The 60,948-nt window shown below is 40.6% G+C and overlaps 2 protein-coding genes and 1 pseudogene across 3 annotated transcripts; 2 read left to right on the top strand and 1 right to left on the bottom strand.

Annotated features, from left to right (window-relative positions):
- The first annotated feature begins 1,211 nt into the window (after positions 1-1,211).
- On the top strand, positions 1,212-26,081 carry LOC138079310 (17-beta-hydroxysteroid dehydrogenase type 6). Its single transcript, XM_068972205.1, has 5 exons — positions 1,212-1,293; positions 11,505-11,831; positions 14,143-14,401; positions 18,114-18,277; positions 25,337-26,081. Exons 2-5 carry the CDS (start codon positions 11,519-11,521, stop codon positions 25,552-25,554), a joined length of 954 nt encoding a protein of 317 aa, XP_068828306.1. The 5' UTR covers positions 1,212-1,293; positions 11,505-11,518; the 3' UTR covers positions 25,555-26,081.
- Positions 23,399-24,538, top strand: LOC138079311 (methylglutaconyl-CoA hydratase, mitochondrial). Of its 2 annotated transcripts, XM_068972208.1 has the most exons (3): positions 23,399-23,636; positions 23,723-24,111; positions 24,160-24,538. In XM_068972208.1, the coding sequence occupies exons 1-3, from the start codon at positions 23,459-23,461 to the stop codon at positions 24,235-24,237; spliced, it is 645 nt and encodes a 214-aa protein (XP_068828309.1). In that variant the 5' UTR covers positions 23,399-23,458; the 3' UTR covers positions 24,238-24,538. The 2 variants fall into 2 exon arrangements, with proteins under 2 accessions (XP_068828309.1, XP_068828308.1); XM_068972207.1 differs by having other exon boundaries at positions 23,723-24,538.
- Positions 26,082-50,941: 24,860 nt separating the features above from the next.
- LOC138079188 (nucleoporin Nup37 pseudogene) lies at positions 50,942-51,922 on the bottom strand (annotated as a pseudogene).
- Positions 51,923-60,948: the final 9,026 nt, after the last annotated feature.

The following is a 60,948-nucleotide window of genomic DNA, read 5'->3' as shown; positions in this document are numbered from 1 at the left end:
GCTTTAAATTGAAGGTTCCCATGACTCCCTCCTTGGGTTTGACTGATTTGCTAGAATGTATTAGATCATAAAGCAGTGGCAGGTCTTTTGTAAACGTGTCTGACAGCCTTAAGGCCCAGAGCCCCAGTTCACAGAAACTGATCTCAGGTGGGCAGTCTAAGAGCAGGCTCTGCTTCCCCATTCCCTGACTCCAGCAGAGGCTCCAACTTAGAGAATGGAAGCTTTCTGTTTTTAATTTTGACTGTAACAGGTCTGATTTTGCAGCTGAACAAGGCTGGCACTGTTGAGAACTGTAGGCACAAGCTAGCGAAGCCCCCTGAACTCTGACCACAAGAGAGTGGTGTTGTGAAACAGGTGCAGAAGGTTGGGATGGGCAGCATGCAGGAAATGAAAGGGACCTTGCTCAGTGGGGTTCATGAAGTCCTCTGAAAACTCTTCCTGAACAAATGGTGTGAGTGTGTGTGTGTGTGTTTGGGGTTGGAAATAAAACCTGTTTGGAGAAAGATCTTGATTGTGGTCTATAATTTTCTTAAAAGACCCTTCAACTTTGATTTCTGAAAGAAAATTCATCACCATGGCTTTCTCTGATGCTGAAGCTGAAACTCCAACACTTTGGCTACCTGATGCGAAGAACGGACTCATTGGAAAAGACTCTAGTGTTGGGAAAGGTTGAAGGTGGGAAGAAAAGGGGACAACAGAGGATGAGATGGTTGGATGGCATCACTGACTCAATGGGCATGAGTTTGAGCAAGCTCTGGGAGTTGGTGATGGATAGGGAAGCCTGGCATGCTGCAGTCCATGGGGTCACAAAGAGTAGGACACAACTGAGTGACTGAACTGAACTGAACTGATGATTTTCTCTGCTTTTTTGATCTTTATTCTTTTGCAGTTTAAATATTGTTTAGAAGTTGACAGTGATTTTATACTTACACATAAGACCCCTTGGATATGCTCTGTAAACTGGGAATCTTGACAGTGTGGAAAACCAGCTCTTTTTTAGTTAATGCTGGGAGCTGTGGAGTAAGTTCGTGAACTTTGGGATAAGCAAAAGCAGCTTTATGTAATTAAGCCCTGAGAGTTGTGTTGCTGAAGCTCTATGATCTAGTTCTGTCCTGCCCTAACCCTACCCCCATTTCCTACTATGAGCAAGCTCTTTGCAGTGGGAGTGGTGAAATTTTTTTCTCTTTTTTAACCCATGTGACCAGTAAACAAGGTTTTAATAGTCCCATGATTCCTTCTCTCTTGTTACATCTCTAATCCTGCAGAGAACAGAGAAGAAGTAAAATTCCAAAGGTAGGTGAAATGTGATATATATTCACAAATAAAAATTCCTCAGGTAACATTTGTCCTTTCTCTTTGTGGAGTCTCATATACTGATATGAAGTGAATGAAGTATGATTTATGTATATGTGTATAGATACATTTTATCATATTATTCATAGATATATGTGTATATATATGCCAGTACATAGCATCAACTACTGGAGTATTTGCTAATTTTTTTCCCACTTGGCAGAGGGATTGAGTCAGCTTTTGGGATGAGACTAAGGTTGGCAAATCTGTTAGATTTTATTTTTGGACAAATGTAGCATCTTCAAAAAGGGTTTGAGGTAATCTATAGTAAAAGACACATACACAAAAGAAGTTATTAAAATGCAAATGAAACATTAAAAGAGAGAGAAAATCCGCGTGTTGAAAGAGAAGAGAGAAGAAAAAAATGCTATTTATGAGGACTAATAGAATTACTATGACTGAACATTAAATTTGGCCTTAAACCACTAAGATAATATGGAAAAATTAGATAATATAAAAAGAATCAATAGTATACTATTTACTTAGAAAAGACAAAGTCTTTCCTGGTACTAAATGCATGACAGGATTTATCATATGGGATCTTACACAGTGTATAAATGCACAGGGTTCTTGATAAGAATTTTATGACAAATGCAGAAGTGATTTTCTTCAGGCTGTTTCTTTCCTTCTCTTTTTAATCAAGGTGGTATTTTTTTTTAAATTATTCAGCCTTTATTTTATTTATTTATTTTTTTACTTTACAATATTGTATTGGTTTTGCCATACATCAACATGAATCTGCCACGGGTATACACATGTTCCCCATCCTGAACCCCCCTCCCACCTCCCTCCCCGTACCATCCCTCTGGTTCATCCCAGTGCACCAGCCCCAAGGTGGTATTTTAATTTTTCTAATTTGAGTGGAAAACACACAGGTGACAGTTCAATGAATTTTCACAAAATTTGCATTTCTGTTACAGCCACACAGGTCAAGTAATAGAACATTATGAGCACCGTAGATAATCCATTAATACCGTTCTCATTCGATGAACCCTACCTCCTCCCCCAAAGTAACCAGTAATATGATTTGTATTAATATCAACATAGATTAATTTTAAAATTTTTTTATAGCTTTAAAAATATTTATTTTTATTTATTTGGTTGCTTCAGGTCTTAGTTGTGGCATCGGGATCTAGTTTCTCGACCAAGGATTGACCCTTGGCCCCCTGCACTGGGAGTGTGGAATTTTAGCCACTGCACAGTCAAGGAAGTGCCAACATAGATTAGTTTTGTATTTTAAAACTTTGTGTAGATGGAATCATGTAGTATGTGTTCTTTTGTGTCACAGTATTATGTTTGTGGGACTCATTCATGTAACTGTGTAGCTATAGTTTGTTTTTGTCACTGTATAGCATTCCATTGTATGAACATATTTCAACTTATTTATCCATTCTACTGTTTGTGCATGTGTGGGTGGTTTCCAGCTTTTGGCTATCACAAGTAATGTTTATGGTGTACACAGTTTGTTGTTGTATACCTAAACTGGAATCTTTGGGTTAGGGAAGGTGGATCATTATCTTTGGTAGATAATGATAAATTGCTTTTTCCAAATTGAATATATTTACTTGTTCAATAGCAATGTTTGATTGTTCTTGTGAACTCTTTTTAAGAAACTTTTATTTTTAGCTGTGCTGGGTCTTTGTTACTTTGCTCAAGCTTTTTTTTTTTTCTCTAAGTTACGGTGAGCCGGAGTTACTCTCACTGTGGTGCTCAGGCTTCTGATGGTGGTGGCCTCTCTCACCGTGGAGCACAGGCCCTAGAGTGCGGGCCCAGTAGTTATGGTGCACAGGCTTAGCTGCTCTGCTGTACCTGGAAACTTCCCGGATCAGAGATCATACCCATGTCCCCTGCATTGGTAGGCAGATTCTTATCTACTGCACCACCAGGGTCAGACATCTGAGTTAAAGATTTAAAAATTTGTTTATATACTTGTTTGGACTGCACTGGGTCTTCATTGCTGCATGTGGGTTTTCTCTAGTTGTGGCAAGCAGCGGCTGCTCTCTAGTTATGGTGCATGGGCTTCTCACTGCAGTGGCTTCTCTTTTGCAGAGCAGGGATTCTAAGGTGAACGGGCTCTCAAGCCCTAGAATGAGTGGGCTTCAGTAGTTGTGGCGCATGGGTTTAGCTGCCCCTGTGGCATGTGGGATCTTCCCAGACCAGAAATCGAACCTGTATCCCCAGCATTGGTAGGCAGATTCTTAACCACTGGACTGCCAAGGAAGTCCTCAGTTAATAATCTTAGTGCTTTTTTTTCTGTATGAGAAGATGCAAAAATCTGGGTTCGTTAAATTTTTTTCCACCTGAGATATCTCGAACTAAGGCATCTATTTTTCCAAAGTATAAAATGCCTTATCACATTCTTCATCCTGAATTCTTTTCAGAGTGTACTGCCAGTCAGTGACTGCAGAGGCTAATGACTTGATCCTTGTAGAACTGGATAGTGGGCAACATTCTTTGTTTTACAAGTAATACCTAGTTTGTATGCCCAGTGTGAGGACAAAGAACGTCACAATGGATCAGTCCATGAATCCGTGTGTTGTTGACAGACTCACTCTTTGGATCAGTGACTAGACTGATTTAACCTTATAGATAAACCCACATCTGAAGATTTAAAAAAAGAGAATAAAAGCTATTCCTTATTTTGCCTTGTGCTGTATAGCAGAGAGACAGGTCCTCTGCTTGAGACTGAAGGTCAGGGTGAACTAGTATGGCCCAGTGTAGTGATAAAAAGCATATAGAAAAGACTAAGGATGTTGCAATGCTTGGAGTTGCACACACTGAAAAAGTGATTCTGATAAGACCTGGAGGAAGATGCAGGGTTCAGGGATAAAAGTCTAAAATGGCAATAATAAAACAACCACCACCAAAGTAATCCTAATAATATCTAGAAATTACATAGTGCTTTAGATGTGTTAACTCACTTAAACTCTCCCAACAAATCACTGAAGGGTCCTTTTCCCATTTTGAAGATGAGCATGCAGGTAGAGGGCTTCCCTAATGGTGCAGCGGGGAAAGAATCTACCTGCAGTGCAGGAGCTGCAGCAGACTGGGGTTCGATTCCTGGGCCAGGAAGATCCCCCGGAGGAGGAAATAACAACCCACTCCAGTATTCTTGCCTGGAAAAGTCTCATGGGGTGGAGGAGGCAGGCGGGCTACAGTCCGTGGGGTGGCAAAGAGTCAGACACGCCTGAGCATGCACAATAACAGCACAGGTAGAGAGGCTAATTAACTTGCCCAAGGCTACGCAAGTAAATGGTAAAGCCTGATTTGAGCCCAAGTAATCTGACTTCAGAAAACATGCTCATATTTCTGTGCTATCCACAAAATCAGGGTTGAGGTCAGGGGAACTCATGCAGATTGGAAAGGAATAAAAGGAAAGGTAGGCAGAGTATTAGCCAAGAGTCTCATTGGTATAACAGACTCCAAAAAAAGTGTTCTGAGAAATGTAATGTGTTCTGCACTATATATATTTTTAATTCAGCTGCACTGGCTCTTCACTGTAGTATACGAGGTCTTTAATTGTAGGGTCAGGGCTCTTAGTTGTGGTCCGTGGGATCTAGTTCCCTGACCAGGGACTGAGCCTGAGCCCTCTGCATTGGGAATGCCAGAATCTTAACCACTGGACCACCAGGGAAGTCCTAGCTCTGCATAGTTGCTGAAGAGGAAAGTTACAGAAGCCTGAAACACCTCCAGGTTTGGATGTGAGAGTCTTCGGCACACACCAAGTACAGTGACTGGGTGGGGAAGCCCAGTTTAGGAGCGAGCCTAACCTTGAGGATTGCCAACCTCCCTAGGACTTCTCCTGGGTTTTTCCTTTCATTTTCACACCTGTGTCAGGTTTTTATGGCTGCTCTACTGAGAGATAGATGACACAGTATTATGGCTAGTTTTTGTTGGGATTTTCAAGTTTTAGAGAAACCAATCAGGAGTAGTAGTCAGTATTAATATTTCTAATATGCATACCAGTGGCTAGTGACCCTGTGTTCACCCCAGATTCCAAGGCATCCAGAGAGGTCAGTTCATGGGGCCCCAAACCTTCCTGCTTCTTCCCTGGGGCCCTATCACTGAATAAGACCTGGGCTGATGAGGATGGGCTGCGAAGACTCATGATGGCGGGAGGAGAGACAAAGAAGGGACATCCTGGTGGGTGCTTAGGCAGAGATTAAGCCATCTCTACTTTCTCCTGGAGCCCCTGGAACCCTCTACTTCCCCACACCTTTTTCTACCTTTCTTTCCTCTTCTGCTATATTCTCCCTTTCCTTTCATGCTTGCATGGCCCCATCCACAAAAACAAACACCGTTCCCTTAGAGAAAAGCTCACTCTGCTAAGTGGGGAGAGCAGTAAGGGAATCTCAGGCTGGGGATGGCCAGATGAGCTCTACAGTTCATTGTAGATAGTCTTAGGATGAAGTCTCCAAGACAGAATGGGCTAATGACTTGGCTGTTGGTAAAGAAAAGGCTCAGAGAAAACACCTACAGAGTCATGTTTCCATTTGAGAGTCTTCAGTCCAAGGAGGTGGCTCAGTGAAGACACCTGCTAAGCAGAGCCTAGCCCTCAGTACTGCCCTGAGACTTCTCCTAGGCTTTCCCTTTCTTTCTCCCAACCTCTTAAGGTTGTTGTAGTTGTTCAACCTTGGGACTGTTGCCATAGGTGGGTTATTTTCCCCTATCCTTGGAAACACTTGTTAACTCTTGTCTTTTTGATAGCAGCCATTCTAACAGACGTGAAGTGATAGTTCATTCTGATTTTGATTTGCGTTTCCCTGATGATTAGTGATATTGAGCTTCTTTTCATGTATCTGTTGGCTGTTTATATGACTTCTTTGGAAAAATGTCTACTCAGATCCTCTCAGTTCAGTTCAGTTGCTCAGTCGCGTCTGACTCTTTGCGACCCCATGAACCGCAGCACGCCAGGCCTCCCTGTCCATCACGGACTCCTGGAGCCCTTTTGTAATTGGATTTATTTTGCTATTGAGTTTTATGAGTCCCTTCTATATTTTGGATGTTAACTCCTTATCAGATATGCAGTTTGCAGATATTTCTCTCATTCTATAGGTTGCCTTTTCATTTTGTTGATTGTTTCTCTGGTTGTGTAGAAACTTTTAGTTTGATGTAGTCCCACTTATTTTTGCTTTTGTTGCTTTTGGTTTCACAGCCAAAAAAATTATTGCCAAGGTCAACATCAAGGAATTTTCCCTATGTTTTCCCACCTGGGAAGCCTGTGGGCTTGTCATATATGGTCTTTATTATGTTGAAATATGTTTCTTCTGTGGGGCTTCCTTAGTAGCTCAGCTGATAAAGAATCTGCTTGCAATGAAGGAGATCCCAGTTCAATTCCTGGGTTGGGAAGATCCCCTGGAGAAGGGTATGGCAACCCATTCTAGTATTCTTGCCTGGAGAATCCCCATGGACAGAGGAGCCTGGAGGGCTACAGCCCATGGGGTTGCAAAGAGTGGGACACGACTGAATGACCAAGCACAGTGCATACTTTTCAAATAGTGACATCAACAGAGCTGTGCTTGAGGAAAATTATCAGACAGCACTGTGGGGAGGCGAGAAGGGACTAACACTGTGGGGATGGAGAGAATGCTCCTATGATAGGGCAAGCAAGAGGTACTGAATGTTGAAGGCTTGAACAATGGGTGTGACCATGGGAATGAAGGGTAGGGGACAGGTGCTCCAGATAGAGAGCTGGACTCTACAGCCTCATCTCTGGAGGGAATGCATGGGGCAATGAAGAGAAAGTGTCAGAGCCTTAAGACTAAAAATAATACAAATAGGAATTGGGAATCCTGGAGGAGAAACAGTTTTAGGAGAAAATATGATGTGTTCTATCTTGGATATATTGACTATCCGGCTCAACATCTGGCTGGAGAGTACTTAAGGAAATTAGAAACACAGGATAGAGTCTCAGAAAATGGTCAGGTCAAGGGATATAGATATTTGAAATAGTCAAGACATCTCAAGGCTTTTGATTCATGTTCAATTTTGGCTTATGTTTTGGGATTCTGCCTGGCCTGGCATATGTCTTTTTCAAGTTTAGTCTTACTATGTGGTGGTTGAATAGTAATACGTAGAAAGGCTGTGGGTTCCAAGCTTCCTCTTCACCGGGGACATGGATTCTCATCTTTGAATGGCATCAGGAAATTACCCTTTTAGTCAACAGACAGGCAGGATGAAGCTCTGTTAGTACAGTGCACCAGAGAATGACAACTGGGCAGAACAGAAGCCGTTGCCTAGAGAACACAGGACTCATACTGGAGACAGCAGAAAACTTGGGGGAGGGGAGAGAATACGGAGGCAGGGGGAGGAGGGAAAAGGAGAGAAAGAGCAGAGGAGGGAGGGAGCATTCAATGTCTCTGTCCACTGTTTTCTCCCCTTCACTGGCTCCTCGAGTTCTATTCACCTCTACCTTCAACAGTTCTGGACCTAATTATAAAAAAATGATTCTCTGCAACACCAGTTAAGTGTTTCACAATTCAACTCAGTTCTGACACTAACGACAAGGAGACAACATTAGATTTCACAAGTTAAGGGTTCAGTCCTACAAGCCTACTATTCTCTTCACCCCTCACTTTGGACACCAGTTATAAGCCCAGATTATCACCCGTGCTTCTGACAGACAGTAGTTTCAAGGATCCAGCAACCCCATCCTTGGGTTTGATTTATTTGCTATAGTGGCTAACAGAATTTACAGAGGGACATTTTACTTATTTGATGACTGGTTTATTATAAAAGGATATAACTCAGGAGCAGCTAGACGGAAGAGATGCTTAGGGCAAGGTCTGGGTTTCCTTGTAGCTCACTTGGTAAATAATCTGCCTGCAATGCAAGAGACCCGGGTTCAATCCCTGGGTCAGGAAGATCCCCTGGAGAAGGAAATGGCACCCCACTCCAGTATTCTTGTCTGAAGAACCCCATGGACAGAGGAGCCTGGTGGGCTACAGTCCATGGGGGTCACAAGAGCTGGACACGACTTAGTGACACACGACAGAACTTCTCTGCCCTCTCCAAGCCACCTTCCCCGAATCTCCCAATGTTCATCTGGAAGCTCTCTGAACCCTATTCTTTTTGGTTTTGGTGGAGGCTTCATTACCTAGGCATAATTGATTTAAATCATTGTATGCTTCGTCGCTCAGTAGTGTCTGACTCTTTGTGACCCCATGGACTGCAACCCGCCAGGTTCCTCGGTCCTTGGGATTCTCCAGGCAAACATACTGGAGTGGGTTGCCATGCCCTTCTCCAAGGGAACTTCCCAACCCAGGAATCGAACCAGGGTCTCCTGCATTGCAGGCCAATTTTTTACTAGCTGAGCTCTCAGGGAAGCCCCTAAGTCATTGGCCATTAGTGATTAAACTCAATCTCCAACCCCTCTCCTCTCCCTGGAGGTCAGGAGGTGGAACTGAAAGTTCCAACCAGTTCAGCACAACGTAGAACTCTACTGGGCAGTCTTTGTTCAAGGACCCTCGTTGTCCTAGCTGAGAGTTTCTCAGGGCTGAACTACAGTTTAAGTTTCTTCCTTTTAAATCCAACTTTCCTTCTCTTTCTTGTTTCAGACCTGTATTGGCACCTACTCCTGCACTTTCCACCTTTAGTCTCTTTAGGTATTTTCCCCCAGTGAATGCCTTGGATGTCTGTTTCTGTCTTGGAATCTGAACTGACACACAGGGATATTGATAGGACCTACCTTAATGGGCTGTTATGAAAATTCAATGACTTAATATATATGAAATGCTTATAACAGGACCTGTAATACAGCACGTGCTTTGCAAGTGTTAGCTGCTCTTACTATAATTTTATTATGCTTTTGATCTCAAGTTATACTTTATTCTCACTAGGAAATCTCTCAGTTCTTGGACTGGCTTGGAAGCCTCTCCTGAATGCTCCAACATCATCTGGCCCTTACTTCTACTATGGTTGGCCCTCCATATTTACGGGTTTTGCACCTGCAGATTCAACCAACCACAGATTAAAAATATTAGGAGAAAAATTTCCGGAAAGTTCCAAAAAAGCTGAACTTGAATTTGCTTCATGCCAGCAACTATTTACATAGCACTTACACCACATTTACAACTAATTACAGGCATTTACATTGTATTTTCACCTATTTCCATATCATTTACATTATATTAGGTATGGTAAGTAATCTAGAGATGATTTAAGGAGGATATTCATAGGTTATATGCAAATACTATGTAATTTTACATAAGGGACAGAACATCCTCAGATTTTGGTATTTGTGAAGGGTCCTGGGACCAACCCCTCATGGATACCAAGGGATGACTGTATATTGCATTGTTTTCTTGTCAGTCTTTACACTTGGACCATGAATTCAATGCATAATGGAATCTTGTTTTGTTCGCTTTTGTGTATCAGTGCTTAACATTGTGTCTGACTCATAGTGGATGTTGAATTGATGTTGTTGAATGAAAATGATTCAGTGGAGTCTTAACAGATGAGTATTATTTGTCAAATGGATGAGAGCTGGCAAAGAATTATAGACAGAATTGTATACTGGGGCATGAAAAGCCTGTACTGTGTGGGTTATTGAAAGGTGCTTATTACAGCTAAAGAGTAGGGTGCAAAAGAGGGTGGTAAAAGAGGAGGCTAAGAAAGAAATCTGGGATCAGAGCTCTGGGGAGACCTTAAAGCCAAGCTAAGGTAAGCATTGTGTAGGCCTTGTGATGTCCTAGTGGGCCCAAACCCATCTATTAAAAAAATCTTTATTTATGGCTGATCTGGGTCTTCGTTGCTGCACTTGGGCTTTCTCTAGCTGCGGTGAGCAGGGGCTTACTCTCTGGTTATGGCACATGGGTTTCTACCTGTGGTGGCTTCTCTTGTTGTGGAGCATGGGCTCCAGGCATGCAAGCTTCCTTGTTTGCTGCGTGTGGGCTCGGTAGTTGTGGTTCTCAGGTTCTAGAGCACAGGCTCATAAGTTGCAGTGCTCAGGCTTAGTTGCCCCATGGCACGTGGGATCTTCTCAGGCCAGGGATCCAACTGGTGTCTCCTACATTAAAAAGTGATTCTCAACTACTAGACCACTAGGGAAGCCCCTACACCCATCTTTGACCTCTATCTATGACTTCCCAGGTGGCTCTGTGTTAAAGAATCCACCTGCCAAGGCAGGAGACACAGGAGATTCAGGAGATTTGAGTTTGATCCTTGGGCTGGGAAGATTCCCTGGAGAAGGAAATAGCAACCCACTCCAATATTCTTGCCTGGGAAATCCCATGGACAGAAGAGCTTTGTGGCTTCAGTCCATGGCGTTGCACAGAGTCGGAAACGACTGAGCGACTGAGCATGCACATGACTTTATGAGTCATGTGTTAGTTCAGCCAGAAACTACAGATTGCCCCCAAAAGGTGGATTTTTCTCTAGAACTACGTACAGAAGTGTAGGCATCTCTGAACATTCATTTCAACAATGCATATGATTGGTCTATATTTACAAACTGCTTTGGCTACAATGTCTCACCAAACTGTTAGATCTCTTAACTAATCCCTTTGCTTTCATCATACCCCTGTTTAATCCATCCTTCATTCCCACTGTGAGACAGATCTTTCTAAAGCTAAATCTGGCCATCTTAGCCTTCAGTTTAATACCTTCTAATGGCACACCTCTTTTGCCTGTAACATACATCCAGATTCCTTCGTGCGGTTTACAGGACCCCTCCTGGTCTGACCCTTTACCACTTCACCTTCCATTTTTTGTTCCATATGCTCTCTACATCACCTAAACTGCTTGTAGGTATCAGGAAGTTTTATGCTGCTCACCCCTCCGTTCATGTACACATTATTGCTGCCTGGAATGTAATTTCATCCTTATCCACTTTTTGAACTCTTTAACTATTTTATTGGAAGGATTTCAAAAATTATTGCCTCTGTGAAGCTAGGTCTAACTTAGCAGGTAGTGGGTCACTCTCCTTTGTAGCTCCATCAGACTGTGTATACTTCTGTTTGGCATCTACCACAATTGCAATGCAGTTGTTTGGTTACTTCCCTGATTCCCCTCTCTAGACTGTGGCTAGAGGGTAGGACCATGTGTTAGTTAATACAGAGTCCTAGCAAATAGTGCAATGGTTGGCACATAGTAAATACTGGTTAAAGAAAAAAGGAAGGAATAAAATGAAAGCTGTTCTTTTTCTTTTGAAGGAGGTCCTCTCACCATGTGGCTGTACCTGGCGGTCCTCGTGGTCCTGTACTACCTCCTGCGCTGGTACCGGGAGAGGCAGGTGGTGAGCCACCTCCGGGACAAGTTCGTCTTCATCACGGGCTGTGACTCAGGCTTCGGGAACCAGCTGGCCAGGCAGCTGGACCTGCGAGGCTTGAGGGTCCTGGCTGGGTGTCTGACAGAGCAGGGGGCCGAGCAGCTGAGGAACCAGACATCAGACAGGCTGCAGACAGTGATTCTAGACGTCACCAAGACAGAGAGCATTGCTGCGGCCACTGAGTGGGTGAAAGAGCGTGTTGGGGACAGAGGTATGGGGAAGTTTTTTCTCCTTTCATTTACTCAGGCATGAAGATGTTAACATTTTATGTGCATATATATTACACATATATAATCTCAAAAGCAGGGCTTGAAAGACTGGCTTTGTCATTTGAAAGACAGTTGTGATCTTTGGTGGTGTTTTTTTTCCTTAACAATGTTTGCATTGAAAAATGAACCCAGTAGATTTCAGGCTGTTATCTCACCTTGCAAGTGAAGTATTTACAACCACAATTCTTTTCTTCACAATTCTTTATGTTTGAAGAATTTTCAAGGTGTTCTTAAGGATCTGCTTCTTCTTCCCTTGGCTACCATCTAAAATACAGACATTCTTTGAAGCCAGACTTTGATCGTCTTCTTTTTTTTAAAATAAGTTTTCATTTTATTTTTTCTAATTAATAGGCTGTATTCCTTAGAGCAGTGATAGATTTACAGAAAAGTTGGAAAGCACAGAGTTCCCATATGCAACCCCCCTCTTATAGTTTCTCCTATTAGTAACATCTTGCATTGGTGTGGTACATTTATTACATTGATAAACTGATATTGATACATTAGCATTAATGAAAGTCTATAGTTTACATTAGGATCCACTTTGTGCTGTATGGTTCTATAGGTTTTGCTGAATGTAAAATATCCTGTATTTACCATTATAGTATGATGCAGAATACTTTCAGTGTCCTAAAAATCCTTTGGCTCCACCTATTCACCTCCTCTGCTCTCCCCCACTCCTCCCAAATCCTGGCAACTGTGCAGCCTTTTACTCTTTCCATGTTGCTGTTGTGCAGTTACTCATTTGTGTCCAGCTCTTTGCCACCCCATGGATTTCAGCATGCCAGGCTTCCCTGTCCTTCACCATCTCCTTGCTCAAACTCAGTGATGCCATCCAACCATCTCGTCCTCTGTTGTCCCCACTCTTTCCATAGTTTTGTGTTTTCTCAGATGTCATGCGATTGGAATCATATTGGATGTAGCTTTTTAGACTGGCTTCTTTCATTTAACAATATGCACTTAAGGTCTCTCCGTGTTTTTCTGTGGCTTGAGTAATCATTTAATTTTATTCCTGAATAATATTCCACTGTATATACTACAGTTTGTTTATCCATTCACTTACTGAAGGACATCTTAGTTTTTAAATTTTTTGGCAATTATGGATAAATCCACTTTTCTAAAGTTCATTTTCTCTGGATATTATCCAAATCCTCTTTGATCCCTTTCTTCTTTCTCTCCTTGTTTTATGATTCTTTAGGTCCTGATAATTGGACCTCCTAGATATCTATTCATCCAATGAGTTCTAAAATAGTAATAAAATTATTTTTTTGGATTGAAGAATGTTTATTTTTTTTAATTTGCTTTAAACTAGGAAACTGATTTTAAAATATTACTCCTACCTGAGGATGTTCTTGACTCCAGAGGCAGAAGTTATGGTTAGTTATAGCCTCTGTGCTGTACATAGTGGTTTATTTCTACTGTACTGTTATTATTATTGTTAATGTTTTCCCACCTGTTAGAGAGTGTGCTCAAGGACATGGCTCTCTGTTTACCATCACTGTATTCCCAGTTTGTAACATATTGTCTGATACATGTTGAGGGCTCAACAGGTGTTGAATGGATCTCATTTACGCATAGTTTAATCTATTACCTTTATGCCCTTGATTTCTAAATTGTTTCTTGTTCATCCCACCTGAATTTCCAACTACTTGCTGGTTTTATCAACTGGAAATTCTCCTGGAAGCTCAAACTCACCAAATCTAAAGGAGAACTCTTATTGTCTCATCTTCACCAAATCTGCTTTTCATTTTGGTCCTTGAGACTGATTCTTTTCTTCTCCCTCCAACTCCAGAGCTCAAGACAAGAAGATATACTTTCAGTCCTTTGGAAGTACTTTCTGTTTCACCCTTAAAGTGATAATATAGCCATTTAATCCAGAAAGAGTCTTTTTACTAGACTCCCTACATTAGTGGGCCTTGGACTTCATATCTTCTAATTGTGTATATGTTTTGATGCTATAAATACTGAAGTTCAGTTCACACTGTTTGGCAAATTCCCTCAAATCAAAAGCTATCATTAGGGTTCTGTTTATCCTCCCTGGATTCCTGCCTTCTCTTTGTTTTTGGCTTGACCTTCTTTTATTTCCTTACTGATAGATGTGTTTAAGATTGAAAATACATATTCTGATTTGTTTAAGATTGAAAAAGTATATTTTGTCTAGCATTTTTAGCTGTTTTCAACAGAAAGATTGATCAAGCTAGAAGTCTGTCATTTTTGTCTGAAACTAAACTCCTGCTTTGATTTTTATTGTTTTAGGGCTCTGGGGTCTGGTCAACAATGCAGGCATTTTCCACTCACATGGCTATGCTGAGTGGGTGAAGATTGAGACCTACAGGGATACCCTTAGGGTGAACCTCATTGGTGTGATAGAGGTGACCCTGAGCATGCTTCCCCTGGTAAGGAGAGCACAGGGGAGAATTGTCAATGTCTCCAGCATTCTGGGGAGAATTGCTTTCTTTGGAGCAGTCTACTGTTGTTCCAAGTATGGAGTGGAAGCCTTCTCAGATATTCTGAGGTAAGACTCTAAAGTTAAAACCATCTAGAAGAGTGGGATGGGGAAGGAGATGGGAGGGAGATGTGGAAAGGAGGGGACATGGCTGATTCTTTTTGATGTATGACAGAAAGCCACAAAATTCTATAAAGCAATTATCCCTCAATTAAAAAAAATAAAGTGGCAAAGAAACCCCCAAACAAACAAAAGCAACCACTGAGCACTTAAATATGTCTTAGTCACCATGACCTACTAGTCACTTTCACCTATGTTATCTTATTTCATCACTCCCAAAATCTGATATGTTTACTACTGCTGCTGCTGCTGCTAAGTCACTTCAGTCGTGTCTGACTCTGTGCGACCCCATAGATGGCAGCCCACCAGGCTCCCCTGTCCCTGGGATTCTCCAGGCAAGAACCCTGGAGTGGGTTGCCATTTCCTTCTCCAATGCATGAAAGTGAAAAGTGAAAGCAAAGTCGCTCAGTCGTGTCTGACTCTTAGCGACCCCATGGACTGCAGCCCACCAGGCTCCTCCATCCATGGGATTCTCCAGGCAAGAGTACTGGAGTGGGATGCCATTGCCTTCTCCGATATGTTTACTAGATATTATTTATTAGATAATAATCAAATATTGTTATTTACTAGATATTATTGCTAGTCTGTTTTATGCAGAACGCTGAGGCTCAGATTTGGTATCTATTCAGAGTTCACCTGCAGCAACGGTGATCTGGCAGACGCGAGTTCTGACCAAGTCTCTGTCTCTTGTCACCACACCACATTCTAACTCTCACGATATATCCTTGGTAAAATTTTATTTCTGGAGAGAGGATCACCTCTTTCCTCCTGTCCTCATCTCTTCACAGCAACTCTTTGGTGCTCATCTGCTTCCAGTTAACTTATTTCATCCCTTTATTCTGTGTATCTTCTCTTTAGCTAATGGTTTCTTTTCTTTCTTATAACTTTAGTTTGCCACAACCCTCTAATGGCCATGCCTCTACCTCCTGGCTTTTAAAAATACCTCATTTCAGCTTCCTGCTCCTCTATCAGCGGTTCCTACTTTTTATAGTTCCCTTCATATTTTAACTTCTGAGCCAGAGAATCCTGTTGGGCCTGAGATCATTTTTTGTGTGTATTCTGTATGACACTACATGATGTGATTTTTTATTTTTGCACTTACTATCTGTTAGGCACTGCTGTGAGTATTTTACATCTAATAAATCACTTAATTTTCATAGCAACCTAGTGAGGAAGAAGTTATTTTTATCCTCATTATATGTCTAGGGAAACTGAGGCACAGAGGTTCAGTAATTTGCCATGGCCATCTTGGTAATAACAGGCTGAGTCACTGTCCAGTCCTAAGAAGGGCTCTTCTCCCATTAAGGACCCTTCCTGGTCATGCCAGCTGTAGACATGAAGATGCAGTCACACGGTACAGAATAGTGCTGCACAGACTCTCCTTTAGCAGAGGCTGATTCTAAGGGCAGTTTCTCTTAGAAACAAGCTATGAATATTACAAACACCATGAATTAACTTCCTATGGCAGTTGTAGTAAGTTTCCACAGGTAATTTATGGTGCATGGTGTCTTACAACAGCACACATTTATCCTCTCACAGTTCTGGAGTCTAGATGTCTGAAATCAGCACCACTGGGCCAAAGTCAGTTGTTGACAGGGCCATGTTCTTCTGAAGGCTCTAGGAGAGAATCTGTTACTTGGCTCCTGCTTCTGGTGGCTGCTGGAATTCCTTGGCTTGTGGCCACATCAATCTCTGCCTTTATGGTCACTTTGCCTTCTCTTCCTCTGTTGGTCTTTGGCTCTACCTATGCTTCTCTTATAAGGACAGTTGTGATTGCATTTAGGATGCACCCAGAGCACCTGGCACAGTCTCCCTAGCTTAAGATCCTAAACTCAATCAAACTTGCAAAGTCTTTGCCACATAAGGTAATATTTACAGGTTTCAGGGATTAGGACCTGATATGTTTGGGAGTCATTATTTAACTTACCGCATGCCATGTCTGGTATATATCTAATACAATGTGCATATCATATTATCTGCTTAGGAAAGGAGTAGGGAAATAACCAAGGACATTACATGAGTTGTTACTATATGGCAGGCATCTTTCCTGGCTCCCTGCCTATCCAACATTTTGACCACCTCCATGGGGCCGCTGCTTGCTGATTCACCACTGCTCATGCCTCTTGGACTCCAGGCCAAGAGTGAAGACATGCCCTTCCAACCTTTAAATCATTATTTAGTTCCTGTAGGAAATTCCAGTTTGCCTTAATTATGCTAAGGATAAACAGAAAAAGCAAGTTTTGTTCCCCATTTGAATTAGAGTTTTAAAGGGGATGGAGATGTGGTGTGTTGGGAATGTATGAGAAAGCTGCAAGGGGAAGTTAAATGCAAAGGGCCAAAGCACCCCTGGCTTGCCTAGCCCCTCCTTCTGCTCCAATACACACAGGTACCTGGAGAATCATTTTCTGAAGCCTTTAACTTGAAAGGTTTTAGGCTTTGGTTTGATAAGGGAGGGTTTTCCTTTAGAGCAGTGGTTCTTAACTTTTAGCATGCCTCAGAGTCACCTGGAAGGCTACTTTGGACAGATTGTTGGTTCTTATCCCCAGAGTTTCTGGTTTAGTAAATTTAGACTTGGGCTCAGTAATCTGCATTCTAACAAGCTCCCAGATGCTGATGCTATTGATCTGGGGTCCACACTTTGAGAACCATTCATTGCTTTAGAGGATCACAATGCTTTGTGTTTTATATTCTTATGAAACACTGCTCCAAACATTTCTCCTTGACATTAGCTTGGGCTTCATCTTCTCTAGCAAGGTGCTGCAACCTCTAGAGAAGGGAGCAGCCCTCATCACTGTCCCAGAGTACTGAAAGAATATCTCACAGGGTGCACAATGCCATCTTGCTTCACTTGGTGAAGGCAGCATAGTGCCTGATACATACACAGCCCCCTGATGAATACTTTCGAAAATGTTTTTTGAACTGACCCGAATATTCTGGAGTGACCAGTGACTTGTCAATTTAATGCCCACATCATATTCCACTAATGGTCTCTTGCAGTCTTTGAACACACTGTAATTTTTCACAGCCCGCTGCTTCTGTGTGTGCAATTCCATCAGTATGGTATTCCACTCCACTCTTTCTTCACTTGGAAATTTCCTCTTTATCCTTGGAGGCTCAACTGAAACATTTTCTCCTTATTGAAGCCTTCTTTGACTCCATCAGAAAATATACACCTTCTTTTCTACTTATGTAGCCCCCTGAATACCTTGGCTTTATAGTTCTTTTGACTTGTATTGCAATTATTTGCTTATTTATCAGACTCACTCACTGTGGGCTTTTCAGGGGTGGTGAGCAGAGTCTTAATTTACTGAGATTGTGCATGCAAAACACTTGGCCCAGTAGACACATAAAAACATTCATTTTCCTTATTATTCCTTGTATTCTTCATTTTTCCAGTGTATAGCACATGGCTGAAAGTGAACAACTCTGTTAAATAAATGGATGTGGAATTGAATGGTTATGGTAGTTTGTATAATCATATCCCAATTATTGCACCTAGGGATGTGTAAAATTTGTTTTGTTCTCCTCCATTTCTTTATGCTTTAAAATATTCAGTAAAGGTGTTTTTATAACTATTTTGTTTTGTTTTCTTTCTGAAAGAATTGAAATTGTGGTATCTTTCAATCAGAGGAATTAACTTGAGGATTTTTTTCCCTCCTAGGCGTGAGCTTCAACATTTTGGGGTGAAAGTCAGTATGGTTGAACCTGGCTACTTCAGAACAGCAATGACAGATGTGCAGAAGTCCTCAGAGATAATGAAACAAATCTGGAAAGAAACCCCTGCGCATATTAAGGAGACCTATGGAGAGAAGTTTTTTGATGCCTGTGAGCTTTTCTTTTAATGACATGATGGATAATCTTGCATGAAAAAGGCAAAGGCTGTTGGTAGAGAGAGATTGGGAGATCTTCTAAGAATTAATCACCTTCAATAAAGCCTTCCTAAGACAAGAGGGAAGGTTCAGGAAGGTTCCAGTGCCTTCATAGTCGGTGTGGTGATGGCTGTTGTGGCTGAGGAAGAGGCCATACAAGCAGCCTCAGGCCAGAGCTTGCCCTGCCTTGTCCCCTATGGGCCTGGACACCTGAGCACCAGGGAGATATTATATGGTTGGAAGCGTGGAGGAGGGGGTGCCTCTCCCCAGTTTGAAGGGGCTGGTGTGGGAGGCCCGCTTAGTTGAGCATTCAGTATTATCTACTCTTTGGGTAACAGCCTAGCTACAAACTCCACATTTTATTGTGAGAGGAGGGAGGGTGCATATAGTGGGGAGAGGTGAGTGGATTAGGAGAGGATTTGCAGGGCACTGTCGGCCATTCCCAGAGGCTGGACCTCATGTGCAGGCCATGGGAGTCCTGCAGGAGTGAGAAGGTTCAATTTCATGGCGTGGAGGGGGGTCGGTTTTGGGGTAAGAGGGAGGGCAGTCCTTTAAGTAGAAGAAAGTCATGCATACTAGTGTGGGGTGCACCTTCCTGGGGAAGGGGTACTTTTTTTTCACATAAAGAATTTAGCAGCTTGCCAAGGCCAAAGGGAGCAGCTCTCTTTTCCCGTTCACAAAAAGGCCCCGTGGCAGGTAGCAGTAGCCCTGGCCTTGACTTTGGGTGATATCTCAGTACAGAGAAAGGAGAAGGGGAATGTGCACATGGAAGACTCCTGACCTCCAGCCCTGTCTTCTGGGTACATCAGGCTTAGAGGGGTGGCTATCCACAGAGGGGAGAGAAATTGGATCAAGGACAGGCTGATAGAAAACTTCAGGGCCTCTCAGAATACAAAGCTAGGGAACTACAATTCCTAACAAGTCAGGTGGGCAGCTGCTTTTCTGAGCTCTTCTCTACCTAAAATATTAAACTATTAGAGACTCTGTCTCCCCTTGTGGGTACATATATTTGACAATAGAAATCAAAGGACAAGAGAATTTACTAAGAAGTGGCTTTATGTAAAAGGAGGGATATATGTATTTAATGATTTAAAGGAGTTGAAGTTGTTCATTTATTTGTCCCTCAGTTCAGTTCAGTCACTCAGTCATGTCTGACTCTCTGCGACCCCAGGAATTGCAGCACGCCAGGCCTCCCTGTTCATCACCATCTCCCGGAGTTCACTCAGACTCACGTCCATCGAGTCAGTGATGCCATCCAGCCATCTCATCCTCTGTCGTCCCCTTCTCCTCCTGCCCCCAATCTCTCCCAGCATCATAGTCTTTTCCAATGAGTCAACTCTTCACATGAGGTGGCCAAAGTACTGGAGTTTCAGCTTTAGCATCATTCCTTTCAAAGAAGTCCCAGGGTTGATCTCCTTCAGAATGGATTGGTTGGATCTCCTTGCAGTCCAAGGGACCCTCAAGAGTCTTCTCCAACACCACAGTTCAAAAGCATCAATTCTTCAGCACTCAGCCTTCTTCACAGTCCAATTCTCATATCCATACATGACCACAGGAAAAACCATAGCCTTGACTCGACGGACCTTAGTCAGCAAAGTAATGTCTCTGCTTTTGAATATACTATCTAGGTTGGTCATAACTTTTCTTCCAAGGAGTAAGTGTCTTTTAATTTCATGGCTGCAATCACCATCTGCAGTGATTTTGGAGCCCCCCAGAATAAAGTCTGACACTGTTTCCACTGTTTCCCCGTCTATTTCCCATGGAGTGATGGGACTGGATGCCATGATCTTCGTTTTCTGAATGTTGAGCTTTAAGCCAACTTTTTCACTCTCCTCTTTCACTTTCATCAAGAGGCTTTTTAGCTCCTCTTCACTTTCTGCCATAAGGGTGGTGTCATCTGCATATCTGAGGTGACTGATATTTCTCCCGGCAATCTTGATTTCAGCTTGTGTTTCTTCCAGCCCAGCGTTTCTCATGATGTACTCTGCATATAAGTTAAATAAGCAGGGTGACAATATACAGCCTTGACGTACTCCTTTTCCTATTTGGAACCAGTCTGTTGTTCCATGTCCAGTTCTAACTGTTGCTTCCTGACCTGCATACAGATTTCTCAAGAGGCAGGTCAGGTGGTCTGGGATTCCCATCTCTTTCAGAATTTTCCACAGTTCATTGTGATCCACACAGTCAAAAGCTTTGGCATAGTCAATAAAGCAGAAATAGATGTTTTTCTGGAACTCTCTTGCTTTTTCCATGATCTAGCGGATGTTGGCAATTTGATCTCTGGTTCCTCTGCCTTTTCTAAAACCAGCTTGAACATCAGGAAGTTCACGGTTCACGTATTGCTGAAGCCTGGCTTGGAGAATTTTGAGCATTACTTTACCAGCATGTGAGATGAGTGCAATTGTGCGGTAGTTTGAGCAATCTTTGGCATTGCCTTTCTTTGGAATTGGAATGAAAACTGGCTTTTTCCAGTTCTGTGGCCACTGCTGAGTTTTCCAAATTCGCTGGCATATTGACTGCAGCACTTTCACAGCATCATCTTTCAGGATTGAACCAGCTCAACTGGAATTCCATCACCTCCACTAGCTTTGTTCGTAGTGAGGCTTTCTAGATCAGAATAATTTAGATCAGTGCTATCTAATAGATATATGAGAACCATATATATAATCTTATATTTTCCAGTAGATACTTTTTAAAAAGGAAAAAAAAACAGGTTAAATTAATTTTAATACATTTTACTTTAATCCCATATCAGTTCAGTCACTCAGTCGTGTCCGATTCTTTGTGATCCCATGAATCGCAGCATGCCAGGCCTCCCTGTCCATCACCAACATCCAGAGTTCATTCAGATTCGCGTCCATTGAGTCCATGATGCCATCCAGCCATCTCATCCTCTGTCGTCCCCTTCTCCTCCTGCCCCCAATCCCTCCCAGCATCAAAGTCTTTTCCAATGAGTCAACTCTTCGCATGAGGTGGTCAAAGTACTGGAGTTTCAGCTTTAGCATCATTCCTTCCAAAGAAATCCCAGGGCTGATCTCCTTCAGAATGGACTGGGTGGATCTCCTTGCAGTCCAAGGGACTCTCAAGAGTCTTCTCCAACACCACAGTTCAAAAGCATCAATTCTTTGGCACTCAGCCTTCTTCACAGTCCAACTCTCACATCCATACATGACCACAGGAAAACCATAGCCTTGACTAGACAGACCTTAGTTGGCAAGGTAATGTCTCTGCTTTTGAATATGCTATCTAGGTTGGTCATAACTTTTCTTCCAAGGAGTAAGTGTCTTTTAATTTCATGGCTGCAATCACCATCTGCAGTGATTTTGGAGCCCAAGAAAATAAAGTCTGACACTGTTTCCACTGTTTCCCCATCTATTTCCCATGGAGTAATGGGACTGGATGCCATGATCTTCGTTTTCTGAATGTTGAGCTTTAAGCCAACTTTTTCACTCTCCTCTTTCACTTTCATCAAGAGGCTTTTTAGCTCCTCTTCACTTTCTGCCATAAGGGTGGTGTCATCTGCATATCTGAGGTGACTGATATTTCTCCCGGCAATCTTGATTTCAGCTTGTGTTTCTTCCAGCCCAGCGTTTCTCATGATGTACTCTGCATATAAGTTAAATAAGCAGGGTAACCCCATATATATATCCAAAATACTATCATTTAACATTTATTATCAATATAAAAGTTATTAATAAGATATTTTATATTTTTTCCCTATTTGTCTTTGAAAACTGATGTGTAGTTTACATTTACAGCATATCTCAACTGCTGCTGCTGCTGCTAAGTCACTTCAGTCATGTCCAAATCTTAGCGACCCCATGGACTGCAGCCCACCAGGCTCCTCTGTCCATGGGATTTTTCAGGCAAGAGTACTGGAGTGGGGTGCCATTGCCTTCTCCGCATCTCAACTGGGATATTAAATTTTCCTAGGAAGTACTTCTGTATTTGGATTAGTACAATTGATAGTTGCCAGAAGCATTATTCATAATAGCCCCAGAGTGGAAACAACTCAAATGTCCATCAACTGTTGAATGGATAAACAAAATGTGGTAGAGCCATACAATGGAATATTACTTGGCAATAAAAAGAAATGAAGTACTGATACATGCCAGAACACGGATGGACTGTGAGAACACTTTGCTCCCTGAAAGAAGCCAGTCACAAAAGACCACGATCTATAATTCTATTTATATGAAATATTCATAAAAGGCAATCTGTAGAGACAGAAAGTAGATTACCATTTGCCTAGGGCAAGGGTGGGTTGGCTGTAAATGGGAGAGTGATTGCTAATGGGTATAAGGCTTCTTTTTGGGATGATGAAAATGTTTTAAACTTAGACTGTGGTGATGGTTGCATAATTCTGGATAAATTAAAAGTCATTGATTTGTATATTTTATTTTATTTTTATTTATTATTATTATTTGATTATGTCACTTGGCTTGTGGGATGTCAATTCCCTAACCAGGGACTGAACCCAAGTTACAGCAGTGAAAGCACTGAATCCTAACCACTGGATCACCAAGGAACTCCCTGATTTGTATACCTGATTTTTAAAGATTTTTATCTACTTATTTATTTTGGCTGCACTGGGTCTTCCTTGCTGTGCATGGGCTTTCTCTTTAGTGGTGAGCAAGGGATACTTTCTGGTTGGGGTGCTGTGGGCTTCTCATTGCCATGGTTCTTCTGTTGCAGAGCACGGACTCAAGGCGCACAGGCTTCAGTAGTTGTGCCTTGCCAGCTCCAGAGCACAGGCTCAGTAGCTGTGGTGGCCAGGCTTAGTTACCTGTGGCATGTGGGATCTGCCTGGACCAGGGATCCAAGCAAACTAAATTCTTAACCACTGGACCACCAAGGAAGCCCTGATTTGTATACTTGAAATGGATGATTTTTGTCTTTGTGACCCCGTAGACTGTAGCCCACCAAGCTCCTCCGGATTCTCCAGGCAAGAATACTGGAGTGGAGTGTCTACGGAGAAGCTCGAGGAGGGGTGTCCTCCCTTCCCCCACTCACGCTTTGCAGCTATTTAGTGCTTTCCTTGCCTGAAGAGGGTTTCCCTGGTGGTTCAGACGGAATTGTGGTGCTTGGAATAAACAGAGCCTATGCCAAAAATTCATTGAGTAAAAACCTTATAAAAATGCTTTCAAAAGCTGTGGATGCTTTAAAATCTGATAAGAAAGTACGGACCATAATAGTCAGAAGTGAAGTCCCTGGGATATTCTGTGCTGGTGCTGATCTTAAGGAAAGAGCCAAAATGAGTTCCAGTGAAGTTGGTCCTTTTGTCTCCAAAATAAGAGCAATGATTAATGAAATTGGTGTGCTGTAAAGCACGTTGTATGGAGCACCTTTGAATTTGCCCTGTATTTTCAAGCTCCCACCTCCCCCCAAAACGCTCAGACAGCTAATCTTCCAGTGCCAACCATTGCAGCAATTGATGGACTTGCTTTAGGTGGTGGACTTGAACTGGCTTTAGCGTGTGATATAAGAGTAGCAGCTTCCTCTGCAAAAATGGGCCTGGTTGAGACAAAGTTGGCAATTATTCCTGGTGGAGGGGGAACGCAGCGACTGCCGCGTGCCATTGGGATGTCCCTGGCGAAAGAGCTCATCTTCTCTGCGCGTGTGCTTGATGGCCAAGAAGCCAAGTCAGTGGGCTTGATCAGCCATGTTCTAGAACAGAACCAGGAGGGGGACGCCGCCTACAGAAAGGCCTTGGACCTAGCAAGAGAGTTTTTACCTCAGGGACCTGTTGCAATGAGAGTGGCAAAATTAGCAATTAATCAAGGAATGGAGGTTGATTTAGTAACAGGATTAGCCATAGAAGAAGCATGTTATGCCCAGACTATTCCAACAAAAGACAGACTTGAAGGTCTTCTTGCTTTTAAAGAGAAAAGGACCCCTTGCTATAAAGGAGAATAGAAGGAACAAAAATCTTTAAAATGCCAACGTAATAAATAATACTCCTGGAAGTACCTTTCAGATCCACATATGCCTCAGCACCTGGAGTTGCAGTGACCAAAGTGAAGAACGAGTTATCTGTACTGAATTAAGTATCTGGAGTGGGCCCATCTGCGTACTTTGTTCAAATATGTATCATCATACTCATTCAGATTTGTAAGCTAGTTGTGTGTACTGTCAAAAACACCAATTCAAAATTAGGTATACATTTTTAAATACCTCCTGCATATGAGGCTTTCTGTTCTTAATTTTTTAATGTGAATAATTTATATATTACACACTCTAGGAAAAAATATTGATTGTATGTCTCCTGTGCTATAGTATGAAAATAAATTTTATTTCTATACACCAAAAAAAAAAAAAAAGAATACTGGAGTGGGTTGCCATGTCCTTCTCCAGGGGATCTTCCCAACCCAGGGATCGAACCCAGGTCTCCCGCATTGAAAGGCAGACGCTTTAACCTCTGAGCCACCAGGGAAGCCCGGATGATTTTTATGAATGTGAATTATCTCAATAAAGATGCTATAAAATTTCCAATTGAAAAGTAGATTCACATACCTATATTGTTCCAAACATATTTAAAATTTTCCAATAACAGAATTGAGCTTTAAAATTAAGTAAATTTTAAAATTCAGCTTTCAGTCATACTAGCTATGTTTTATGTGCTTATTAGCTACATGTGGCTAGTGGCTGTTATACTGGGAAGCATAGGTCCGATAGGCCTAATTCTTGTGGAACTGAAATGTAGTTAGACTTCTGTGACTGCATGCAACAGGATCTTAGAAATATAAATAATAAGTTGAAAGTGAAAGTGAAGTTGCTCTGTCGTGTCCAACTCTTTGTGACCCCACAGACCGTAGCCTGCCAGGTTCCTCTGTCCATGGGATTTTCCAGGCAAGAATACTGGAGTGAGTTGCCATTTCCTTTCTCCAGGGGATCTTCCCAACCCAGGGATCGAACCCAGGTCTCCCAATTTGCAGGCAGACTCTTTACCATCTGAGCCGCCAGGGAATCCCTAAACCATAAGATTGCTAACTACCATTTTTCTTTTTGTTTACAGATCACGATATCATGAAACAAGGGCTGCTGGGTTGTAGCACAAACCTAAACCTGGTCACCGACTGCATGGAACACGCTCTGACATCTGCGCATCCCCGCACTCGATATTCAGCTGGCTGGGATGCTCAGTTTTTCTTTGTCCCTCTATCTTATTTACCTACATCCCTGGCAGACTACATATTGACTAGATCTTGGCCCAAACCAGCCCAGGCAGTCTAAAGAAAAATGGTTTGATGGCCCTTGAAATGAAGACAAAAATCTGAAATTGATGGTGTCTCGCTAATCCTAATGCATAATCTATAATTTTTCTAGCAATTAACTTTCTTGCTTAAACTCACTTATCTGACACCATCAGAGAACCAACATGTTGATGTTATAGATATCCAAAGCTTACTCCCTTTAGGTGCTAAATCTCTACTATTTTAGCCATTTTTGGATGCTAATGTTTCCAAAATGCATCAACCTTCCTTGCCCTGTTAGAGTAGACTAAAAACAGTTTAGCTTGTTTTGATGTTATTTCCTTATGTAAGTGAATAGCTGTTCTGTGCTGTGATCAACTGTTGCTTAGGGACTATTGAGAAATGTGGATCTGTTAATTCTTACTTGAAATGGGTTTGTACTTTGGTACTTTTAATAAATGTTTAATTTCATCTTCTTCCTATTAGCCAGCTGTTTTTGGATATGTTTCTCCTTTATGGCAAAACCAATACAATATTGTAAAGTAATAAGCCTCCAATTAAAATAAATAAATTTATATTAAATAAAAAGAACTGATTATTAATTTTTAAAAATTTACAGGTAATGTAGTTATTAATTTAATATAGTTAAATTTAAAAGTAATATATACTTAGTTAAAACTTCAGTTATTACTCAAAAGCTTAAAAATGAAAATACAATTGTTTCCCACCTGCATTGCTGCTCCTCAGAGATGAGTGCTTTCGACTTTTGGTTATTTCTTCTGGTATATATCACTGTATATTTTAATAATATACTTCATGCTGTTATTTCTTGATTTATTAATTTTAAACATTTTTTATTAACTTCCTGTTAGGATAAATGAGAATTTAGCTTTTTACACCACTTTCTTGACCAGTTTCTTTATCTCCATACTGCTTTCTTTTTTTCTTAAATTTATTTTTTATTGAAGTATAGTTGTATTACAATGTATTAATTACTGCTGTACAGCAAAGTGACTCAGTTATACATATATATATACTTTCTTTTTCATATTCTTTTCCATTATGGTTTATCACAGGATATTGAATGTAGTTCCCGGTGCTATACAGTAGGATTTTGCATGTATTACTTAGCCATAAATGGTACATATATATAAATAAAATGGAATATTACTCAGCCATAAAAAGACTGAAATAATGCCACTTGCAGCAACACTGATGAACCTAGAGATTATCATATTGAGTGAAGTAAGTCAGACAGAGAAAGACAAATATGATATTGTTTATATGTGGAATCTAAGAAAAAGGGTACAAATGAATTTACCTACAAAACAGAAATAGAGTTACAGTTGTAGAGAATAATCTTAAGGTTACAAGGGGGTAAGGGAGGGAGGGATAAATGAGAAGAATGAGATTGACACATACACACTACTACACATAAAATAGGGAACTAATAAGGACTGTATAGCTCAGGGAGCTCTACTCAATACTCCGTAATGTCCTATATGGGAATAGAATCTAAAAAACAGTGGATATGTGTATATGTATGACAGATTCACTTTGCTGTACACCTGAAACTAAAATAATGTTGTGGATCAACTATACTCCAGTAACAATTTTTAAGAATCTTCTACGATTCTGACAGTTTTGAAGAGTATGCTGTGCTGTGCTTAGTTGCTCAGTCATGTCTGACACTGTGACCCCATGGACTGGATTGAACCCAGGTCTCCCACATTGCAGGCAGATTCTTTACTATCTGGGCCACCAGGGAAGACCAAGAATACTGGGGTGGGTGGCCTATCCCTTCTCCAGGGGATCTTCCTGACTTAGGAATTGAACCAGGGTCTCTGCATTGCAGGCGGATTCTTGACCAGCTGAGCTACCAGGGAAGCCCTTTGAAGAGTATGTGCTGTGTGTGTACTTAGTTACTCAGTCATGTTCGACTCTTTGTTACCCCATGGATTGTAGCCTGCCAGGCTCCTCTGCCCATGCGGATTCTCCAGGCAACAATACTGGGGTTGGTTACCATGCCTTTCTCCAGAGGATCTTCCCAACTCAGGGACTGAACCCAGGTCTCCTGCATTGCAGGTGGATTCTTTACTGTCTGAGCCACCAGGGGAGAGTACAGGCCAGTTATGCAGTGTCCCCCAGTTTGGATTATGTGATCCATTCTCATGATCAGATCCAGGTTATGCATTTTAGCAGAAATGACATAGAAGTGCATCACTGTGTCCCTCTCAGTGCATCCCATCAGTAGGCACAGATGTAAGTTAATCTCAGTACTGGTGATGTTAAGTTTGAACCCTTGGTTAAAGTAGTCTGCCATGTTTCTCCACTATAAAGCTAATTTTTTTCCTATGTAATTAATCAGTAAATTTTATACACTAATATAAATTTTTAAGAATATCATAGCTTGGAGATTTCACAGCAAATATAAACACCTAATACTTGTACAAAATAGTAAAAGTAAAACCAATGATCAAAAAGATCATGATCTTCATATTTCAGAAACACAGAAAGTTATCACCAAACACTTTCTGAGTTTTGGCACAGTTTTTACATTGTATTTTCCATTAAAAGAAATGTTTATATTGAAAAAAAAGTAATTTGTCAGGATATTTCAACATTATATATATGCCCCATTCCTCATCAAACTTTTACCACTCATTTTAGAATTATTCATAATTCTTTTAAAATCAGTTCTTACTATGATGGTTGCAAATGGTGATTTTTAGCTCCATCCCTTCATCTATGTTTACAAGTTGAAATTTTCATTCCCTTTATTTTTTATTTATCATAAGAATGGGTTAATGGATTCTTATTTTATTCAATTAGTTATAGACCCTTTATGTCATAATATGTTTCATATTTTTATAACTCCTATACCCATAGCACTTAAAAAAAGCAATCTACTTGTTGGAGTTCAATATTTACTTGTGGTTCTTTTTGTCTTTATTTTTTTATTTTTTTTTAATTAATTAATTTATTTATTTATTTTTTAAATTTTAGAGCTTCTAAATATTGGGTTATTTTTCCTTCCCATTCAATGTCTTTTATTATTCATTTGGGGCTTTCCTGGTGGCTCAGCTAGTAAAGAATCCACCTGCAATGCAGGAGACCTGGGTTCGATCCCTGTGTTGAAAAGATCCTCTGGAGAAGGGAACTGGCTACCCACTCCAGTATTCTGGCCAGGAGAATTCCATGGTCCATGGGGCTGCAAACAGTTGGACCCGACTGAGTGATTTTCACTTTCACGTTTTCATTATTCATTTGAAGTATAATTTGGCTCATTCTTTTCCTGTTAGTATTTAATTTGGTATCTTCCCCCACTCCTGCATCCTTATCGATATAATTTTATTTTTTGAATCCATAAAACATTAACATGATTCTAAAGTCCAACCTGAATTATTTTGAAGAAATCTCAGACATCATATAGAGACTTAAAATGTTACCATTTGTAATAGCAACAACAAAAATATAAACTACCTCAGTTCAGTTCAGTTTAGTTGCTCAGTCGTGTCCGACTCTTTGCGACCCCATGAATTGCAGCACGCCAGGCCTCCCTGTCCATCACCAACTCCTGGAGTTCACTCAAACTCACGTCCATCGAGTCGGTGATGCTATCCAGCCATTTCATCCTCTGTTGTCCCCTTCTCCTCCTGCCCCCAATCCCTCCCAGCATCAGGGTCTTTTCCAATGAGTCAACTCTTCTCATGAGGTGGTCAAAGTACTGGAGTTTCAGCTTTAGCATCCTTTCTTCCAAAGAACACCCAGGACTGATCTAGGAATAAATTTAACAAAAGATATATAATATCTTCACATAGAAAATTATAAAATTTTATTGTAAGACATTAAGGAAAGTTTTTGTAAGTGTGAAAAGATACAATATTCAGGAACAGGAATTTTTGAACATCAGGAAAAGGTGTAGATGTATCAACTTCCCCCCAGATAATTTATGAGTTCAATGTGCTTCCAGTCTAGTCAAAATTCCAACAGCATTTTATTCAAATTGGGAAGCTTGTTTTTAAATTTAATTGGAAAAGCAGAAAGGCATGCAGAACCATGAGAATTTTAGTGAACAAGGTGAGGAAAACTTGCCTCTCCAAGCATTAAGATTTACTGTAAAACTATAATAATGTACACAGAGTAAAGACAGACAGATGTGAAGAAGAGTGAGGAGCTGATGCGCGTGTGAAACTCGGTATGACAGCGGTGTCATAATGAGGTAGCAGGGAAACGATTCAGTAATGGTGATAAAACAACAGTTTTTTCTTAAAGAATATGCTAAAATTAGATCCCTACCCCACCCCACATACAAAAATGAATTCCAGAGGAACCAATACCTAAATGTGAAAAGCTGAAATTTAAAACTGTCAAAACCTTGAGAATATATTATGTCTTTAGGATAGGAAAGGCTTTTTATATAAGATATACACACAAACACTCAATCATAAAAGGAAGAGTATCAAGTCTGACTATAGTTAAAGTTCTTTCCAGGTGGCACTAGTGGTAAAGAACTTGCCTGCCAATCAGGAGACATAAGACATGCGAGTTCCATCCCTGGGTCGGGAAGATCCCCTGGAGGAGGGCATCCAGATCCACTGACTTGGCAACCCACTCCAGCATTCTTGCCTGGAGAATCCTGAGGACAGAGGAGCCTGGAGGGCTACAGTCCGTAGGGTTGCAGAATCAGACACGACTGAGTGACTAAGTGACTGAGCACAGCACAGCTACGTCAAATACGTACCTTGGGACTTCCCTGGTGGTCCAGTGGTTGGGAATCTGCCTTGCAATACAGGGGATGTGGGTTCAATTCCTGGTCTGGGGACTAAGATCTCACATGCCATGGGGCAACTAACCCAACGTGCCACAACAGAGCCAGCGTGTGGCAGCTGAGACCATAGATGGCAACTGCATTTATTATGAAGCCAAATAAATAAATAATATAAAAAAATACATACCTTACATAGGTCAAAAGACAAGATGCCAGTTGGGAGGTATATTTGCATCAGAGGTAACCACAAATTCTTATTGTTAAGAAATAGAACTCCTTGAAATTAATAAACAAAAGAAATCTTGGCAGAAAAATGGACAAAGGAAAAGAAAATCTGCATGGCCAATAAACATTCAAAATATGCTCATTTTAATTGGCAATTGGAGAAAAGCAAGGTAAAACCATAGCGAGACACAATTTCACATGCATCATACTGCAAAAAATTAAAAAGCCAGCCAATACAAAGAGTGAAATTGTAGATCAAGGGGAGATCCTACACTTCTGGTGCAAGGGTTAATTTGTAAAATTGTTTGGTGAGCAATTTGGAAAATATTTGATGAAGTTGAAATGCATTTGCACTCTCAGCTGCGTATCATTAATATCATGTACACAAGATTAGTATGAGAATCTTAACTGCTTTGTTGTTTGAATCAGGATAAATTGGAGACAATTTATCTGTCCATTCACAGGAGAATGGATAAATTGTAGTATGTTCATACAATGGTCAGTCTATCTGTCTCTGTCTCAGTATCTCCCTGTCTATCCATCTGATGCTTAACATGAATAAAGTTAAACTATGTGTATTAATGTGGGTAAAACTTAATAACATAATAAATGAAAAAAATAAGTTGCAGAAGATATGAATAGTGGTTTGATATCTTTTGTTTAAAGTATTAAAACTAGCAGAAAGTATCATATACTATTTATGGATATGTATCTATATAGGAAAAGTACTAAAGATTTTATTAGGATAATAAACACCAAATTCATGATGGTAATTACCTTTGAGGTTTGAGGAAGACTATATTGGAAATGTCAGTTGAAATAATAGTACTCATTTCATGCCAGTCAGAATGGCTGCTATCGAAAAGTCTACAAGCAATAAATGCTGGAGAGGGTATGGATCAAAGGGAACCCTCTTACACTGTTGGTGGGAATGCAAACTAGTACAGAAAATGTGGAGATTCCTTAAAAAATTGGAAATAGAACTGCCATACGACCCAGCAATCCCACTGCTGGGCATACACACCGAGGAAACCAGAATTGAAAGAGACACGTGTACCCCAATGTTCATCGCAGCAATGTTTATAATAGGCAGGACATGGAAGCCACCTAGAAGTCCATCAGCAGATGAATGGATAAGAAAGCTGTGGTACATATACACAATGGAGAATTACTCAGCCATTAAAAAGAATACATTTGAATCAGTTTTAATGAGGTGGATGAAACTGGAGCCTATTATACAGAGTGAAGTAAGCCAGAAAGAAAAACACCGATACAGTATATACTAATGCATATATATGAAATTTAGAAAATGGTAACGATAACCCTGTATGCGAGACAGCAAAAGAGACACAGATGTATAGAACAGTCTTTTGGACTCTGTGGGAGAGGGAGAGGGTGGAATGATTTGGGAGAATGGCATTGAAACATGTATAATGTCATATATGAAATGAATCGCCAGTTCAGGTTCGAAGCGTGATACAGGATGCTTGGGGCTGGTGCACTGGGATGACCCAGAGGGATGGTACAGGGAGGGAGGTTCAGGTTGGGGAACACGTGTACACCCGTGGCGGTTCATGTTGATGTATGGCAAAACCAATACAATATTGTAAAGTAAAAAAAAAAAAAGAATAATACTATATTTCCCAAGTTTGGTGTTCGATACACAGGTGTATCTATATGCAGGTCAGGAAGCAACAGTTAGAACTGGACATGGAACAACAGACTGGTTCCAAATCAGTAAAGGAGTACATCAAGGCAGTATATTGTCACCCTGCTTATTTAACTTATATACAGTGTACATCATGAGAAATGCTGGGCTGGATGAAGCACAAGCTGGAATCAAGATAGCTGGGAGAAATATCAATAACCTCAGATATGCAGATGACACCACCCTTATGGCAGAAAGCAAAGAAGAACTAAACAGTCTCTTGATGAAAGTGAAAGAGGAAGTGAAAGAGGAAAAGTCGGCTTAAAACTCAACATTCAGAAAACTAGGTTCATGGCATCTGGTCTCATCAATTCATGGCCAATAGATGGGGAAGCAATGGAAACAGTGACAGACTTTATTTTCTTGGGCTCCAAAATCACTGCAGATGGTGATTGCCGCCAGGAAATTAAAAGACGCTTGCTCCTTGGAAGAAAATCTATGACCAAGCTAGATGGAATATTAAAAAGCAGAGACATTACCTTGCCAACAAATGTCCTTCTAGTCAAAGCTATGGTTTTTCCAGTAGTCACATATGGATGTGAGAGTTGGACTATAAGGAAAGCTGAGTGCCAAAGAATTGATGCTTTTGAACTGTGGTGTTGGAGAAGACTCTTGAGAGTCCCTTGGACAGCAAGGAGATCCAACCAGTCCATCCTAAAGGAAATCAATCCTGAATGTTCACTGGAAGGACTGATGCCGAAGCTGAAGCTCCAATATTTTGGCCACCTGATGCAAAGAACTGATTCATTTGAAAAGACCCTTATGCTGGAAAAGATTGAAGGCGGGAGAAGGGGACAACAGAGGATGAGATGGTTGGATGGCATCACTGACTCAATGGACATGAGTTTGAGTAGGCTCCAGGACTGGTGATGGACAAGGAAGCCTGGCATGCTGCAGTCCATGGGGTTGCAAAGAGTCGGACATGACTGAATGACTGAACTGAACTGACTGAACTGAACACAGGTGCAGATGTTAATTAACATATGTACTATTTTGTAGTACTCAAATATTTAGTAATAAAAATTAAAATTAAAAAGAAGTAATAGTCTGTGTAATCTCAAACTATAGGAACATACCCTCTTTAAACACCTTTTCCTATGCCTTGCGTGTGGCTGGCTGGCCAACTAAGTCTCTTTAGTCACTTCCGACTTTGCAACCCCTATGTACTGTAGGCCGCTAGGCTCCTTTGTCCATGGGCTTCTCCAGGCAAGAATACTGGAGTGGGTTGCCATTCCCTTCTGCAGGGAATCTTCCCAATCCCGGGACTGAACCTGGGTCTCCTACATCTCCTGCATCGGGCAGGTGGGTTCTTTACCTGCACCACCTGGGAGGCCCGCATGCCTTGTGTGTAGTACAGTTAAAAAAAATGTTGAATGTAAATAATAAACTTTTTTTTCAATAGAGAGTAGTTATTTTAATCTACTTTTATATATTCTCATTTTAGTGGATATTGTTGGAAATTTTAGTGAGGCCAAAGACTGTTTTTAAAAATTTGTTCAAGTAGATCATTAAGAGACAGACTTTTCTATCTTGTCAACTGATTGAGAAGTAGAACATTTAGAGGGCACCAGCATTATAAAATAGCTTGGTCCCTGGGAAGGAAAACATCAGTAAATATGTCAATAAAATGTTAATCTCTAGGACCTTGCCTAAGTTATTTAATAACCCAGTAGTTATTAAATAAATACTTGCTGAATGAAACAAATATAGGAAATATAAAATTATGTGAAAAGTAAAGACTTTTTTTCTCACGCTTTTGGAGGGAGATTTTCTTGAGGAGTTAGCAATTCTTGTAGCAAGAGTCAGAATTTAAATTGTTGACCTGACATAAAAGAGTAAGATCTCTCTATGCATGGTTAGGAGTCTTCCCCTACAGACTACACTATTGAGTAATGCTGGAAGCCTCTGAACATTAATTTAGATCTGGTGGACAGGGTAAACAAAACAGTAATCTTCCTGTAAATGACTTCAGCAAAATCTCTAAATCATTAACTTCTTATCTACATGGAAGTCTGTGTCTGAGACACATACAGTATTAAGTCAAAAATACAGGGTCACACATATAGTGTTAGGAAGAGGAAAAGTTGCCTTACCCTTCCCTTCTTTGGATCTTTTTTACTGGTCAAATAATTAAAATGACATGAGATATATTAACTGAAGAAAATGGAATTGAATTTTATATGTATGAGAATCCCACAGACATGAGAGGTTCAGAGACAGAAAGGTAAAATGAGATATGTTTGCCATCCTGAGCTAAGGAATGGGACAGGGCCTTGGGGCTTCCAAAGACAAGAGAGTTATTAATAGTACACAAGAGCAGCCAATGTTAGTAATTAGAGGTTTGCTCTGCCATATATATGAGGTTACTTAGATAAAAGCTATATCTGGTAGGGACTTCCCTGGTGGTCCAGTGGTTAAGACTCTGAGCTTCGATTGCAGGGGGACTTGGGTTCCATCCCTGGTTGGGGAACGAAGGTCCTGTACGCCATGTGGTATGGGCAAAAGATTAAAAACAAGTTGTATCTGGTAATAATTTTTCTGGAAAAAGTTCCCCAATTTAAATTCTTCTAGGAAGTGAGTTCAGTTCAGTTCAGTTGCTCAGTCGTGTCTGACTCCTTGCGACCCCATGGACTGCAGCACTCCAGGCTTCCCTGTCCATCACCAACTCCTGGAGCTTGCTCAAACTCATGTCCATTGAGTCGGTGATGCCATCCAACCATCTCATCCTCTGTCGTCCCCTTCTCCTGCCTTCAATTTTTCCCAGCATCAGGGTCTTTTCAAATGAGTCAGTTCTCACATCAAGTGGCCAAAGTATTGGAGTTTCAGATTCAGCATCAGTCCTTCCAATGCATATTCAGGAGTGATTTCCTTTAGGATGGACTAGTCTGATCTCCTTGCTGTCCAAGGGACTCTCAAGAGTCTTCTCCAACACCTTCTCCAACACTTCTTCACAGTTCAAAAGCATTAATTCTTTGGTGCTCAGCTTTCTTTATAGTCCAAATCTCACATCCATACATGACTACTGGAAAAATTATAGCTTTGATTAGATGGACCTTTGTTGGCAAAGCATTGTTTCTGTTTTTTAATATACCGTCTAGGTTGGTCATAGCTCTTCTTCCAAAGAGCAAGCATCTTTTAATTTCATGACTGCAGTCACCATCTGCCGTGATTTTGGAGCCCCAAAAAATAAAGTCTGACACTGTTTCCACTGTTTCCCCATCTATTTCCCATGGAGTGATGGGATCGGATGCCATGATCTTCATTTTCTGAATGTTGAGCTTTAAGCCAACTTTTTCTCTCTCCTCTTTCACTTTCATCAAGAGGTTCTTTAGTTCCTCTTCACTTTCTGCCATAAGGGTGGTGTCATCTGCATGTCTGAGGTTATTGATATTTCTCCCAGAAATCTTGATTCCAGCTTGTGCTTCTTCCAGTCCAGCATTTCTCATGTTGTACTCTGCATATAAGTTAAATAAGCAGGGTGACAATATACCGCCTTGACGTACTCCTTTTCCTATTTGGAACCAGTCTGTTGTTCCATGTCCAGTTCTAATTGTTGCTTCCTGACCTGCATACAGATTTCTCAAGAGGCAGGTCAGGTGGTCTGGGATTCCCATCTCTTTCAGAATTTTCCACAGTTTATTGTGATCCACACAGTCAAAGGCTTTGGCATAGTCAATAAAGCAGAAATGGATGTTTTTCTGGAACTTTCTTGCTTTTTCCATGATCCAGCGGATGTTGGCAATTTGATCTCTGGCTCCTCTGCCTTTTCTAAAATCAGCTTGAACATCAGGGAATTCACGGTTCACATATTGCTGAAGCCTGGCTTGGAGAATTTTGAGCATTACTTTACTAGCATGTGAGATGAGTGCAATTGTGCGGTAGTTTGAGCATTCTTTGGCATTGCCTTTCTTTGGAACTGGAATGAAAACTGACCTTTTCCAGTCCTGTGGCCACTGCTGAATTTTCCAAATTTGCTGGCATATTGAGTGCAGCACTTTCACAGCATCATCTTTCAGGATTTGAAACAGCTCAACTGGAATTCCATCACCTCCACTAGCTTTGTTTGTAGTGATGCTTTCTAAGGCCCACTTGACTTCACATTCCAGGATGTCCTGCTCTAGATGAGTGATCACACCATCATGATTATCCGGGTCGTGAAGATCTTTTTTGTACAGTTCTTCTGTGTATTCTTGCCACCTCTTTTTAATATCTTCTGCTTCTGTTAGGTCCATACAATTTCTGTCCTTTATTGAGCCCATCTTTGCATGAAATGTTCCCTTGGTATCTCTAATTTTCTTGAAGAGATCTCTAGTCTTTCCCATGCTGTTCTTTTCCGCTATTTCTTTGCATTGATCGCTGAAGAAGACTTTCTTATCTCTTCTTGCTATTCTCTGGAACTCTGCATTCAGATGCTTATATCTTTCCTTTTCTCCTTTGCTTTTCACTTCTCTTCTTTTCACAGCTATTTGTAAGGCCTCCCCAGACAGCCATTTGGCTTTTTTGCATTTCTTTTCCATGGGGATGGTCTTGATCCCTGTCTCCTGTACAATGTCATGAACCTCATTCTATAGTTCATCAGGCACTCTATCTATCAGATCTAGGCCCTTAAATCTATTTCTCACTTCCACTATATGATCATAAGGGATTTGATTTAGGTCATACCTGAATGGTCTAGTGGTTTTCCCTACTTTCCTCAATTTGAGTCTGAATTTGGTAATAAGGAGTTCATGATCTGAGCCACAGTCAGCTCCCAGTCTTGTTTTTGTTGACTGTATAGAGCTTCTCCATCTTTGGCTGCAAAGAATATAATCAATCTGATTTCGGTGTTGACCATCTGGTGATGTCCATGTGTAGAGTCTTCTCTTGTGTTGTTGGAAGAGGGTGTTTGCTATGACCAGTGTATTTTCTTGGCAAAACTCTATTAGCCTTTGCCCTGCTTCATTCTGCATTCCAAGGCCAAATTTGCCTGTTACTCCAGGTGTTTCTTGACTTCCTACTTTTGCATTCCAGTCCCCTATAATGAAAAGCACATCTTTTTTGCGTGTTAGTTCCAGACTTTAGACAATAATAAAAAACCATAGTAATCAAACCAGCAGAGTCCTGGCACAAAAACAGACATATGAATCAATGGAACAAAATAGAGAGCCCAGAAATAAATCCACACACCCATGGTGAATTAATTTTCAACAAAGGAGGCAAGAATATACAATGGAGAAAAGACAGTCTCTTCAGCAATTGTTGGGAAAGTTGGACAGTCACATATAGATCAATGAAGATAGAACACTCCCGTACACCATACACACACATACAAAAACTCAAAATGGCTTACAGACTTAAATATAAGACCATGAATGATACCGTAAAACCCCTAGATGAGAATGTAAGCAAAATTTTTTTCTGACATAAATTGTAGCAACGTTTTCTTCGGTAACTCTCCCAGGGCAATAGGAATAAAAGCAAAAATAAACAAATGGGACCTAATGAAACTTATAAGCTTTTTCACAGCAAAGGAAATCATAAACGAAATGAAAATACAACCTATGAACTGGGAGAACATATTTACACATGATGTGATTGACAAGGACTTAATTTCCAAAATAAACAAACAGCTCATTCAACTCAATATCAAAATAAACCAAACAACCCAAATGAAAATGGTCAGAAAACCTAGAGAAACATTACTCTGAATAAGACAAACAGATGGCCAGTAGGCACATGAAAAGACGCTCAACATTGATAATTATTGGAGAAATACAAATCAAAACTACAATGAAGTATCACCTCACACTGGTCAGTATGGCCATCATCAGAAAGTCTACAGGCAACAAATTGTGAAGAGGCTGTGGAGGAAAGGGAGCCCGTCTACACTGTTGGTGGGAATGTAAATTGATACAGCCACTATGGAGAATAGCATGGAGGTTCCTTAAAAAAACAAAAACAGAGTTGCCATATGATCTAGCAATCGTATTCCTGGGCATATATCAGGAGAAAGCTCTAATTCAGAAAGATACATGCGTCTCAGACTTCCCAGTGGTTAAGAATTTGCTTGCCAATGAAGGCAACATGTGTTTCATCCTGGTCTAGGAAGATTCCACATGCCATGGGGTATCTAAACCCATGAGCCTCAACTACTGAGCTTATGTTCTAGAGCCCCCACAGCAACTGCTGGAAGCCTTCATGCCTAGTAGAGCCTGTGCTCAGCAGCCAGAGAAACCACTACAACCAGAAGCCCAAGCACCTCAAACAGAGAGTAGCCCCTGCTCACTGTAACTAGAGAAAAGCCAGAGCAGCAATAAAGACCCAGTGCAGCCATACATAAATAAATATTTTTTAAAATCTCATTTGGCTTAAAGACAGAAACAAAATTAAAAAAAAAACAAACCTAAGAAAGTATTAAAAAAAGATACACGCACCTCAATGTTTATAGTAGCACTATTTACAATACCCAAGACATAGAAGCAACCTAAATGTCCATTGACAGGGGAATAGATAAAGAAAAAGTGGCACATATATATATATATACACACACCATAGAATATTACTCAGCCATAAAAAGACTGAAATAAAGCCATTTAGAGCAACATGGATAGACCTGGAGATTATCATACAAGTGAAATGAATCAGAGAAAGACAAATACCATTATGATGCCACTTATATATGGAATCTAAAAATGATGCAAATGAACTTAATTACAAAACAGAAACAGATTTTTGACATAGAAAACAAACCTATGCTTGCTAAAGGGGAAAGGAGGGTCAGTTTAGTTCAGTTCTGTTGCTCAGTCGTGTCCAACTCTTTGCGACCCCGTGAATTGCAGCACGCCAGGCTTCCCTGTCCATTATCAACTCCTGGAGTTTACTCAAACTCATGCCCATCGAGTTGGTGATGCCATCCAACCATCTCATCCTCTATCGTCCCCTTCTCCTCCTGCCCTCAATCCCTCCCAGCATCAGAGTCTTTTCCAATGAGTCAACTCTTCGCATCAGGTGGCCAAAGTATTGGAGTTTCAGCTTTAGCATCAGTCCTTCCAAAGAACACCCAGGACTGATCTCCTTTAGAATGGACTGGTTGGATCTCCTTGCAGTCCAAGAGACTCACAAGAGTCTTCTCCAACACCGCAGTTCAAAAGCATCAATTCTTCAGCACTCAGCTTTCTTCACAGTCCAACTCTCACATCCATACATGACCACTGGCGAAACCATAGCCTTGACTAGAAGGAACTTTGTGGACAAAGTAATGTCTCTGCTTTTGAATATACTATCTAGGTTGGTCATAACTTTCCTTCCAAGGTGTAAGCATCTTTTAATTTCATGGCTGCAATCACCATCTGCCGTGATTTTGGGGCCCAAAAAAATAAAGACTGACACTGTTTCCACTGTTTCCCCATCTACTTCCCATGAAGTGATGGAACCAGATGCTATGATCTTCGTTTTCTGAATGTTCAGCTTTAAGTCAACCTCTTCACTCTCCTCTTTCACATTCATCAAGAGGCTCTTTAGCTCCTCTTCACTTTCTGCCATAAGGGTGGTATCATCTGTATATCTGAGGTTATTGATATTTCTCCTGGCAGTCTTGATTCCAGCTTGTGCTTCTTCCAGCCCAGCGTTTCTCATGATGTACTCTGCATAGAAGTTAAACAAGCAGGGTGACAATATACAGCCTTGACATACTCCTTTTCCTATTTGGAACCAGTCTGTTGTTCCATGTCCAGTTCTAACTGTTGCTTCCTGACTTGCATATAGGTTTCTCAAGAAGCAGGTCAGGTGGTCTGGTACTCCCATCTCTTTCAGAATTTTCCACAGTTTGTTGTGATCCACACAGTCAAAGGCTTTGGGAAAGGGGGGTAGGCAGATATAAATTAGGAGTTTGGGATTAGCAGATACAAACTACCATAAATAGGATAGATAAACAATAAGATCCTACTGTATAGTACAGAGAAAGTGAAAGTGTAAGTCCCTCAGTTGTGTTCGACTCTTTGCGACCCCATGGGTAGCCTGTCCCTTCTCCAACAACCTTTCAACACCAGCTCTGTTCTCTACATAGACCCAACTTTGTAAACTTATTTATTGAGTTAGAAACTGAATTTCTATTTCAATGTAGTTTAGTTTTAGGAGAGAGAGTGATGGGTTTTGTTACAGCAGACAAGTTCCATTCTGCTGGTTTGAGTGAAAGGTTGTTGCTGAAACACAAAAGACTCCGGGATTCTTGGCCTCCGGAGAAGAATTCAATCCGTGGCCAGAGACAAGGCCTGATTGCTCAGAGCTTTTGTGCAATAAAGTTTTATTAAAGTATAAAAGAGAGAGAGAAATCTTCTGACATAGACATCAGAGGGGGACAGAAAGAGTACCCCACCAGCTAGTCTTTAGCTGGATGTTATGTAGCTTCTAGCAGTCTGCTAATAAAGAAAGGAAATGTCTCAAAACTCAGAGAATGGCACCAGGCCCCTCACCCACAAGATGCATTTTGAGATAATGTTGGCACCAGGTGAGTCATCCCAGGCCATAAAATGATTGACATGAATCTTAAAGAAAGGCAGATTTCCATACAAATATATAGTTTCATTAACATTGATTAGGAGAACAATGTATCAGTATAACATACTGGTTCTGAGCCTTTAGGCAGAACCAACTTGAAGACAGAGTCGAGGGTAAATACATAGTACGTTAACATAGCTTAAGAGAAATATTTCCATAAGAAAAATGCATTGGTTAGCTCAAGGTTTGAGAAAAGTTAAGTTCAGGTGGAACCAGCTGTCATTAGGTGGCACAGAATTTTCAGAGAAACCTCTTTTTATATTTGTATAGAGAAGGGGAAAAAATATAACAGTAGTTTGTTTACTCCTGCCACTTAAAAGAGAGATAAAAAAAGTCTGACACTTGCAGCCTATTTCCTCCGTTTGGAGAACTCTGGACTTCCTGCCTGTTACCCTCTCATGAGGATACACTGTACAGTGTGCAATACATATGCGTATGTATTGTAGCCACTTCTCACTAACCATAGTACCTGAAAGGAGAATGTATGTGCAACATAGCGTAGCAGTGAAGAAACCATCTGCCAATGCAGGAGACACAGGGCACATGGGCTCTATCGCTCTATCTCTGGGTCGGGAAGGTCTCCTGGAGGAGGAAATGGGAACCCACTCCAGGATTCTTGCCTGGAAAATCCAATGGACAGAGGAGCCTGGCAGGCTACAATCCATGGGATTGCAAAAGAGTCAGACACGACCTAACACATATGCTTCAACTACAACAAAGTTTCCCTAAAGTTTAATAGTCTTACTTTAAAAAGTTGTTTCTAGATGGCTTGTATCATGCTCATATTCCAAGTTATAAAGGTTTAAAAGGCACAAGGAAAGCTGGGACACAGGAAGTACAGGATGTAATGACTTTGAAAGTATGAGTTGCAGAAAGCAAGCTGGATGCACCCTCATCCATCATTATTCAGTGTCTGGGTGTATGTTTATAATAGCGCCTTTGTTTGTCTGAAGCAATGGGTCTCAAGGGCGCTGCAGGGGATGTCAAGAGAGATTGTTCCCTGAATATAATAGTTGCTTAATAAATATTCATTGAATGAGAAAACAGAGACAGGCACTTCAGAGCTTTGCTGATATGAAAAATTGTTCATTGAGATAGCTGCAAGTTTTTGGTGTGGGTGGAAGTGGTAATAAGATGGTGGTTTTATGTGGAACATGTAGGACATGGAGGCAGTTGAATGGAAAATAGTGCCATAAAAAATTTCTGATGTGATTATGTGAAAAAGTTACTCAGAGCTGAGGACGTTTGAGTCTATGCCCAAGGATATCTGATGTCCCCTAACTTTTTCTTTCACTTTTATTTTTTCAAGTTGGTGTCCATTTAACAATACTGAGTTCCTTTAGGCCAGGTACTGGGGCCACAAAGGCCAGGAGGCAGGATTCCTGCTTTTGGAGAGCATATTGTGGAGACGATAGCAGGCACCTTGTGTGGTGCCTATCACATTGTGTGGTTGTGACAGTGACTGGGACTAGGACTGTCAGGCTCAGAGAAAGAAGCCATTACTTTGGAGGGGTGGGAAGAAAGAAGAGAAGTTGGGGGAAATTTTCTCAGAGAATGTCACAGATAGATGAGCTAGATCATGACTGTGAAGCAGAAATTTGCTGCCAAAGAAACTGTGCATGTGTGTGTGTTAAGTTTTAAAGAGAAAGGCCTTACAAGCCACAACTGATTAAGCATGAAGTGAGTGGTGAATGAAATGTAAAGTCATCAAAGATCATCGTCAAGGATTTGGAATCAGTTAAAAGTTATGCTGAGTCATTCTCCCTGTGGCTGGAGGTTCTTCAGGCTGGTCTTTTCCCTAGAGGGTCGGGGAAAGTAAGTGAGAACAGAGTCTCCCGATGAAAAGAGGAGTAGGGAAGAGAAATTTTTACTCTCATTTAAAGAACAGAACATGAAGACTAATAGACAACAGACAGAAGGGAAGAAGCCTAAGTGCATGTCATGCTTTTTCAAGACAGCCTGTACTTGCTGAGCCCCCTTGTCCCATGTGCCAATCCCTGTTCCCTTCCTTTGAAAGGCCCTGCCAGACCCCCTCCCATCCTCTTATGAGTTCTTGCAGAGCTAGTTTCTGGCTTCACCCCTGTGGTGCTTTGCACTGTACATCTTCTTGTGTGCATTTGTTGTGCTGCCCTTGAGAGCTAGCACATTTTGCATTTCTCACGGTCTCTCTAGGAGCTTCCACAGGCTCTAGAAGATTACACTGGCCTCTGAATGGGCCTTCCACGTCTAGCTTCCACTGCTCCAACCTTCTTTTCAGAATATTTTTTTGGTGACAACCTCAGTTCTCTTGCTCATAAACTTCATGCATACTTCATCTGTGAAAGAGTAAAAAAGAGCCAACAAAAATCAAATGGTAGAAGGATGATGCTTAATGAATGGGAGATGTTCGTGACATATGGTTAAGTTACATGTAGATTATGTTTCATATGTTCCATATTTTGTTAAAAATACAGGCCAGGGACTTCTATGGTGGTCCTGTGGCTAAGAATCCACCTGCCAATGCAGGGGACATGGGTTTGATCCCTGCTCCGGGAAGATTCCTACGTGCCATGGGGTAACTCAGTCTGAACGCCAGCCACAACATCTGAAGCTCATGTGCTTCAGATGAAGGACCCACACACTGCAAAAAGAGAAGCCACCACAATGAGAAGCCCGCACACCACAGCTAAGAGTAGTCCCCACTCGCCACGACTAGAGAAAGCCCACATGCAGCAACAAAGACCCAGTGCAGCCAAAAAAAAAAAAAAAAATAGGTCAAATGACTGAAAGCGTATAGATCAAGATGAAAGGCAGCACTGTGGTTTTTTGTGAATAGGCTGCAGCTGGTGCTTTTTCCCTTCTCTAACTCTGCTGACTAAAGATACTGAAACCTTTATTCAGCTTCCCTGGCATTGTTCCTGCTCCTCAGTATAACATTTTTTTCCAAAGAGACTGGCCTCCTCACTCTCCCTGTTAATACCCAGCTCGTATTTTTTTATTACCATCTGTGCTCATGCTATCCCTCTTGGATCATCTTCCCTTCTTTTTCTTTTTTAAGCCTCTCAGAAGCCTTTTCTGACCCAAACTCCTTCCTTCCTAGATTGTTCCCTGTCGTACCCATAGTCTATATCATACACTTTGGAACTGTACAAGGAATGAAACTCGTTTAAAGATGAATGAAAATCCAAAAAGCCGCAAAATTTTATCAGTATAGGATATATACACAAAAGAGTTGCTTTTGTTGATTAACCAGATGTTGTGGTTCTCTGTCCTCTAGCTCTGGTAGTGTCTGTGTTTTTGCTCCATTTAAACTGCAAAGCAGAACTCAGAATCTCTCCAAATTTTCCCCCGAGTCTACTTACGAAAGAGTAGCGGTGAGAAATGTAGCTTTCACTGAGGATTTTTGTGGGAGAGAAGCCAGAAGGTAGTTATATGCCTCAAAATAAGCAATTTAAAATGCATAATTGAGTTTGATTTGATTTCCTCAAACCTATTCTCTGCTACCTTCATTACAGGGGCTTCTTTCCCTGAAGCTCTTTTAGCTGCACCCAGCCTTTTGACTTTATCCCATTGCTCTGAGTTTTCCCCTGAAAATATCAACTTCTCCACCATGCAGACTGATTTAGCTTGGTCCCACTTCCTGTCCCATGTGGCAAATCCATGTCCCTCTTACTCTTCAGCAAACAAAGTGTTCTTCAGTAATGCAGACCTGTTCCCTTTATGGGATTCATATACCCACTTTATTTCTACTTCTTGCCACTTTATTCGTATTACCCCAGCACAATTATTAATAGCCCTTTCACATTCTCAAAAATGAATTGGTTTGGACAATTATATGTTCTAAGTTGCAGATAACTTTTCATCTTTAAGTAGCTAGTTCTTTAGCATCTACTTGGTTTCTCAAATGAGACTGATGGATCTTTTAGGCAAGGGACCCAATCTTCCATATGTCTGTGTCATTGTACTTGGTAGCAGTTCAATAGGTATCTGTTAAATTGGATAACATGAGTTAAAGTGTTTGAGTAGACCTCTGCAGGTGTGAGCTGGGGCAGAGGTTACCTTCCCTAAAGAGAACATTCATGCTGGGGAACCCTGGTGAGAGATCAGGTTTAATGGAAAATGTAGGGCCTATAAGAGACAGGAACCACATGAAGATTAATGAGACTGTGTATGTGTGTATGTATGTGTGCATGAATGTAGACAGATTTCACTACAGCGGCATGTAGTAGGTCTTCAATGAATGTTCATTTCATTCTGTCATTTATATCTCACTAGCTTTTTCTCCCCCAGCTTTACTGAGGTATGTGTACATGCTAAGTAACTTCAATAATGTCTGACTCTGAGATGCTGTGGACTCCAGCCTTTCAGGTTCCTCTGTTCATGGTATTCTTCAAGCAAGAATACTGGAGTGGGTTGCCATGACCTCCTCCAGGGGATCTTCCCAACACAGGGATTGAACCCATATCTCTTAGTCTCCTGCCTTGGCAGGTGGGCTCTTTACCACTAGTGCTACCTGAGAAGCCCATAGTATATACATGCAATAGAATATTACTCAGTCATAAAAGAATGAAATATTGCCACTTGCATCAATATGGACTCAGAGAATATAATGCTTAGTGAAATAAGTCAGAGAAAGATAAATACTATATGATAATACTTATATGTAGAATCTTAAAAATCATACAAATGATTGCATAGACAGAATAGAAACAGACTCTCAGAAAAAACAAACTTATGATTACCAAAGCAGAAAGGGCGAGGGGAAGGACAAATCAGGAATATGGGATTAACAGATACTGAATACTATTTGTAAAATAGATAGGAGCAAAGATTTGTTTGTTTTTATTACCTATTATCCAAAATCTTGTAATCACCTATGAAAGTGAAAGTTGTTGCTCAGTCGTGTCTGACTCTTTGCAACCCCATGGACTATAGAGTCCATGGAATTCTCCAGGCCAGAATACAGGAGTGGGTAGCCTTTCCCTTCTCCAGGAGACCTTCCCAACCCAGGGATTGAACCCAGGTCTCCCACATTGCAGACAGATTCTTTACCAGATGAGCCACCAGGGAAACCCTAGAGTTCAATTATAAATGAAACCATTCAGACAGCTTCCTCTCCCTCTTAGTCTCCCAAAGGAAGAGAAGATAATGTATAAGAGAATATAATCTGTAAAAGACTGAATCACTTTTCTGGGCACCTGAAACTAACATAATATAAATCACCTATACTTCAATTAAAAAAGGAAAGTAAGCTATTAGAGTTAATAAATAAGTTCAACAAGATTACAGAATGCAAGATCAATATACAAAAATCAATTGTATTTCTTCATACTAGAAATGAATGATACAAAATTGATTTAAGAAAATAACTCAATTGACAATAGTATCAAACAGAATAAAATACTTAGGAATAAGTTTAATCAAACAAGTGTAAAACTTACACACTAAAAACTACAAAACATTGTAGAAAGAAATTAAAGACGATCTAAATAAATGTAAAGACATTACATGTTTATGAATGGGAAGACTTAAAATTCTCAAGATAGTTCAGTTCAGTTCAGTCTCTCAGTTGTGTCCAGATCTTTGCGATCCCATGGACTGCAGCACGCCAGGCCTCCCTGTCCATCACCAACTCCAGGAGTTTACCAAACTCATGTTCATTGAGTTGGTGATGCCATCCAACCATCTCATCCTCTATCATCCCCTTCTCCTCTCGCCTTCAATCTTTCCCAGCATCAGCATCTTTTCAAATGAGTCAGCTCTTCACATCAGGTGGCCAAATTATTGGAGTTGCAGCTTCAACATCAGTCCTTCCAATGATCATTCAGGATTGATTTCCTTTAGGATGGACTGGTTGGATCTCCTAGTAATAATCCCCAAATTCATCTATAATTTCAATTCATTCCCCCTTAAATTCCAAGCTGTTTTCTTTGCACAAACTGACAAACTTATCCAAACATTCATATGGAAAGTCAAAGGACTCTGAATATCAAATACAATTTTGAAAAGGAAGAACAAAGCTGGAGGATTCTGACTTCCTGATCTCAAAACTTAATGCAAAGCTGCAGTGTGGTATCAGCATGATGACAGATAAATAGATCAAGGAAATAGATTTAGGGTTATAGTTAATTGATTTTCAATAAGGATGTCAAGACAATTTAATAGGAAATGAACAGCCTTTTCAAGAAATGGTGTGGGAAAAATTGGATATCCACATGCAAGAGAATGAAACTGAACCCCAATTTATACTGTATGCAAAAGGTAACTCAAAATGGATCAAAGTTTAGGTCCCATTCTGAGTTTATTTTTCTGTATAGTGTCAGGAAGTGTTATGATTTCATTCTTTTACACATAGCTGTCCAGTTTTCCCAGCAACACTTACTGAAGAGGCTACCTTCTCTCCATTTTATATTCTTGACTTATTTGTCAAACACAAGGTGCCCACAAGTGTATGGGCTTATCTCTGGGTTTTCTATCTTGTTCCTTTGATCTATATTTCTACTTTTGTACCAGTACCATACTGTCTTGATGATTGTAGCTTTGTAATATAGTCTGAAGTCAAGGAGGCTGATTCCTCCAGCTCTGTTTTTCTTTTTCAAGATTGCTTTGGCTATTCTGGGTCTTTTGTGTTTCTAAAAAAATTGTAAAAATTTTTGTTCTAGTTCTGTGAAAAATGCTATTGGTAATTTGATAGGGATTGCATTGAATCTGTAGATTACTTTGGGTAGTATAGTCATTTTCACAATATTTGTTCTTCCAGTCCAAGAATATAGCCTACCTCTCCATCTGTTTGTGCCATCTTTGATTTCTTTCATCAGTGTCTTATAGTTTTCTGTACATAGGTCTTTTATATCCTTAAGTAGGCTTATTCCTAGGTACTTACTCTTTTTCTTGCAATGGTGAATAGGCTTGATTCCTTCATTTCTCTTTCTGATTTTTGGTTGTTAGCGTATGGGAATGCTAGGGGTTTCTGTGTAGTAATTTTTTATCCTGAGATTTTAGTAAATTCATTGATTAATACTAGCAATCTTCTAGTGGCTAAATCCTAAATCTTTAGTATTTTCCATGTATAGTACAGGCATCCCCGGTGGCTTGGGGTAAAGACTCCACCTGCCAATGCAGGAGTGGCAGGAGACACAGGTTCAGTCCCTGGGTCGGGAAGATCCCCTAGAGAATGGAATGGCAACCCACTCTAGTATTCTTGCCTGGAATGGCCCATGGACAGAGAAGCCTGCTGGGCTACACACCAGGGGATTGCATAGAGTCAGACATGAATGAGTGACTGAGCACACACACACACACGTATGTATCATGTTATCTGCAAACAGTGACAGTTTTACTTCTTTTCCAGTCCAGATTCTTTTATTACTTTTCCTTTTCTGATTGTTGTAGCTAGGACTTCCAAAACTATGTTTTGATGAGAGACAAGAGTGGGCACCCTTGTCTTGTTAGAGGAAATGCTTTCAGTTTTTCATTGATGAGAAGAATGTTTGGTGTCAGCTTGTTGTATATGGTCTGTATTTTGTTGAGGTAAGTTTTTTCTATGCCTACTTTCTGGAGAAGTTTTTTAAAATCATGAATGAGTGTTGAATTTTGTCAAAAAATTTTTTTCATCTATTGAGATTATCATATGCTTTTTATTTTTCAATTTGTTAATATGGTGTGTCACATTGATTGATTTGCATATATTGAAGAATTTTTGCTTGGGATAAACCCCACTTGATCATGGTGTATGATTCTTTTGGTGTGTTGTTGAATTCTGTTGTAGTGTTTTGTTGAGGATGTTTGCATCTATGTTCATCAGTGATATTGGCCTGAAATTGTCTTTTTTTGGTAATATATTTGTCTGATTTTGGTATCAGGGTAATAGTGACCTTGTAGAATGAGTTTGGAAGTGTTCCTCCCTCTGCAATTTTTTGGAAGAGTTTGAGAAGAATAGGTGTTAATTCTTCTCTAAACATTTGATAGAATTCACCCATGAAACCATCTGGCTCTGGGCTTTTGTTTGTTGGAAGATTTTTGATCAGTTTTGATTTCAGTGTTTGTGATTGGTCTGTTCATATTTTTGACTTCTTCCTGGTTCAGTCTTGGTGGTGGTGGTGGTTTAGTAGTTAAGTCATGTTCAACTCTTGTGACCACATGGACTATAGCCTGCCAGGATCCTCTGTCCATGGGTTTTGCCAGGCAAGAATACTGGAGTGTGTTGCCATTTACTTCTCCAGGGGATCTTTCTGATCCAGGTTTAGAACCTGGGTCTCCCACATTGCAGACAGTCTTCAGTCTTGGACTGGTGAAATTTTCTAAGAATTTGTCCATTTCTTCCTGGTTGTCTATTTTATTGACATATAATTTCTTGTAGTAGTCTCTTATGATCTTTTGTATTTCTGTGGTGTCTGTTGTAACTTCTCCTTTTTAATGTCTAAGTTTATTGATTTGAGTCTTCTCCCACTCCCTTTTTTTGGATGAGTCTGGTTAATGGTTTATCAATTTTATCTTCTCAAAGAACCAGCTTTTAGTTTTATTGATCTTTGCTATTGTTTTCTTGATTTCTTTTTCATATATTTCTGCTCTGATCTTTATGATTTATTATTTACTAATTTGTGTTTTTTATTCTTCTTTTTCTAGTTGTTTTTGGTGTAAAGTTAGGTTGTTTATTTGATGTTTTTCTTGTTTCTTGATGTAGTATTGTATTGCTGTGAACTTCCCTCTTTGAACTAATTTTGCTGCATCCCACAGGTTTTTGATTGTCATGTTTTCATTGTCATTTGTTTCTATGTTTTTTTTCTTATTTTCTCTTTGATTTCTTCAGTGATTACTTGGTTACTTAGAAGTATATTATTTAGTCTCCATGTGTTTGAGTTTTTTACAGTTTTTCCACTGTAATTGATATCTAATCTCATAGTGATGTGAACAGAAAAGATGCTTAATGTGATTTAAATTTTCTTAAATTTACTGAGGCTTGATTTGTGACCCAAGATGTGATCTATCCTTGAGAATGTTCCATGTGCACTTGAAAAAAAAAGTGTATTCTGCTGCTTTTCAATGGAATGTCCTATAAATATCAATTAGGTCCCTCTGGTCTAATGGGTGATTTAAGGCTTGTATTTCCTTATTAATTTTCTATTTGGATAATCTGTCCATTGGTGTAAGTGGGGTGGTAAAATTCCACACTATTATTGTGTTACTGTTGATTTATCCTTTTATATATGCTAGCATTTGTCTTATATATTGGGGTACTTTTGTGTTGGGTGCATAAATATTTATAATTGTTACATCTTATTCTTAAACTGGGGCTTCCCTGATGGGTCAGTTGGTAAAGAATTGCCTGCAGTATGGGAGACCTGGGTTTGATCCCTGGGTTGGGAAGATCCCTTGAAGGAGGATATGGTGACCCACTCCAGTATTCATGCCTGGAGAATCCCCAGGGACAGAGAATCCTGGTGCGCTGCAATCCATGGGGTTGCAAAGAGTTAGATATGACTGAGCAGTTAAGCACACACACATTCTTAGATTGATCCCTTGATCATTATGTAGTGTCCTTCATTGTTTCTTGTTGTTGTTCAGTCACACAGTTGTGTCTCTTTGTGATTCCATGGACTACAGCACACCAGGCTTCCTGTCCTTCACTATCTCCAAGAATTTGTTCAAACTCATCTCCATTGAGTTTGCCATCCAACCAGCTCATCCTCTGTTGCCCCCTTCTCCTCTTTCCCAGCATTAAGGTCTTTTCCAATGAGTTTGCTCTTGGCATCAGGTGCCCAAAGTACTGGAGCTTCAGCTTTGGTATAAGTCCCTCCAATGAATATTCAGGTTTGATGTTCTTTAAGATTGACTGATTTGTTCTCCTTGCTGTCTAGGGGACTCTCAAGTCTCTTGCAATTGTCTTTATTTTAAAATCTATTTTGTCTGATATGAGTATTGCTACTGCAATTTTCTTTTGATTTCCATTTGCATGGAATAGCTTTTTCCATCCCCTCACTTTCAGTCTATATGTGTCCTTAGGTCTGAAGTGGTCCTTAGGTCCTTAGTCCTTAGGTCTCTCTCTTTTTATTTTTTATTTTTTTTCAAACCATCAATATTTTATTTAACAAAAGCAACAACTGGAACATTTCTAGATCTTACAGTATATATTTGATATAAAAATAAGAAATTCTCCAAAATATGTACTAAGGTCCAGTTTTATGGATCTAAGTACACAGAAAATTTACTCTACATTTCAGTCACCCAAAACAACAGCTTGTGGTCACTTCCGATTGCACACAGTGGAAGAGTTCTATGCCAGGAAAGGCCAGATCCAACAGCTACAGAGCCAATGAGGATGGGCTGAGGATGTCCTAAATGATGAATCTGAAACTGACTTGTCATTTTGCCAGGATAACCAGTGGTTGCAAATAAGTTTTCATTAATCGTGGACCATCTGAATAAGCAGGCTCGATCCATGTGGACAGGTCTCTTATCTTGAGGGTAACTGGATCGAGTAATATCCCAAATTAACCAATCATTCCCTGCAACAGCTCCAACTTTGAAGGTGTTTTTTAAGCACCAATGTGCTGACATTAATGGCATCTGTTCTGATTCAAGGGATAAAATAGCCTGTTGAGCCAAAAGATCATAAAACCGAATTGTTCCATTCTTCTCTGCAACCATCAGCTTAAAAGTTTCTTCAGGATGCCAGCACACACTCATTCCAGGGGAATGAAGAACAAAATGAGCTGTCTGTATTCCTTCCAAGTTCCAAATCCTGCATGTATGATCATCACTCACACTTGCAATTTCTTGGCCTTCTTTGGGATCAAATACCAAACCATTAATTAAATCTGAATGGCCCTCTAAAACCTTGTATTCATTTTTATCTTGAAGATCTGAAGTAAATAATCTAATTTTCATATCAGCAGCAGAAGTACAAAATGTGATTACTGGAGGCAATGAATCAAGTCTAGTCTCTGGGCTCCAAGCTATGCCATCAACTCTGACTCCATGGTGAAATGTTCGTAGTGTTTTATACTGAATTCCTTCAACGTCTGCTTCTTCCTCCTGAAATGTACAGGTGCCAATGAACACAAAATTATTGCCACCATATGCAATTAGGTTTCCTGAATCCCCACTCTCAAAGGGATTGAATTCTACCACGTGCACATAATCTTCACAATCCACAGTGTAGGCACCATTTCTTGTGGCATCTTGCTTCATCTTGTATGGCAAAACTTGTGCAGCTGCAAAAACAGCCTTCTATTGGGCAAGGTCACAGAACGGAGGGTGCCTGGAAGCAGATAAAGCCGAGCTCTCTCTCTTTTTAAAATACTTATTTATTTGGCTTTGTTGGCTCTTAGTTGCAGCATGCAAGATCTCTGTTGTGTAATGTGGGATCTTTCATTGCAACACATGGACTCTTTAGTTGTGGGGCATGGGCTCTGGAGCACATGAGCTCAGTAGTTACAGCACATGGGCTTAGTTGCTCTGTGGCATGTGGCATTTTAGTTCCCTGACCAGGGATCAAACCCACCTCCACTGCATTGCAAGGTGGATTCTTAACCACTGAGCAACTAGGGAAGCCCCTGAAGTGGGTGTCTTGTAGACAGTATATATACAGGTCTTATTCTTATATCCATTCAGCCAATCTGTGTCTTTTGGTTGGAGCATTTAATCCATTTATACTTAAAGTAATTATTGATATACATGCTCCTATTAATATTTTCTTAATTTTTTTGCATTTGTTTTTGTAGATCTTTTTCTTCTCTTGTTTTTCCTGTCTAGATAACTTCCTTTAGCCTTTTGTTGTAAAGCTGGTTTGGTGATGCTGAGTTCTCTTAACTTTTGCTTGTCTGTAAAGCTTTTGAGTTCTCCATCAAATCTGAATGAGATCCTTGCTGGGTAGAGTAATATTAGTTGTAGGTTTTTCCCTTGCATTACTTTGAATATATCCTGCCACTCCCTTCTAGCTTGCAGAGTTTCTGCTAAAAGATCAGCTGTTAACCTTATGGAGGTTCCCTTTTATGTTATTTGTCTTTTTCCCTTGCTGTTTTTATTTTTCTTTGTGCTTAATTTTTGTTAGCTTGATTAATATGTGTCTTGGCATGTTTCTCCTTGGGTTTACCCTGCATGGAGCTTTGTGCTTTCTGGACTTAATTGATTATTTCCTTTTCCATGTTAGGGAAGTTTTTGATTATAATCTCTCTAAATATTTTCTCAGACCCTTTCTCTTCCTCTTCTTTTTCTGGGACCCCTATAGTTAGAATGTTGGTGCATTTAATATTGTCCCAGAGGTCTCTGAGACTGTCCTCAATTCTATTTATTCTTTTTTCTTTATTTGGTTCTTCAGCATTTATTTCCACCATTCTATCTTCCAACTCTTTTATCTGTTCTTCTACCTCAGTTATTCTGGTATTTATTCCTTATAGAGTATTTTTTACTTTCAGTAATTATGTTGTTCATCATTGTTTATTCTTCATTTCTTCTAGATCCTTTTTAGATGTTTCTTTCATCTTCTCCAATCTATCTTCAAGATTTTGAATCTTTACTAGTACTGTTCTATATTTCTTTTCAGGTAGTTTGCCTATTTCCTCTCCAATTATTTGGTCTTAGGGGTTTTTACCTTGGTCTTCACCTGTATGATATTTCTCTGTCTTTACATTTTGTTTAATTTACCGTGTTTGATGTCTCCTGTCCTCAGGCTACAGGGTTGTAGTTCTTGCTTCTGGTCTCTGTCCCTGGTGGGTGAGGTTGGTCCAGGGGCTTGTGTAGGCTTCATGGTGGTGGGGATTCTCATCTGTGTCCTGGTAGATGGAGGTAACATTTTTCCTCCATGTCAGGTGATGTCATGTGACATGTCAGGACCATGTCAGGTATGTGTTTGGGGTGTTTGTGGGCTTAGTATGACTTTAGGCAGTCTGTCTGCTGATTGCTGGGTTTGTGTTCTTGTCTTGTGTATTGTTTGGGTGAGGCATTCAGTGCCGGGTGCTGCAGGCATTTTAGTGGAACCAGGTCTTGGATTTGGAAGGAGGCCTTTGTGGGAGTTCTCACTGATTAATATTCTCTGGGGCCAGGAATCTTTGGTGGTCTAGTGTCCTGGACTTGGTGTTCCCACCTCAGAGGCTCAGGCCGGACTTCTGGTAACCAAACCAAGACCCCACAAGTTCTTTGTCATGGTAATAAAGGGGATTTAAAAATACAAAAAAGCAAATACACAAAAAAAGAAAAAATGAAACCCAGGCAAATGGTAAAAGAAAAATTAGACAAATAGAAACAAACAGAAACAAAGACAAAGGAACACACACAGGCACACAAAGGAACCAAAACTGAACCAAAGAAAACAAAGTACAAGAGAGCAACCAGATGAAAAAGAGAAGTCAAAAATGAAATTGGCCAATTAAAAAGAAAACTGACAAAACACAAATGGAAAACAAAACCAAAGCAGAATGCCAACTGAGGAATAAAGCCAAGAAAACAAAACAGACAAAAATGATTTAAAAAAGAAAGAACAACAGAAAGGCAAAGTTAAAATAGAAGCATATATAAAAAAGATCTATATGTATTAAACAACTACAACAACAAAAACACAGAAGAGCAGAAAGCCAAAGTAAAAGTAGAAATACATAAAATAATAAAAAGTGTGATTAAAAAATCCTGTAAACATAATCAAAAATAATAATAGTAATAAAAGTAACCGCCACAACAGGGGAAAAAAAACCCAGAATCAACAACAGCATGAATCGAAATATAATAATAATAAATGTTTTCTTAAGGTTCTAACTGTCAGTGTTCCTGCCCCCACCATGAGCCACAGCCCAGCTCTACCTTGCTTGGAGCCCTTCCAGTGCTGGGGAGAGCTGGTCTCTGGATCTACTGTGGGACCTGTGGGGACAGCTTGGACATTAATCTGGCCCTACTCTTGTGTGTGCTTGCCTCCAATGTCCACAGCTGCCAGAGCTAGAGTGTTTTCTCTGTGGGAACACTCACTGTCCTTTCACATTTCCCATAGACACAGAGTCTACTTAGTTAATCATGTGGATTTAATCTTCAATTTGTGCAGCTGATGGAAAACTTTTCAATCCTCTTCCTTAGCTACTCCACTGCTGGAACTCAGTTGTGGCTTTAGCCCCACCTCTGAATGTAGGCCACCCATAAAAGTCTGCTCCTGAGGCCTCCCTAAAGGACTTGGGTCTGCCCCAATGAAGACAAGGCACGGAGGTGGCATGGCTGCGTGAATTGTGGGGGGCCCAGTGGTGCCAGGTGTGCAGGGAAGCTGGCGACCATGCAAGAGATGTGGCTCTATAAGGAGCCTTTTTTAGCCTCTGGCAGCAGGCATACAAGAGACAGCCCTGGCTGATCCTTCTTGGGCTTCCACCTTTGTACATGACTCAGTAGTAGTGCCCTGCTTTTATGACAGTTCGGTTTTCCTCCAAAGGCATTTCTTGTTGCAGATTTCCTCCATCCTGTTTCCTTGGGTCATCTCCCTGCAGCCAACAGCAGTCCTTGCCCTAGGCTTGCTCTCCAATCCCCACGCTCTGGCTTCGCTTCTCTGCACACCAGTATACATGTGTTCCAGCCCAGGGTATGTACAGTTTGTGGGGTACAGATTGTCTGTGTGGTTCTTACTCTATCCAGATTGTCACAGATCAGCTGCTTCACCCTCCTCCAATAGCCTCAAATGCTTTCCTTCTGTCCCAGCCGATTTCCCCAGATGCAATAATCCATTCCCTGCTTCAGCTCCCCAACCCTGGTGTTCAGGTTCCATCCTGCTTGCTCTTCTCCTCCCTTCTAACTTTCGTCCTACCCAGTTATGCATGGATCCATATGGCCCTTTCCGGTGGTCAAGGACCCTGGCTAGTATTCAGCCAGTGTTCTGTGAGAACTGTTGTGTCTGTAGATAGATTCCTGATGCATCTGTGGAGAGAGATGCACTCCATGACCACTACTCCTTCGCTCTGCCATTTTGGAATTCCTTATAATGATATTCTGAAGAAGTTTAATTCATAAGGAAAGTGGTTCAGTTAAAAAGGCAGGATACAAAGCTGCACAGTAAGCATAATCTCAACCATGCATGTATAAACATTATTTAAAAACTAGAAGGAAACACATCAGTAATTTAAATATCATCTCTAATTGATAGGACTATGGATAACTTTTTTCATGTTTTCTATATTTTCATATTGCATGTGTATCATTTTATAATTAATAAAACAAAATGTGCGCATTTTATTATTATTGTAGTAAAATATATATAGCATAAGGTCTACCATTTGAATCATTGAAAATGTACAATTCAGTAGCATTCAGTTCAGTTCAGTTGCTCACTCGTGTCCAGCTCTTTGCGACCCCATGAACTGCAGCACGCCAGGCTTCCCTGTCCATCACCAACTCCCGGAGTCCACCCAAACCCATGTCCATTGAGTTGGTGATGCCATCCAGCCATCTCATCCTCTGTTGTCCCCTTCTCCTCCTGCCCTCAGTCCCTCCCAGCATCAGGGTCTTTTCCAATGAGTCAACTCTTCGCATCAGGTGGCCAAAGTATTGGAGTTTCAGCTTCAGCATTAGTCCTTCCAATGAACACCCAGGACTGATCTCCTTTAGGATGGACTGGTTGGATCTCCTTGCTGTCCAAGGGACTCTCAAGAGTCTTCTCCAACACCACAGTTCAAAAGCATCAATTCTTCGGCACTCAGCTTTCTTTATAGTCCAACTCTCACATCCATACATGACTACTGGAAAAACCATAGCCTTGACTAGATGGACGTTTGTTGGCAAAGTAATTCTCTGCTTTTTAGTATGCTGTCTAGGTTGGTGATAACTTTTGCATTCATATTGTTGTGCAACCATGACCGCCATCTGTCACCAGAAATTTTTCATTTTTCCCACCTGAAACTCTGTACCCATTAAATATGAACTTCCCATTTCCCCTTCCTCCAGACCCTGGTAACCACTTTTCTACTTTCTGTCCCTATGAATTTGCATATTTTAGGTACCTTGTGTAAGTGGAGTCATATGATTTTTGTCCTTTTGTGACTGGCTCATTTCACTTAAACACAGTGTCTTTGAGGTTTATCCATGTTATAGCATATATCAGAGTTTCATCCCTTCTTAAAGATTGAATATATTCAATTGTATATACATATCACATTTATTTATCCTTTCATCCACCTGTAAATATTTAGGTTGCTTTGTTGCTATGAACGTGAGTGTGCAAATAGCAGTTTGAGCCCTGAATTTCAATTCTTTTGGCTACATACCTAGAAGTGGAATTGCTGGATCATATGGTAATTTTGTTTAATTTTTTAAGCCATACTGTTTTCCACAGTGGCTAATTTTTTTTAAAGGAATTTTATTTTTAAGTACTTAGGAAGGCTGATATTGTAAATCTATCCATGTTAACAAGTGAATTTAATGTAAACCAACTGGATTTGGCAAGTTGATAATAAAGAACACCTGGAAAAAATGATTGGGAATATCACAAAAATAATTGAAAAGCAACAATGAGGGGAAATTTGCCTCAACAAATGTCAAAACTCGTTTTTCTATAGTGATAAATCCATGTGGCACTGAGACTTCCCTGGTGGTCCAGAGGTTAAGAACCTGCCTTCTAAAGCAGAAGACTTGGGTCTGATCCCTGGTCAGTGTACTAAGATCCCACCTGCCTTGTGGCAACTATACCTGTGTGTTACAACTATTAGCCAGTGCTCTAGGACCTGTGCTCAGGAAGTAGAGAAGCTTGCAAGCCGCAACTAAGACCCAGAGCAGCTGGAAAAAAACAAAGACTTCTCCAAAGGTCATAGATAGTGCTGGCTAGAAGTGTGGGGTACAGAATGTCATGTTCTGGCTCCATCTTGTTCTTGCCAGTTTGGCCTCGTTTCTAAGCCTCTCCTTCCTGGGAAAATAGAAGAAACGATCACATAGGCCAGTAAAGACCCGAGACTGTGGGAAAGTTTATTCTGTGATCCAGGAATCTGTAATAAAGGCACGCAACAGGGAGAAGATGGCATTGAAACTGTTAGAAAAATACTGTCCAAAGTGGGAAGCAGGAGAGAAAAAAACAGAACAATTGTGTGGTACTAATACAGAGATTTGCAAATAGCTTTGTAGGATACAGAATCCCTGAACAAAACCATGAATATATGAAAATGTAAGGATAATTTCTTAAATAACTTAGAAAAGAATAAACATTCACTAACTGGTATTGGACCAATACATTGTCTGTGCCAACTACCAATTTATTGCCTCTGAACTCCAAATTCATTCTTCAGAAACTGCTCTGTGACTTTGGAAAACTGTTCAACAACGTTTCTTAAATTATGCATTGCCAGTAGAGGCCAGTAGAGGGTGTTGGAGGGACATTATAGGAGGAAAGGGGTCTTTCCTGATTCAAGCTGTGTGTGTGTGTGTGTGTGTGTGTGTGTGTGTGTGTGTGTGCGCGCGCGCGCGCGCGTGTCTGTGTGTGTGCTCCATGACCCTTGCTGCTGCTAAATCGCTTCAGTCGTGCCGGACTCTTAGCGACTCCATGAACTGCAGCCCACCAGGCTCCTCCGTCCATGGGATTCTCCAGGCAAGAGTACTGGAGTGGGGTGCCATTGCCTCATAGTTCTAGTCTAGGCCTGGTGACCACCTTACTTTTGTCCTTAAAATGCAGACAGTTTATTTTCTATAAATTTATTTTTTTAATTGAGATATAGTTGATGTATAATATAGTTGATATAAGTTACAGTATAGCAAAATTTTTTAAATTCACAATTTTTAAAGGTTTTAGTCCATTTATAGTTATTATAAAATATTGGCTATATTCCTTTCTAAAGAACTAAAGTCACTCTTGATTAGAGTGAAAGACGAGAGTGAAAAGGCTGGCTTAAAGCTCAACATTCGAAAAACTAAGATTATGGCATCTGGTCCCATGATTTCATGGCAAATAGAAGGGGAAAAAGTGTAAGCAGTGAAAGATTTTATTCCCTTGCATTCCAAAATCACTGTGGGTGGTAACTGCAGCCATGAGATTGAAAGACACTTGCTTCTTGGAAGGAAAGCTATGACAAACCTAGACAGAGTATTAAAAAACAGAGACGTCACTTTGCTGACAAAGGTCCTTAGAGTCAAAGTTAAGTCACATCCATACATGAGAGCTGGACCATAAAGAAGGCTGAGCACCAAAAACTGATACTTTTGAATTGTGGTGCTGGAGGAGACTTAAAAAAAAATTATGTATTTATTTTATTTTAATTGGAGGATAATTACTTTACAATATTGTGATGGTTTTTGCCATATATCAGTATGAATGGTCATAGGTATACATGTATCACCTCCCTCCCACCTCTGCACCTTATCCCTCCAGGTTGTCATAGAGTACCGGGTTTGTGTGTCCTGCATCATACATCAAACTCACACTGGTTATGTGTTTCACACGTGGCAATGCAATGCATATGTTTCAATGCTATTCTCTCAAATCATCCCACACTCTTCTTCTCCCACTGGAGAAGACTCTTGAGAGTCCCTTGGACTGCAAGGAGGCCAAACCAGTCAATCCTAAAGGAAATTAACCCTGAAATATTCATTGAAAGGACTGATGCTGAAGCTCCAATACTTTGGGCACCTGATGCAAAGAGCCAACTCATTGGAAAAGACCCTGGTGTTGGGAAAGATTGAAGGTAGGAGGAGAAGGAAATGACAGAGGATGAGATGGTTAGATAGTATCACCAACCCAGTGGACATGAATTTGAGCAAACTCCAGGTGATAGTGAAGGACAAGAAAGCCTGGCGTGCTGCAGTTCATGGGGCAGCAGAGTCAGACATGCTTAGCAACTGAACAACATTAACAAATATTCCCCTCTGGGCTTCCTCAGTCTGTGGCTCAGTGGCAAAGAATCTGTCTGCAATGCAGGAGATGCTGGTTCCATCCTTGCGTCAAGCAGATCCCCTGACGCAAGGAGGAGGAAATGACAACCCACTCCAGTATTCTTGCCTGTAGAATTCCATAGACAGAGGAGCCTGGCAGGCTACAGTCCATAGCGTCACAAAGAGTCAGACATGACTGAGTGACTGAGCAGGCATATACTCCTCTCCCCAGTGACAACCACGAGTTTGTTCTGTTTTCCACAGTGACTACACCAATTTGTATTTCTATCATCAGTGCACAAGAGTTCTCTTTCTTCCATATCCTTGCCAGTATTGGTTACTTTTGTCTTTTTTGATAACAGCCATTCTGTCGGGTGTGAGGTAATATCTCTTTGGGTTTAATTTGTCTTTCTCTGATGATTATGATTATGATTAATGATTAACCATCTTCTCATGTGTTTGCTGGTCATCTGTATGCTTTTTGTCTATTCAGGTTTCCTCATTTTTTAATTAGGTTGGGCTTTTTTTGATGTTATATATTTTGAATGTTAACCTCTTATTGTTCATATAACCAAGAAATATTTTCTCCCATTCAGTAGGTTGTCTTTTCATTTGTTGATGTTTTCTTTGCTGTGCAAATTTTTTTAAGTCTAATTGGTTCTATTTGGGGATTCCCAGGTGGAGCTAGTGGTAAAAAAAACCCGCCTGCCATTGCAGGAGAGATGCAGGTTTGATCCCTGGGTGGGGAGGATCCTTTGGATGAGGGCATGGCAACCCACTCCAGTATTCTTGCCTGGAGAATCCCATGGACAGAGAAGCCTAGTGAGCTACAGTCCACAGGGTGGAGAAGAGTCAGACACAACTGAAATGTCAGCACGCACACATGCAGATTCCATTTGTTTATTTTTCAATGCAGACAGCTCTTGTCTGAGGCCTTGAGCCCAGGGCTTTTCCAAAGCTTGTTGATTGGAAACAAATTCAGGCTTCCACACAAAAAACTGATGAACGTGTTCATCACTACTTTAATCAACGTCAGATTGTTTTTAAAGAAAATTTTGGTCTTTCTTCCAAGGTAGTTTTTAATTCTATATTTATTAAGGGGTAAACCAGGAGCTGTTAGTCCATACCATTTCTGTCCTTAATTGAGCCCATCTTTGCATGAAATGTTCCCTTGGTATCTCTAATTTTCTTGAAGAGATCTCTAGTCTTTCCTTTTCTGTTGTTTGCCTCTATTTCTTTGCAGTGATCGCTGAGGAAGGCTTTCTTATCTCTTATTGCTATTCTTTGGAACTCTGCATTCAGATGGGTATATCTTTCCTTTTCTCCTTTGCTTTTGGCTTCTCTTCTTTTCACAGCTCTTTGTAAGGCCTCCTCAGACAGCCATTTTGCTATTTTGCATTTTT

The sequence above is a fragment of the Capricornis sumatraensis genome, chromosome 4 (assembly GCF_032405125.1).
Source record: "Capricornis sumatraensis isolate serow.1 chromosome 4, serow.2, whole genome shotgun sequence".
NCBI lineage: Eukaryota > Metazoa > Chordata > Mammalia > Artiodactyla > Bovidae > Capricornis > Capricornis sumatraensis.
Note: the sequence above shows the minus strand (reverse complement) of the source record. Positions and strands in the feature narration are given on the sequence as shown.

What these genes read in the sequence shown, in the direction of transcription:
- LOC138079310 (XM_068972205.1), top strand. Translation starts at nt 11,519, where the DNA reads ATGTGGCTGTACCTGGCGGTCCTCGTGGTCCTGTACTACCTCCTGCGC. An exon ending in AGAGCGTGTTGGGGACAGAG is followed by an intron (nt 11,832 to 14,142) that starts GTATGGGGAAGT and finishes TTATTGTTTTAG; the next exon opens with GGCTCTGGGGTCTGGTCAAC. An exon ending in GCCTTCTCAGATATTCTGAG is followed by an intron (nt 14,402 to 18,113) that starts GTAAGACTCTAA and finishes TTTCCCTCCTAG; the next exon opens with GCGTGAGCTTCAACATTTTG.
- LOC138079311 (XM_068972207.1), top strand. Translation starts at nt 23,459, where the DNA reads ATGCTTTCAAAAGCTGTGGATGCTTTAAAATCTGATAAGAAAGTACGG. An exon ending in AGCAATGATTAATGAAATTG is followed by an intron (nt 23,637 to 23,722) that starts GTGTGCTGTAAA and finishes ACGCTCAGACAG; the next exon opens with CTAATCTTCCAGTGCCAACC.